The sequence below is a fragment of the Vigna angularis genome, chromosome 2 (genome assembly GCF_016808095.1).
Source record: "Vigna angularis cultivar LongXiaoDou No.4 chromosome 2, ASM1680809v1, whole genome shotgun sequence".
NCBI lineage: Eukaryota > Viridiplantae > Streptophyta > Magnoliopsida > Fabales > Fabaceae > Vigna > Vigna angularis.
In genome coordinates, this window is record NC_068971.1 from 41,629,470 (window position 1) to 41,701,558 (window position 72,089).

The following is a 72,089-nucleotide window of genomic DNA, read 5'->3' on the forward strand; positions in this document are numbered from 1 at the left end:
ATATTATATTAAAAAATAAACTTTAAATTTAACTCTTACGAAGGTAACTTGTAAAGTGATTTCACCCATATATATATATATATATACTAAATTAATTTTATTTTTATTCAAAAACTTTTACTATCAAAAGTAAATGACACAATAAAAAGAAGAAGCAGAAAACTGCATGGAAAGTGTAGTGTGTGGCTAAGCTAGGCATGGAAGACTGAGAGGGGAAGCACGTGGAAAACGTAAGAAAACTGCAAAAGTGTGGTTTGTGACGTGAATTTGAACATCCGGCGGCTGTGCCCAAACTTTCAACTTGTTTTGGTTCTTTGGTTTGGGACTTTGGGCTTTTGTGGGCCACACTACTGACTCTGACGTTGAAAACTCCTCCACGCTCTGGGGTTATAGATTCTAACAATACTGGGCATCATGCGTGGTTATCACCAAATTAATAATAATAATAAGGTTTAATCCTTTTCGACATCCCTATTTATGTACGAATGTCTCAATTGGGTCCTCGTTTTTTAAAGTGTATCAAAATGGTCCCTAATTTTGAAAATTGATATCAATTGAGTCCTTTCCGTTAAGTTGGCTGGACGGCGTTAAAAAAATTGATGAGTGGATACTGAGATGACGAACGAACGCTCGTCCACCAGCAAACGAACGCTCGTCCATCAGCGAACGAACGCTCGTCGACCACCGAACGAACGGTCGTCCAGTGTGGAACGAACGGTCGTCCAACAGTAAGAGGTCGACGAGCGTTCGTTCTCTGGTGGACGAACGTTCGTTCGCTGGTGGACGAGCGCTCGTTCGTCGTCCAGCCAACTTAACGGAAAGGACTCAATTGATATCAATTTTCAAAATTAGGGATCATTTTAATACACTTTAAAGAATGAAGACCCAATTGAGACATTCGTACATAAATAGGGATGTCGAAAAGGATTAAACCTAATAATAATAATAGAGTGATATGTATTTATTTTTATTTGATATATATTATAAAATTAAAATAGTTATTAAAATGAATTTTTTTTTATATTTTTTAAGAAAATTCAAAAGTAAATAAAATAATGTTAGATAAATGTAAAAAATTTATGTGTGTTGAAGTATTTTTTTAAGAAAAACATTACAGCAAACGTAAGATCATATTTAAATTTGACATTCTAATGATTGATACGATAATGAACCTAGGAAACTTACTATAATTCGTATGTATAAAGATGTAATATTTAATCACTAACAAAGGCAGCACTCTATATAAATTACATAGGTATAAGGTTATCTAAACCCATTTATATATATGAACAGAAAAGAAAAACTACGAAGTTCTAGATACATGAGATTGAAAAATCCATCAAGAGAAAAAAAAAACGTAAGACTTTTTAGTTTTGTAGATAAATAAGATTATTATCTGAAGATAATTTTGGCATCCACATATTCGAAGATAGCATTATTCTTGTTGGTTCTAAAATAAACAGTATAATTAAGAATAATAAATTAATTAGTCTTCGTAACATTTTTCTCAAAAATAGGGTGACAGTGTTGTACTTGACTCCCCAACGACTCTAGATAACGAATGAAGAAAACACAAAAAGAAAAGGTGGACAGCATTTTTCACATTGTTGATATGACAAGGACGTTATATGTCAACAACGATGAATAAAACTAATGTTTTTCTTTGTTAAAAGTTAAATTATCTTTTGTTTGCAATTTGTTGTTTATCAGTTTGCAAGCAAGAAAAGTCACGATATACCTTGATTCTCAAAAGAATTTAAAAAGCAATGCTATTTTTTTTTGGCGAATCTTTCCATATGCAGCGCGTTTTAACCAGTAGATGCTAGACTCGTCTTTGTCTCCTTTTCATAACCTAATATTATGTTTTATACGTTTCATTTTACTTCAATATAATATGCACAGTAAAATTTAAAAGTCTGCATAACACAATAAAAAATTAATTATCTATTTTACATTTAAATTATAGATATAAAAGGATAAAGATAACACATTTAAACAGAGATGGATTTTCTTGGGCTAGAAAGGTATTAACCTCCTGAACTTTTAAAATTTTGTGTATGTATAATAAAAATTTATGAAGACTAATTAGATAAATTTTTAATTTATTTTATAAAATATGTCATTTAATGTTAATAAATGGAAAATATAAAATTAAATATAATAAAAAATATAAAATTTATTATGATATTTTTTTTACTTTCTCTCTATTTGTCTCTTAAATTATTTTATTTTTGTGTTTATCTCTTTACTCTCTTCCACATGCTATTTTTTTTAAAGAAAAAAAATTAAACACAAACTTATTGTTTTTACTTTATTTTTCATCTTTCATTATTGAAGAAAAAAATATTTTTTCTTCTTGACAGTGAAATATTAGTTTCATATATTTTCTTTACTTTTCATCTTTCATTATTGAAGAAAAAAATATTTTTTCTTCTTGAAAGTGAAATATTAATTTCATATATATTTTTATCTCATAAATATTTTGTATAGTAAATTTTTTATAAATATAAAAACAATGTTGACTATTTTTTTTTTCATACCCCGTTTTTAATTGTAACTTATTATCAATAAATTTTTCTTTTAGTATTAAGCTCGTCAATATTTAATTAGATAATGATAGTTTATTTTTGGATTAGATATTTTTTTTTTCTAAATTATCAAGAGATTTTGTTTTGTGTTTTTCTCTCAAAATTTAATTCATTTTCATCTATTCCTTTTAGAAAGTGAGCAATTTAGTTCTCCATAATCAACATTCTTAATTTTTTTCTTACGTAACAACGCATACAACTAGCTAATCAATGGATAGTGACATGTGGCTGTCACATGTCTAATTTTTTTTGGATAACAATTAATTTGTTTAAATGTGTAAAGATTGGTCTAATAAACTTCATCTTCTTCCAATAACCAAACCCTAAGGCTCCTCCTTTTACGTGTAACCCATAGCTTGCACCAAGGTCACCTCTAGTCGTCTCAATTGCGTTCTACTAGTGTTTCCATTTTCCATCACAGCGTTGTTGTCGTTTGTCACTAGCGATACCAGAGATACCTGTTCGCGTGAGGCTTTCTTACTCTTCTCTAAAACGAGAGCCACCGAGGATATTCATCTTCTTCCCTATGTGAGATCTAGGCCAATGCTTCTAAGGGGTTTCTCTTTCGCTCATTCCTCCATGATAATGGCTTACATCTCCAGCCATCGTCATCACTACGCCAACAATCGTGATTGTCATTGGCACATCCCTTTTCTCCTTCTCTCTCGCCCAAGATCATTGTCCACTCTAGGAACAAACTCTAGTCACGGCCAACGCCCTCTCTTTCTTCTTCTTTCATTATATGTTTGAATGGATAAATGATTGTCTCTTTATGTGCATTGGTTCGAGTGTGAGGAGTAGTAAATGTTGTGTGTTCTTTATAGGTTATGTCTCACTAGATTTGAATAAAGGAATAATTGAAAGTGGTGAAGAAGATGAAGGTTATGTTGGAAGGTGAATAATTGGAGAAGGGGATGAAGTAGGTTTTTGTGGCTTTTGTGTGTAATTGGTTGAAGGAGTGGAGTTGGTGTGTGTTGAATGAAGAAGTTGAAATGTGGCGGCTTCGATTTAGGTGTAAAGGGGGACAATCAATGATGAAGTCGCATAGTGGTGTCTCACTAGAGTAAGGAAATTGACATTGACTTCGTTTTTTATGTTTGAGAATGGAAGGCTTTGCTCGTACCGGCTATGATGATAATATCTCTGATAAGGACAACTGGTGGTGAAATTGTGATTCACGACGGTGAAGGGAAGAAAGAGGTTTGGTGTTTGTGAGAAGAAGAATGAAGAAATAGGTGAACAAATGTGAAATGGAGAAAATGGTGGAATCTAAAAAAAATTAATTTAATTTTAACTTTCCACGTTGATTAGTTAGTTGGATGTCTTGAAGACGTGACACACTGTTAGCCATGTAAAAAAAACTAATGGCTTTGGTGTTGCAGGATTAAATCCCACACTTTCTAATACGAGAGGGATGAAAATGAATGAACTTTTTTTAAATAGGTATAGAATAAAATATTATATTACTTTTTAAAAGTGATAAAAGGGAAGCTAAATGTGAAGATGAAATACAACACAAATTCAACTTCTTCACCTATCATGAAACATGATACTAATTATCTAGAATAAAATATTAGATTACTTTTTAAAAGTGATCAAAAGGAAAGCAACATGTGAAGATGAAATACAACATAAATTCAACTTATTCACCTATTTTGAAACAAGAAACTATTAATATGATTGTTCAAGTATAGGAGTTCTTTATTAAATTCAATGGATTACCAATGGAGAATTTCATATTAGTTATTTGGAACATAACTTAGGAAAATGTCTTCAAATATGAAATATCTAATGACTTAAAGAGATGAAATTAGAATAAATTGTTTAAAATGAAATCCAAATCATATACCATGCTTATTCTAACAAGGAAGGTCTCTAACAAGAAATATTTAAAAAATTTAGTTTTGACTCAAGTAATAATGAGTTTAAGAATTTGAAAGAACGAAAAAATAACTTTTTAAACATGAATGATTTTTTTATAGATATAGTTTATTTTTTTATATTAATAATAATATTAAATATATAAATTTTAAATATATTACTTTGATTTTTGTCAAAATTCACATTTAAAATGTGTACATAATGACAAATTTTTGAAGCATCAAAATTATTAAATAAAAGTTAACTAACAATAACGGAATAACGGATGATACAAAAATAAACGTTATATTTTAAAATACTTTAGTACTCATACTTTATATTTGACGAGAGAAAAAGATATAATAGTTGTATGTTAAACATTGTTGTCGACTAGAGATAAGGTCAATTTATAATATATAAGTTAGTACAATACTCACCTTAAAAGCCGATTTTATGGGGTTGAATTAAACTTAAAATTCATTTCTTAATATGGTATCAGAGTTATGATTACAGCCTATCCTAGCGATATTTGTTGTTTGTTGGGGATGTTGTTCCACCTGCTATCAGACCCTTATGGAACCACATATTAATGTCTAGTTTATACCTCGGCGTGAGAGGGTGTTGAAAGTCCCACATCTACTAGAGATAAGATTAATTTATAATATATAACTGGGTACAAACCTCATCTTAAATATCCAGTTTTGTAGAGTTGAGTTATACTTAAAATTCATATCTTAATAAATATAACCTCTAGGTCACTTTTTATAATATATGAAAGAAGATCAAGCTTCATCTATAATTTTTAACTAATTTGTATATATATGTATTTTTTATTGTTATCACAGTGATTTCAAAATTGAAACAACTTTTAATCAAAGTATTTTTTTATTTTTAGTTTTTCACCTTAACATTATTTCTATTTTAATTACGAAAAAATCATATAAAAATTTCATTTTAAAATTAATTATTTACTTGACACATTAAAATTTATAATTTAATAATTAAATATTAATTTATTTAACTGATACTAGAACACTCACTTGTGTGAAATTTTACACAGGTTTATGGTATGCAACTTTATACAGGTTCGAAACTAAGCTAACAATATATTAATCAAATTAACATATTAATCGAGGTAAACATTTAACAATATTCCTTCAGTATCTACGAGACAAGGATTTTATTTTCAAAAATTATTAGAGAAATAATACAATATTTTCTTTCATCCTTTAGAGCTCTTCATTAACTCTAAAGCATGGTATAAACATCAAAGTCCAATCATTTAAGTAATTATCTTGAATGACTTGAAAACATTCTTCATCTATTAATGTACCATGATCAAGGTTTTAATTTTATCATAAAGTTCGATCTCATTGTTAGAATTGATGAGTCCCTTCTCAAATCATCATTCATCTAAACAAGCATTTAATTATATCAAATATCCATTCAACTAGTGTTTTAGAGTATTAATGTTTGAAATTAAAATGTGTAACAAATAACTTGTTAATTAACATGATAGTTTCAAATAAAAAACAAATATTTATTTTCTTCTTAAAAGTTTTGTTATTAATATTTTAAGGTAATATTAACGAATAATTTCCCAAATATAGTCCTTGAAAGATTGGTGTGCGGGGTAATTAGCTCCTAAAAAAATTATGCATTTTAATTCTTAATTATTCATTAATTATGTTTGCCTGCTAATCACTCCATTAGTGGGATGTTGGTAACTGTAAAATGAACATTGACGCGCATGATATGGGTAGTTACCTCTCACCCACGTGGTAACACGGCTTTTTAATTGGTTTTGTCATAAAACGAGTTTACTTTTTCGTATGAAATTCAAAGTAATTGATTTTATTGACTGGAAATTCTAAGGCAAAAAAGAGAACTTAACGTGTTGAAGAGAATCGGTGTGAAAAAGAAATTTTGCTTCAATAAAATTTCTAAAGGAGGTGAGAATGTGAATTTGAACCACTTTTTCCTTTGGCTTTGAATGCAACTGCATTTTTCGTTTGTAGCAAGTGTGCTCTATTTTTTCTTTTTTGCAACAATACATTTATGAGTTGATAAAAGTTTCCTTCATTTTCCTATCATCTTTCTTCTTTCATTTTTTTTCCTCTTCTCCTTTTATATTTTGTTGTTGCAGATAAAGCATGATAATAGAGATCTATTTTGCTAACTATTAATAATAAATTTCAGTTTTCTAAATTTATAAGAACTCCTAACAAAGAGAATTATCATAAATTAAAATTAATTTCAACCTAAATTAAAAGAATTTAGAAAGTAATAATTTTCTTTTCACGTCTTTATCGCTAATTGATGTTCCCATTAGCTCACACGAACATGTTTCATATGTAATTTGATATTTTCCAGAAAAAAAAGTCTTAGCGAATGAGCCATAACATAATGATTTTCATATCCACATGAAAAACATGTGTTCTTGATTTTCGAAATATTTCCAAATTCTGTAAAATAAATAAAAAAGAATTGCCAGAAGGGTGTTTGAATTATGCTTTTGATCATTAAGTTGTACCTGAACATTAATTTGCATCTTAGGAAATGTCGGTTCCAATTTCCTGCTAGACAATTAAATTAAAATATCCTGTAAGATTAACACTAAATGCTATTTGTTTATGCATGTAAAGTAATCAAGGTGGATAGAACATGAAATGTCTGCAGTGACAGATTTTAGAAACGTGCTTTTGTTGCCTATTTTGGTTGATTTCCTGATCCTCATCTTAGAGGCAAAGGTGGAAGAATTTCATCTGTTACTCAAGACTCAAGGGTGAAGTTATATTTGACGCTTTCAATTCTTTGGATTGAGTACTTGAGCTCCTGTTGGATGTTCAACCTCGAAGGAGATAATACGATGTCTTTCCATACCGATCCAGCTTCACAAGCTGGGTTGGGGTGCTTGTAAAGTTCATAAATGGAGTTCGCATTTTCGTTCAACTTGGCAAGCCTCTTCAAACAGTCGAATTCATCTGGATCAACAAGCAGTGTCTTGTCCCTATCTTTCCATCCTATCAACTTTACAACGATTATGAGGTCAGTAATACTATAATAGATATTGAAGACACACTAAATTACCATCCATAGAAATATTACTGAAATGATTAAAAAAGACACTTTTATTCGTCTATCTCTCTCCTTATACACACTAGTTGCTAAATTTCTGAGAGGCAAATGGTGGGATCCATTTTGCTATTAACTGTCAGTTGCATCAATAATTTGTGTATACCAAATAAATACAAGTTTTGACTTTATCGGCACAAGAAAAGGGAAATGTGTACCTTGGGTGGACCTTCCAATGCATTTGTGAAGTATAGTCGTGCATTATCTACTAGTTGACAGTAAGTCATAAATGCCTGAGCAAATCTCTTGTGTGATTTCAACTGTGAGTTTACTCTCACTGCTCTTCTGCATATGATAGCTCTCCTGTTTACATTCAAATTAATTTGTTAATCTGATAACTGAAACTAATCAATGTTCATTAGAATTGAACAATATACTGTGATTGGTAAGAATTTTAATGACCTTATGCCTCTAACGACTGCAAGATAAGCATCACATACTACACCAACAAGCTCTATCCTATATGGTTTTCGCTTTTTGCCTTCAACTTGTTCAGGCTCTTGGCCTTGAATTCTCTCCCAATAGTTTTCAATTACAGTTCCATCATCCTTCACCCTGTAGCCAGCTCCCATGCGGTAACGTCGACGGTGAACATTCCTAGCCATTGTGATTGTCTGCACAACAAACGGCACCCAGGACAGTGTGCCATCCATGATAACATCTCGTCCTTCATTCAATGCTGTAACTAAGAGTGATGAGGCTGCATCTGTGGATGATTGGTGTACCTGTTTGGGAAAAAAAAAATCAAACAATCCAATACAAATGTGAAGTTATGCTAGATTCAACCACTTTGGACTTAAAATAGTCACCATTTCAAAAGATTTGGAAATGAAAAATGCTACACTGACATCTACCAATTCCTACTTATTGCAATAGCTAGAGCAGAGAATTAAAGAGTCTCAACCAGTTCTGCTGTTTGAATCATGTCTTGGTGACCTCTTGAGCTGAGGGCCTTGTAGATCATATCTGATTCTTTGAACGCATCTGCCTCAATGACTACGGCATTCCCGGATGCTCCTGCCCAAAATGGTCTGTTCAAAATTCATTTACAAAGAAACATCATTAGGTCATTGTCGTTTATTCATAATTAACAAAAAGATGTTTTCTTAGAGTACTTTGTTCATGATCAAATTTTTTAATAGCAGAAATGTGCTGAGTATACAAACACTAAATAAAAAACTGCTTTTGAAAACACTGAACAAACTAGGTCTTACACTTACTCTTTGAGAATATCCTTGAGCACGGTGCTCTTGCCAGCTCCCATGCCTCCACCCATTAAAAGAAGCACTGGACTCCTATCGCTATGAGCTACTGGAGCCATCACCTCTGTGCATTGAGAATCATCGGTTGTAGCAATTCCCATCGCTTTCATTTCTTCCACTAAGGTATTAAAAACTCTAGCCACCTTCAGATTCTTGGCAAGTCTCTCGAACCTTTGTTCCCTGTAAATTGAAAATTATTTGCCTCAGAAAAAAAAATTAACCTAAAGCAACCCTTTTGAATATAATTGTATCTATGACAATGATAATTGTAAATCATTTAACTACAAATATCCAGCTTTTTTGGAACCATAGAGAATAAAGTCTTGTTTCATTATCCCACTAAATTGACTTGAACAAATGCATCTGAACAGAGGTTTGGATATTTCCTTTCAAGTGATGAGAAGCAAAAACTATTTTCCCCTAAACCTAAAGCTGTTTATCTATTCAGTCATGCACCAGAACACTAAAAGAACACATAATCATTAAAATTTGGATTATATTCTGACTTATGAAAGCTTTTCTTTCTGGGGTAAAATCTTTTTATGAATTTCTTAAGACAAGAATGAGGAATAAAGGTTGCCATAAGGAAGCTATTGATGTTAGTAGGGTTTTGGGTAAAGAACCAACTGAAGTAATTTAAGAAAAATAGAAAAGATTGGTTATTGTTTTGTTATCATGGTGTGAGCTTAAGAGATAAGTTTAATGGAGTGTGTAACAATGTAATAAATATGATTAGGAGAAAATAACTCTGAAAAAGGTGGGTGATGTGGAGAAGTTTTAAATGAAATAGATAGAAAGACACATTTTATTCAATTTGAAAGAACTTAATTTTAATGGATTGAACCATCCTATTATTACTTTTTTTTTTAACTTGGAATTCTTTTAGAACTTGCCTATAGCAATTTCAGAGGTTTAGAGATAACTCTACCTACACTGATCCATTTACTTATCTTTCTATATTGTTTCTAATAACTTTAGAACTTTTTTTTTTGTTTATACGGAGTTGCTAGTTGACTAGTTTTTAAGATTTTATTTTCTTGAACCCTGTAGAAATTTGTATCATAACTTATGAATGCATGAATTCATGAAAAAAGTGAGGTCACAAGAAAATGGAAAGTTAAGGACAAGTAAATTCCATGATTATATCCTGTTCCTGTTCAAAAACACACGATTCCAGTCACATATTCAATGGTTTATTGAGTGTTCCTCGAAAACAATACCAATAATACACACCTAGTTGCTGCCATAACTATGTTCTTGAGCCTCTTTTTAGGCTCATTTTCCGAGCTCAACACCTGCATATTAATCAGAAAGAAACACGGTTTTAGGGAGTATTCATTTTAGATTAATTATTAAATGACTAAGTATCAGAATACCTGACTCATAATTATGTCACCGTAGTTCCAATGAAATGCTAAGTAACTAAGAATGCATCTCTCAAACTCCTCTACCAGCTTCACATAAAGTGAATCGGCATCGGGTTCATTCTCAAAAAAGGCGTATATATCATCTTCAAGTCCCTCGTATTTCCTTATGTATTCAGAAGCTAATCTACATAGATGGGGACAAAATCTTCTGTCTTTGAATCCCATTTGCCTAGCTGCAGCAAATCAGAGAACTTTGAATAAGGAAAATGCTGAATAATAAAGCATATTTCATTCAAGCCAATTATTGCTGTTATTGCTTTGGAAAACAACATAATCTTTGCAACATAATTTCAAAACGATACATGTTTATGGATCCATGCATATAATCGAAAAGAAATGGAAAAACAAACATTATTACCTACGTAATGGGAGAATCTTTCAAGCTTTGGGACGTGGCTTGCGCGTGATAATCTTATACGTGGGATGATCTTTCGATCTCTAGATTGTTTCAGACGAAAATGAAAGACCACGATAAACAACAACCCCACAGAAATGGCTACGGTGATCTGTGTAAAACTGGGTTTGACATCATAATCTGGACAAGTTTGAGGTGAGTGAGAGGAGAAAACCATCGTAATTTAATTCACATTCCATGAGGGATTATTTTGATGAATAAATAGAGATAAAAGTATATAACAAAAATTAACAAATCAACTACAAGATGCGCATGAGACTTGAGTTTTCCTTTGTTTTATTTTTCTGAGCTTACCTTTCTGCATATCTCCCATAAATCAAAGACCCAGAGGACACAGGAGCTGCAATGAAGGAGAATTTTGTGTCTTTTGACACTGTCTTGTTTTTTGAAGATTTGATTCTGTAGTTGTTTGATGAAGTTCTTCATCATATTTTTTCGACACACGTCTTTAAATATAATTTTATTACAATTTAAAATTATAAAAAAAAAACTCATTATCCAAATTAATCTTTTAAAATAATAAGTGTTGTTCTTAATTTTAATAAATATTAATTAATAACAAAAGTATTTTAAAAAATGTATTATTATTCTGTTCATGGTTATATTTGTTTAGAATTAATAGATCATAAAAATGACACGTGAACGCGCATATGTCTATGGGTCATGCGTATGTAAAAGAAAAATGTTTCATCCTTGTTGGAAATATAGAAAGTTATCATTTTTCTTACAAATGCATAATTTGTGGGTTAATTATATATATATATATAATTTAACAAAAGAGAATATAAAAACTATAAAATATATTTAATTTTTTCTATCATCAATTCATCTTTGAGAAGTTCGTCCTACAATATCGTTTTCTCTTATGTAAAACAATTACATAATTGATAAATAATACAATCACAAACAATAGAAGAAACAGAAAAGTTTTAAGCACTTTTACATGTTATAAATCATACACATTTGTTACCATTACATCTCATCCATATATTTTAATACATACAATTTCAATATATTCATTAAACATCTATTAAAAATTAAGTGTCTACTTCTTAGCCAAAAGACAACGTATTAATGTTATGAGCTATAGTAACTTCATACACCCAAACACTTGACTCTCTTGACATGGATTAAATTAAACTTAGAAAATTATACATGTCATACTATATTCACTAAGTTGTCACACAACAAAGTTACGTAATAAGAATTTGGTCCACTCATATAATATGTAAATCTTTATGATACACAAGTTTCTTTTCCACACTACAAATCATAAAAATCTTCTTTAACTCTCGTTACCTAATATTTTTTTCAATGTGAATCTAATGAGTAGAGTCATGATCATCTCCTTCAAAATCTTAACTGCAACCCATAATCTAAACATCTCAATATAGGATTCTTTCCAAAAGAATAATTATATTCACCACACAAACACATCATATCACAACCATAACATCATAAATTTTCATTCATAAATATACACTTAACTCAATTTAAATGCTAACAAGTTACAACAAATTATTTATTACATTATAATAATATTCAAATATAATATATTAATCAAATATAACAATAAAACTGATGTTAAACAAATTTTAGTATTTAGAAATGTTTAAAAACTTGTTTTTTTCAAAGTTTAAAAAACACTTACTTAACCAACACTTGACTCATCCAACTAGTTAACCACATGTTACAATTTGTCCAACACCATTATGCTCACCTAGCCAAAGGCGTTATTATGATTATCAAATTTTAGTCATCCAATAAAAACTTTGTTTGCCTAACAATCAAAGTATTCATCTAATGACTAAACCATTTGAAGATTTTATAGAAACAACTCGTTGAGCAAGAGTTTACACACACACACACACACACTAACATAGACACATAAACACACACAAGCACACATACACAAACACGCTCAAGCACACATACACAAACATAGACACAAGCACACACACACATTCACTCGGCAACATCAAACCATTAAGTTTCACATATAAAGGAGATGGAAAAACACCAATGTAGTGGAGAGAAAACAAATGTTTTAAAGAGATTTTTTCATAAAAGAGAAAGTCTGTCGTAATGACATAAGAATGGGGGATTTGAAAACATAGACTTTATTACACTTGTTCATTGAGCAAGTGATGCAATATAGGCATTTTTTTTAAAACTTACTTTAAACGCACTATATGAATTGGATGGGTGAATCGATATTATATTGATTCTTAGATAACATGTGTAATAAATATGCATTTAATTTCAAAATTGCCACCTTATTTTGAATTACAACGATTTTCTCTAAATCGATTTAGTATCTTGATGTTAAAAGTGTATTTTGTTCTAGTGAATATTTTATATTTTGTAATTCTTTATAACTTTTAAAGTAATATTTGAGACAAATAATTGACAGACACAAACAAAAGTACAAGTACATCGTTAACCAAACTAATGAAAAATGAGAATGAAACACAAATTTTATAATCAATAATGATAGATGTGAACTTTTACTATAGGGATGCTTATAGTCAAAATTACACTCACTTATTCTAGTTGTCCTTCCCATGCAATGAACTATGTTTCTTAAATCGAACAATATCTTTCCCTTCTTATCTTTCAAAATGAATTTTGCTTTATGTATTATTTAGATTGATAAATTATTATATGGAGTTGTTTTCTAATTTTTATCACTCAACTTTTTTTTATTACAATTATAAGTAGTAATATTTTTAAGTTGTAGAATGAATCTTTAAGTAATTTTATTCTTGAGGAAATTTGTGATAATTTTAAATGTAGTATTACCTTAATTAAAAATTTATGACTTTTAGGATTTTTAATTCTTAATGTATTTGAATTTGTAGAAATGAATTTTGTTAACAATGTTAATGAAATTGACAAAAAGCAAAGTTGAATGTTAAGGTTAAGTAGTTCATATCTGTTTTACATGAGAAAGAAAAATGACAATATTATGGATGTGCTGAAGATCTTTTAGTAGGACAAAGATGCAATACTATTGATTTGAAAGAACATCCACAATATTTTAATAAAGTGTATGTTTGTTATGATAAAATTTATGTATGACTCTATGTTTGAAACATCATATTCCAAAAATGGAGAAAATTCAATTTAAAAAAAATGTCACTCAACCTTTTAAAATAGATCAAATGGAGTTACATGATATATATGCTCAAGCAATAGTTGAACACTATTTACCTTTTATTCTTGTCAAGTTTAGAAAAATTGGATACTGAATGACAGATCTCAATCCTAATATAATTCCTATTAGCAAATATACTATTAAATGTTGACAAGCTAATATAAAGTTGATGTGTTAAAAATGTTGTAAAATTAGCTTGTATATTGTAAAAGTCAGTGTCTTTAAATTGCGAATGAAACTTGGTTGATGAATGTTACTCTGCAGCTTCGTCTGCAAGTCTTGTTTTGCTCCGCAGATTCATCCGCAAGTCACACTCCCAACATCTTGTTGGTTAAAACCGTTTTCACCAGCTGATGCAGGATTATTCCTGTTAGCAATGGACTTGGCTTGGCCTCACTTGTTTCCTCCTTCTATAAATAGAGCCTTTGTGTTCATTCTAGAAAAGAATACTTCTGTCATTTTCTCTTCTTAATTTCTTAATTCTCTTCCTTCTTTCTTATATTATCTCAGGTTTATTTTTGTACTGTTTTTAGAGTTCATTGTTAGTTTTTATATCCTGATTTTTTTTTTTAAATTCTTATTGTATTCTGAAGACTTACGCAACACACTATAGATAAATATTTAAGAATAATAATCTATAGTTTCAAAAAATCTTTGTTTGTGACTTTTATTATCTATTGTCAGTTTTTTTACAATAGAAATTCCATTTAAAAAAAAGGAAAAACTTAAAGAAAAAAATGATTAAAACTTTAGGCAAGATTTTTATAACTAGTTATGTTATGTGTGGATTGCATGCATGATACATATGATTGAATATTCATTTTATTGGTAGAAATTGAAATTGAAATGTAAAAGAAATTGAACTTTTTATCACATGCCTCCTCTTCTAACAAAATTTAAGTTGTTCAAAACACCACTTAGGATTTTGATTGATTGTGGATTGAAGAAAACAATTTTTATATTACTTTATATAACTTTTGTGCAAAATAATGTTTTGAAAGAAAACATGAAAAAACAACTTCTTTTGTAAAATTGATCGATATGTGATGTTGGAGGAAGTCTCATATCGACTAGAGATAAGGTCAAATTATAATATATAAGTGGGGTGCAAACCTCATCATACAAGCCGATTTTGTAGGGTTGAGTAAAGCTTCAAACCACTTTCTAATATGGTATCAAAGTTAAGGTTATCCTAACAATAATTCTTGTTTCTTGGGCATTTTTATTCTATCCGCTATCGGATCACCCAATTTTTACTATAACACTCGAGATGTCTATACCTTGGCATGAAGGGAGTGTGTTCGAAGTCCTATATCAACTAGAAATAAAGTCAAATTATAATATATAAATGGGATGCAAACCTCACCTTACAACCCAATTTTGTGGGTTTGAATTAAGTTTAAAATCCACCTTCTAATATGTGATGAAACTTTTTTTCATGCTCGTTATCATGCACATATTAATTTTATTGTTTAAGAGATTTTGAAAATGTGTGCTAGTTTTAACAAAAATATTAATGTAAAATATAAAGAAAATATTCACACAGTAGAATGTAAAATATTTAAGGAATCTTATTAGAAATGAAGATGTCAATACTTCAACCGACTTGTGTTTAAATCTTTCTGAGAAGTGAAACCCTTTGATGTTTGATTGTGTTATTAAACTTTTATTAACATACGTGCAACTTGAAAATAATCTTATATTTGTCTAAGAAATTATATAATTTATTTTACCTTTATAACTATTACCAAGTCTTTCTCAAAATCTTATTTGAATTCTCTAAATTACTCAAATATTATAGTAACATGTCATAACATAAATAATATACTATTTAGTTTAACTATCATTATTTTTTCATTTAAAAATATAAAGTATCATTTTCATTTATAATAATTAAATTATTCAAATGAGATAAAAATGAAGTAAATCATGATGAATAAAATCTCCACTCATTTTCTTTATACTGTCTCACATGTAGAGTGAATATCTTGTTTCTCAATTAACAACATAATTACTGATAAATCCAAAAAATAATGAATTTTTTTTAAAGTAAAGTTGAATTATGTTTAGATTGAATTAAAATCAATTAATTATTCTAAAACTATTAATATTGAAAAATATTTGAAAGTTAAATTTGGGAACTGGGCTAAAACATTTTTTTTATATGTTAAAAATTTAAATACAATTTAAATCAATTTAATTAAATTTTTGCAAAAAAAATAATTAATCTAAACGTGTAAGTAGATTAGCTGTTTTGATACTCAAAATCAAATATTAAACTAAATACATGATAAACCCAATGTGAACTAAATTAATTGACATAAAAATTATAAGGTGTTAAGTGAATTGATATGCTAAATATATTTAATTTGAGTACAGAAATTTATTTATATACGACTTAATTTAAATTAAAAAGAAACATCACCACCTTTAACAGAAAATATCATGGAGTCCACACCCTACCTAGTGAGAGTATATATATAAAAGAGCCAAAGCTATAAGCATGTGACTCGGAACGAAAATATCTAGTATATAAATGCAACTTATTTCCTTAGGCTTTAGCAGCTGTTTATCTTATTCTTCTCATCACATTCTTGCAAAACCTAAATTCTCCGCGGCTCAATATCCTTGTGCTCCTCTGCCTTCTCTTCTCTCACCAATCGTGTAAGTCTATTTGAACCGCTAATCTCAACAACTTACAGCCCTAATTTTTTCATGTTACTCTCTGTTTCATCTCTCTCTCACTATAGTTTCTAGGGCTTTTATATAATTATGCTCGATATCGTCCGTTAGGACGCCGATTTGAAGTTTGTTTTTAATTTTTGAGACTTTGGAATTTGTTCAATTGTTAAACATTGTCTTTTTATGTTCATTCCGTAGGGCAATTTTCTGTTTAGTTTTCGTGAATTTCAATTTCTGCCGAAAATGGCGATGACGGTTAATTAGTCAAACTGAGTGATGTTTTTTTTTGCAGAAAACATATCTCATGGCCGAGCATGGTTTTGATGGTCACGATGAAGGATATGTGCCCGAGGACCCTAATTTTCCTCATAATCACTCCGATGAACATGATGTAGGGACTGTTATTGATGGCTCTGGATTTCCTCATCTTCTGCCTGATGAACATGATGCAGTCGATTTGGTGGAGGATGCCGATTTTCCTCAAAATCATTTTGATGAACATGAACATGAACATGATGCTGGAGGTTTGCCTGGGGACACGGACTCTCCTCAGCAGGAGCATGTTGAGGAAGACCATGGTGCTGGAGAAATGTCTGAGAATTTTGATTCTTCGCCGATAGAGGGATCCGAGGCTGATTTGAAAGGGATTGAAATAAAAAAGTGGCCGGGGTGGCCTGGAGAGAATGTCTTCAGGATGTTGGTTCCAGTGCAAAAGGTCGGCAGTATTATTGGCCGAAAGGGTGAGTTTATAAAGAAGATCACAGAAGAGACTAAAGCGCGAATTAAAATTCTTGATGGTCCGCCTGGAATCTCAGAAAGAGCAGTAAGTTTCAATTTCTGGTTATTTTATGCATTGAAGGATAACCTTGCACATGTATGAATGTCTGTTTGAAGAATATCATACTTGCTTACTTTGCTGATCACCTTGGTACATTGAAAACAATTAACTCTATTTTGACTGTCATCATGGTAACTTAGAACTATTGTGGCTATATTTACATTAGGAATTATGTAATACCTATTGATCTGTAGGGAAGACTTTTACATAGTCAAACAAACTTATTATGTAATTGATTTGAAAATTAATAACGTGTCATGATAAAACATGTAAGATATTTAACAATGGAGTAATTTTATTTTTAAAAAATAGAGTTGCAAACGGAGTGAAACAAAAAGTATCCAAGTGAAGCAAAATACAATAAATAATAATCAAACTGGTTAAATATACGCAAGAAAAGGAGATGTCTTTTGTCTCGGTAACCAAATGGATATGTGCAGGTTGTCAAGCAAATATGAGTGATCAAAGTGGCTTCAAATCGAAGTGCCAAAGTTCAAGTTGCAGGGAACAACAATGAGCATGTACAAGTGTCTGTGTTAACAATCAGAAATAGTTTGTGCAGACTTTGATGGCAAGAGGCTTTCACTGTACCTGGTAACTTCAGAACTCAGGTCGATTGGTGTCTTGCCACACTCCGTGAAACTATTTCCTTGAAGAACTCCTAAACTCAATAAAAAGATAATACAGGAGAAACTATTAGATGAAGTCAGGACTCAGGAGATAATGTCATTGACATTTGTAAATATGAATTTTGTCTTGATTCATCCATCAATTAGTTGGGTGACAGCTGCCTAGAACTGGAATTGGTTGCTAATCCATTGAAACACAGATTCACAGTGTGAAAGTAGTTGAAAATGAAACTAAAACACAATGGTTTTTTGTTGCTATTACTACAACTTTGATGGACAAATATGTTTTTTGAATATTGAGATGGATCAATCTAATTGTTTGCTTTAAAATATGAAACTGAATGTCTTTCATATTTTTGAGATCTCACAGTCTTGTATTTTGTGTTGCTGAATTTTCTTTGTTTGATGTTTTTGATAGGTAATGGTTTCTGCAAAAGAAGAGCCAGATCGGCCCATACCACCTGCTGTTGATGGTTTGTTAAGGGTTCATAAGCAAGTTATCAATGTTGATCGTGACCTTGCAGATAGCGCTTTGGCTGCTGGACGATCAGTTGTTACCAGGCTTCTAGTGGCAGATACTCAAGCAGGAAGCTTGATTGGGAAGCAGGGATCAACCATAAAATCCATTCAAGATGGTTCTGGTTGCACCATACGAGTTCTTGGTTCAGGTTTGCTCATAGTTGTATCTTATTTTAGGGTATTCTTGCTTGTGTTGGCAACCAATTATTAATAAATACTGCTTTTTTAATTACTTTTCGCCCTATGTCTGTCTTTCATTTGGGTCTCTTTAGACACATTATACCAAGTTTACATTCAATATTTGTTATTGCATATGCTGTCCCTAGATCTACCCATTACACTTGCACTAGTTTTTGTATCAGCTGTTCTTATTTGTTTGAAGATTCCGTTCCAGTCAAATGCTGCAATTTTTATTAGTTTTTTCTTGATGAGCAATTACACAAGAAAAATGATTTAGCCTGTTTTGAATTAAAAGTACTGGACTGTTCTTTTAAATCTCTTATTATTGTGTGCCTGAATATTGGGAATTTCTATTAAGGACTAATATATTTTTTATGCTTAAACAGAACACCTGCCAGTATTTGCTCTGCGAGATGATAGTATTGTTGAAATACAAGGGGATTCTACTGGTGTTCACAAGGCAATTGAACTTATTGCAGTACATTTACGCAAGTTCTTGGTTGACCGCAGCATAGTTGGAGTTTTCGAGACACAGGCAAGTCTCCCTGTTTTTAAATTATTTCTTCAAAGTTAAAGATATGAATTCAGAAGTGGCTTTAAGGTTTCTTTCCTGCCTCTTGTCTTTATTTCATCAATGTCGAGTGTTTCAGCAATGGTATATTGTTCTTTATTGTATAAGTTTCTTTGGATACCATTCTCTGGGTAAATTTTTCCCTTCTTCCAAACTTCAGATGCAAATATCAGATGTCAGAGCTAACCAGAATGGACCACCACATCAAAATTGGGGTCCTCCTCCGCAAGGGTTTCCTGCTCCTGCTGGTGGTGGTGGTGGAGGGCCTGCTTTTGCACCCAATCAACAGTATATGCCACCGACACATCACTATGATAGTTATTACCCACCCACTGAGTTGCCTCCCATGGATAAGCACCTTCATCAAGGTCCACCACCTGTCTATGCAAGGGATGCTTCTGTTGGAATTCATTCATCAAGTGCGCAACCACAACAATCTCTTGTAACTAAGGTGTTGTCTTTTGCCAAACTTGAGGATGCTTGTTGAGAATATCACTCCCTTTTGAAGCTCTTTTGTTTTTATCACAAATGATGTAATTTTCTGTATACTGTGCAGGTCACGCAGCACATGCAAATTCCTCTTTCATATGCAGATGCTGTTATTGGAGCGTCCGGCACTAATATCAGCTATATTCGTCGTGCTAGTGGAGCAAGTATTACAATTCAGGAAACAAGGGGTGTTCCAGGGGAGATGACTGTCGAGATGAGTGGGACTTCTTCTCAAATACAGGCAGCCCAACAGCTGGTTCAGGTATGCTTCACATCTTATATTCTGCTTGTTACCTATATTGGCGAAATGTTCAAACTCTATGTGGCACTCCTCGAAATGTGGGCGCTGGTGCACCAGATGGCATGGGCTGTTGTTGATTCGAATTTGAGTTATTAAATGATTTTAATATTGTCAAACATTACACCCTTGAACTGGTAGCCCCACTTCGCTGTTGCCATTTTGTCCACGATTGGCAATTTATCGGCCGTACTATCCGCTTCAATCCGAAGTCCTACAGGTGAAACTCCTTTTTAGTTGTGATGCTTTTTGAATCTAAAACAATAGATTGACAAATTTTGGGCAAGAAAGAGATGATTACTGGGGGCATCTGTATACTGAATCCACGTTCATAAAGAGTCACGACTCCTGTCTTTATCGGACAATTCTTGCTGTAAAACTTATTATTTAATTCAAATGGTGAAATCATTAGTTTGACCAATCCCTTGTATAATATATAATATCTGTGATTATCGTTCATTTTTATGGCTTTAATACATTTTCCCCGCATTTTAATAATAGTATACATTGAACATACAACTAATTAGAACATATTCTAGGAAGTTACAGAATATTACTATTAAAAGTAACAGTTACTGGAATGGTGTTTATTTTTGTTGGTTTAGTTTATCTGCAATGGTCACATTCTATCTTCTGATGCAGAATTTCATGGCTGAAGCTGCAAATGCGTCACAGGATCCTCTGGGTGGATCAGTTAGCCAAGGTTACAGTGCCTATCCAACTAATGCTCCGGTTTACGCATCTCCCCCGTCTAGCACTGGTGCTCATACAGGCCACGTGCCTTCTGCAGATTATGGACCCGTATATGGCACCAATTATGGGTATTGATATGGTTTCTTTTATTTTGCTTGAGGAGCTAATTGTAAACTGTAAACTTTAAGTCCAGTTACATTTACTATGGGGTACAATTTGTAGGTTATGCTGTACTAGATTTTTTTCTCATTTTTTCTGGGTAGAGATGGTTATTATACTGTTAGTCCTCTTGTTTTTCTTGGGCATTTCACATTGATTATTATTATTATAAATGATTTGATATTTCTAGCATATGCTCACCAAGTTTATGGAGTATATGCAGGCCATCTTACTAGATTTTTTCTTTAATAGGTTTTTCTTTCTTCAATATTTGTAGTCTATTCAATGAGACTTTTTAATTGTCTTTAATTCAGTTTTTATTATATTTATGCAGATTCAATGTTTTTCTAGTGTATTTTTTCTGGATATTTTTTGTTTCTTCTGCCTTCACCTTTCATCTTTTAGTTTTTTTTGGTCTCCATTTTGTAATCACTCCGATCAGATGGTCACCAATCACAAGTCGATCCATAATTAAATTCGATTTTCTTTAAATTGGAATACAGTCCTGTTTTTCTCATCACATTCTTCACGTGCAATTCAAAATAAGACAACAAATAAGAGATTGCTTGCCTCCATGAGCGGGATGACCAGTGTCATTGAAAACTATCTAAATAGCGGTGGATGTGACATGAGCGGGTAGAACTCTACCTGAAGAAGCAAATGCATGACCATACCGCATGCTGTGGCCAGCTCGTTATATCTTCAATGGAGGTTAAGTCATGTGCAAGCTACGAGGAAAATGGCAGAAGGGTTAAGGAATCATAATGAAGATGGAGAAAGAAGAGAAAGCAAACAAAGTTAAAAGATAACAAATTTAGTTAAGAAATCATATTAAATCTTTTTAAATAAAATAAAATTTGGATTGAGGAAAAAGGAAATTGAAGAATAACTAGATTTTACCTACGAATTTTTATAATAAGTAATAATGAATTCTCTTGTAATAATTGTTTTCTATGCTACCTTTGACCTTTTGTGGTGTATATTACCTTTTCCCCTAAGCAGGTATTAAGAATATGATCTCTAATGTAAAACTAAGTTAGTTGGTTATTGAAGGTAACTTGTACATTTAATTGGTTTTAGACACCAAAATGAAAAAAGAAAAAAATTCCTTTTCTTGTGCTTATGGGTGATCCAATTCCATGCATTTACTTGAGCAAGGGTAAAACCCTCCTATGCATCCCTTAAAAAAATATTATCCTTATGGGTGATCTATTCTTTTTTCTATTTTTTTTGTGATAGTCATTTTATCATTTATATAGGGCAAAATTTCACTTTTTATGAATTTCAAAACATATTTAAATAAACATTAAATTGACGTTGTCTTTCAACAAATGTCAATTAATATACGTTACATTAATAACAAACATTAATTAATGTATTCTACATGAATATCAGAAGTCAAATTGTAGGTCTTTTTTATCAATATTTTTCTTCACAAAAACCATGAAAAATCAATATGTAATAGAAAAATATATCACAAATTTTTTAAAATTATAGAAATAGTATCAGTATCTAAAATAAAAGTGTAAAAGTATAAAAAAATAGGTGAAAAATACTAATAAAATAAAAACATATCTTAAACTTTGAAATTTTGAAAATTCCAAAACAGTCCATAAAAGAAATTCCTTCCATGCGTCTTCATTCAAAGTTTATATAAAAAGTTATAACAGTTTCAAGTTTACAAAAGTCAAAATTAAATTAAAATCGTTAAAACGCAACGTGTAGGGCACATGACTAGTGAATGAAAAGATCATATGTGAAATATAATTAAAAAAAAATAAAAGTTTCAACCTAAATGAGACTATAATATTTTGAAGTAAAATAGATTAAAGAACTTGTTCATACTATTTTAACATTATTGTTACATTTTAATTGGAAGTTTCATACAAATATAAAGAGAAAGATGAAACACTTATTTTAAAAGAAAAATTATGGTAACTACTCACAATAAATCAATTAACCATTTAACACTGGCCTTAAAATCATCAAAGGGGCTTGAGGTGATAATGTTTTTATGCTTTCATGTATTCTAACTTAATTAAGCTGGAGCAGTAGTTTTCATGATTTGCAAGATGTATTCAAAGCCCTGTCTACACATACAACTAAATAACAACTTTAATTAAGTGGCATATTATTTATGATTTATTTATAATATAGTCATAATTGTTATCTAAAGTACTACTTCTCTTTGTGTTTTTGTCATATATCAGTAATAATTACTTATTAGCAGTCAACAAAGATTAAACGAAACCAGATGCGTCATAAGCAGTTATCCATCACGCTTTCAAGCTTAAAAGCTACACGTGGAGATATGAGCGATTCCTGGCCACAAGTTGTGAAAAGAAAATTGGGATAATTTGGCTATATTTTATCTTAGAAGTATTGTAATTGAAAACTAGCATGATGTTTGAAGTGTTTAGGAAGAAGCAACGGAAGAAGGATTTTTAAAATGTTTTATAGATTTATCCATCTTTCATTTAATTTTTATTGTCTTCCTAGGATTGACGAGGTTATGAAAACTAGTTCTTCATCTTTTTCTAAGAAGCAGATGAAGAGCGGTCCCCACGCGGTCCTGAGTCAAATAAGAATGGCAATTTCTTCTCATGAATCAACGTCCACATCCTCTGCATTTCTCACTCCAATTCAACTATAAAATACTCTATTTTTATCGAGCTCTTTTCCACCTACCCTAAATCCATCAAAATCAAATTTTCCACTGCTCTTTCCTTCTTCACTCGTCTTTCTCCAAACCATTATTCATATTCATATTATGAAGAAAAACAAATAAGTAAAACTCAAAGCTAAAACTCAAAGCTCAAACTCAAATCCCAAACATAGAACTAATAAAACGAGTAACGTGGTCTAAATGGAAAAAGTTCGGTATTAATTTGAGGTTTCCCTCTCAATGATCTTCACAGGAAAACCACCTTCCATCTGGGAGGACAGGAAGGAAATGAAGTTGGGCTCCACCCCTTCAGCCACCGTGGGAACAACCGCGAACCGCCGAAGAATCCCAGCCACCACACTCTGCATCTGCATAAAAGCCATATCCTTCCCCAAACACATTCTGGGACCAGCTTGAAACACAGGATAAGTGAAAGAATCTTTTGGCACAAACTTCCACTTTCCGGATTCAAGCTTCTCTAACCACCTCTCTGGCTTAAACTCTGCCCAATCCTCACCCCAAATACTCTCCAACCTCCCCATGGCGTACACGTGATAAGTCACCAGCGTCCCCTTCTTCACCACCGTCCCATCCGGCAAGATGTCGTCCTCCACTGCTTCCTTGGTGTCCATGGGCACAGGCGGGTACAGCCTCATGCTCTCGCATAACGCTGCATGCGTGTAAACCATATGCTTCACTTCATCGTAGACCGGAGCCTCCGATTTCTCCATTATCTCCTTCACAATCTCCTTCTCCACTCGAGGGTACTTCGATAGCAGCCAGAAAAACCAAGTCAGCGCTGCTGACGTGGTATCCTTCCCCGCCAATATGAAGCTTATGACTATGTCCGTCACAAAGTCTTCATCAGAGTGCCCCGAACTCAAGAACCGCGAAAGCATGTCTACAGATTCAAGGGATTCCTTCTCCTTCAACTCCCTCTTCTTCTCTCTCACTATATTCTTCGCGAACTCGTGCACTTCCTTCACAGCCATTCGCAACCGCTTTTCGGAACCTATGTTCAGTGCCCTCTTCACTTTCCACACTAACGGAGACAGTTCGCGGAACCGTTTGCTGCTTATCTCCGTCGCTTCTTCGTACGCCACCGCGAACTTGCTCCGTTCAGCTGACGACGTCAGGTACTCCGCGTCGAAGCCAAAGGCGATTTTGCAGATGTTATCGAAGGCGAAGCGTTGGAGGATGTCTTGGAAATCGAGGGTCTGGTCTTGCTGTGCCGCTGAAGCCATGATGGGGATGAGGCGGTCGGAGAGTTCGGCCTCCACCACGTGTTCAACGAACTTGCGGAGAGACTTTGTGTTGAATTCGTGGCTGGCGACTTGCCTTTGGAACTTCCACGTGTTTCCGTCGGCGTTGAAGATTCCGGTGCCGAGGAAATCGGAGAGGGTGCTGATGAAGGAATAGCCCTTTTGGTAGTTGGAGAAGCGGGTCTTGAGAATGTGCTCCACGGTGGCGGGGTTTCCAGTGAAAACTTGGAGGCGGCCCAGTGGGCGACGGAAGGTGAATGTGTTGGCGGGGGAGATTTGGACTACATCGGATAGCCACTGAATACGGCGGTTGCCGATGCGTTTGAGGGCAAGGTAGGAGCCAATGAGTGGGTATGATTTTGGGATAGTAACGGTTTGTTTGGTTGGAGCAGGCTCTTTGTTGTTGAAAAGTGAGGAGTAGAAGAAGAAGATGAGGGGAAGGATGAGGGAGAGGACGAGGAAGAGAGGAGCTATCAGCTGCATATTCTGAAGAATCTCCATCATTTTCGTATGTGTTGTGACTGCGAAATTTGAATTTGGTATGAACTTTTTAGAGTGTGAATGAGATAGATCTTGAGTTGTAATTTGTTGGATATGTTGGTGTTGAAGTAAGACCTGTGTATATATAGTGAATGATGTGTTGGACAACGAAAGAGGAAGGTGTGGAGAAAATGTAATGAACATGTCCTCATGGGTGATGTCTGCATTTTGCCTGCTTTCGGACAGAAAAATGTCTCTTTAACGTAGTGATGAAAAAATTATTACAAAAAATTGTTAAAATATAATGGTCTTTCGGATATTTTCATTGCACCAACTGCTTCGCTTGAAAACTTCTGGTTTCAGTATCCAATCATGTTTTCTACTAAATTATCTTGAATCCTTGAAAAAATATCTGTGTACATTATTATGTTTATTCTTTAATCGATATTTAGAATATTTTAGCATGGGTTTCTTTTTTTGTTTTTTCAACTTATTATTTTGCTATATAATTTTGACCTATATTGTTTGTGGAATTAATATTTGTAGAATTAATAAAAGGAATAAAATATGTTGTTTCTTTAATTACCTTCTGCACAGTGTGAAACGTATTTTAATTTAATAAATATTAGTATGGTATAATTAAGAAAAATAATATCATAAACTTAAACAAAAGAATTAATTTATGAAGTAACTAATTTAAAAGAAATTATTATACGCTCAAAATAATAATCGATAATATATTAGAATATATATAGTTATTTAAGCTTACCTATTCTAAACTACTTTTCACATTTGAATTTGAAGAATGAGATGTCATTTTATTAGACTTTTCTTATCTTTCTGTTTTAGCGTTTTCGGGTTTGACCAGAGACATTAGGCGTAAGCAAAATCGTCACGTTTTACGTTTCTTCTTAATGTGATATTTGTCAGTCTTTAAAGTTTGAGAAGAATGGCTCCACCAAAAACCACACATTTCTTTGCGTAAGCAAAATCGTCACCTTTTATGTTTCCTTTTAACGTACGATATCTCTCAGATACTCGATTCCTTCTGGAATTTTGATGTTGCAGTGCAGATTATATACGTGTGTATATAATGTTTGACTGCTTCTCCATCCATCTCTCCACTTTTTTTATCTCCAAAATTACAAATTTGCTTTTCTAATTAAAAAATAAAATTGAACCAGTGGAGTAACAATGTTAATCGGATTTGATAAATATTCATCAACTAAAATAACCGAAGCCTATATATTACTGTACCTCTTTTCTGTTTTTCATTCACTTCACTCACTCAGTGCTTCTTTGTTTTCTCATTGGTGCATTTTTGTGATTCTGCTCGTGCTGGTCCCTAGCTGTGGGTTGGTGGTTCATGGTGGTCTACATTGTGGAAGTGAAAGCAACTTGTTGCAAGGTCGAAGTTGTGGCGTCTGAGGTAAGTGAATTCCTTTCATTCAGCATGGGACTAATTCCCATATCTAGTTATGCGATTAATTGATTGCAAAATCCATTTTATCAATAATTTTTTTTAAAATTTATTTATTTTATTCTCCTTTTTATTTATTATTTAATTTTTAATATGTATTGTTACTATTAATATTATTATTAGTATTTCGTGAGGAATATTGAGTGATAAATATATTTATTGTATAAGTTATGATTAATATTATAAGATGAATCGTATCCGTTTCACTTAATGGATTCTCAAATAAATCAGAGTTTTGTGTTTGAATTTTTTTCTTTCACAAATGAAGTGGCTCAGGATGATTATACACATAATTTTATGTTTAATCATTTCAGATGTCTCTGTTTGTATAAATCGTCTCAAATACTTCCTTATATTTTAATTGATTTTGATCTCAATTAGGTTCAGAAATCAGTTTGACCGAGCAATTTTTAGTGACATGGCAGATTGGTCGTCTTAAATGGATTTTTTTATTTACAATTTTAAAATTTAATCAAAGCACAACATCTTATTTAGGGAAAAGTTATTAAAATTTAAGGATTTGTTGGGTGCGTGCGAAATTAGGCAAATTTGGGGAAAATCAAGAAAGAAACACCCATGATCGATCATATGCAGCTCCACAAACAAGAACGCAAGAACAGGAATCAAAACTCAAATTCTCGCCATCAATCTGCAAGGTAGCAGAACCTCAACCCAATCGAAGTCAGAACTAACCAAGAATTTCCAAATCAAAGCGAAACAAAACCCCATCTCCCAAATCACAAGAATTAGTCGAAACAGCAACCCCTAAGAACCCAATCGCAACCAGAAGAGGAGGAGGAGAAGGGAAGCTGGCGCCGTGAATCAGAACGGAGAGAAGGAACCTCCGCCGCGCCTGCAATGCCATCATGATACTGTTTGCACCCAACCCGCGTCCACCTTCGCGGGTTGCTTGGAGGACTGCTACGAGAACCTCCACGAGACCGCAGAGAGTCACCGCTGCGGCACACACCGCCACGAAGGGAACACCACGCCTGAGTCGCCAAACTCGAGCCCCTCCTCTCTGCGACAACCGCGCCAGAACCCCAAGAAAGAGAAGGGACCAAAATCACCTCCATCTTGCGAAACGAAGCAAGACCAAAGCGATTTGGGGAAGAAGAGGTTCCGTGAACGAAAATAAAGAAAAGAGAAATCCCTCCCACGACCTCTCTGGAACGAGGAAGAAGAGAAAGCGTGACACAAGACCCAACACAAGGTCTGTCCGTGGAGAAGAAAAACTCTCCCCAAATCAATTTGGGAAAAAGATTTGAATTAGGGTTATCTGAAACCATTTAGGAAATTAACTAATACCTAAGATAAAAATTTGAATTTGAAATTAATTAGTATCAGCAATAATAAATTTGACTTATTAAAACTTTTCCCTAAATAAAACGTTATGCTTTATTAAATATAACTTATTTAAAATTGTAAATAAAAAGAATTTCACCTTAGGCGACCAAACTCTGTCACATAATTAAAAGGTTTAAACCCTCTCTTGGTCCTTAAGTTTGTATGGAAATCTCAGTTCGATTCTCGTTTTTTTATCTGTCTTAATTGGATCATATTTTTTGTAAAAATGAGCACATTGTACCATAACCGTTAAGTGGTGTGAGACGACGTTAAATTGATATGAGCTGGATCACAGAGAATGTGGTGATGTGTGTTGATGACTTACATGGACTGTTTTGATTAAATAAATAGTGCTGATATGGCATAAGTACCCTTTATTCAGTTTAGGTATATTAGAATTAGGGATTTGAAATTGGAATTGGGGATTTAATTTCGTTGTTGCGAGACGAAGCGGAGGACGAACAACAACTCCAATCTTCAAGAAGACGAAGAGAATCCAGTCGATAGTTGACGCGACTAAGGTAAGATATTTCTTTCGTCTTTGGTTTTGTGTTTGAACGCATAACTGTGATTTTGGTTTTACGAACATGTGCGTCTTCGACAATTGGGTTTTTGTCTTGGTCTGTAACAATTTTTATAATGATTTGTGGTCCCCATTTTGCATGTTGAATTGTTACATTGTAGTTTAGACATTGTGGTCCCGAATTTTGTTTGTTGAATTATTTATCAGCTGTAGTGGTCCCCTGTCTGTGAGTGTTTCGTTAGTGGGGATGTTACTTTGTTCCCTGTCCCCCTGTCTGTGTGAGTGTTTAGTTAGTGAGTGAGTGTTTCCGTAGTGGTAGCACTGTAATATTCGAAACATTTGTTAACCCCCATAATGTACAGGTTATAAAAGCATCTTCTTCATATGGATGAGGAACGTATTAAGGTGGTGGTCCACCATTGTGGAAATTTTGTCAGTGATGATAATGGGAAGTTAAAATTTGAAGGAGAGAGAGCAAAATGGTCTTGTGATCCAGACTTGTGGAGCTATTTTGGCATAGTATCCTCAGTCAAAGAATTAGGTCATATGGACATCAAAGAATTATGGTACTGTTTAGGAGGTCAGTCTGTGGACCCAGATAGGTTAGAATTATTAACTGATGATAGGGGTGCCATGCACATGTTGAACATTGCTAGGTTAAATGATGAAGTTCATCTGTATGTGGTTCATAATATGATGGAACCAGAAATAATAGAAATGATTGATTGGGTTGGTGGTCAAGTTGATGATGAAGGTGATGTTGCAACACAAGTGGAGGAGGTTGAGGTTGTTGGTGATGGTCAACTTGGAACAGAAATGGTGGAGAGTGAGGGGGATGCCCATGAGGGTGATGGTGAGGTCCATACTGAAGTTGGAACAGAAATGGTGGAGGGTGAGGGGGATGCCCATGATGGTGATGGTCAGGATCATACTGCAATAGGAACAAAAATGGTTGAGGGTCAGGTTGATGCCCATGAGGGTGAAGGTGATGGGTATGAGGGTGATGGTGAGGATCATAGTGATGTTGATAAAAAAAATGGTTGAGGGTGAGGGTGATGACCATGAGGGTGATGGTCAGGATGTTGACGTCCATGAGGTTGAGGATGGTCAGGTCCATCATGTAGAGGAAGCTGAGGTACATGATGTAGATGATTTTGAGCTAGAGGATTTAGGAGAGGATGATGATGTAGAGGACAGTAAGGGTGATGATGTACATGAGGCAGAGACTGAGGACGAAGATGTAGATGTGAGTGAAGGAAGTCTAATTGATGTCAGCGTGCATTGTGACATTAGGACTTCTAAAGGAAATGTGGGAGAAGAAGCTTCCAGTGGATTACTTGAGTCTGAACGGTCAACAGATAATGAATTTATTCATGATGTCTGTGGGTTGTCTGACAATGAGTGGCTATCAGAGGAGTTGATTAGTGGATCAGATAGTGAGGACAATGATGGGTCCACTAAGATAAGGTTTCCCACTTTTAGTATGCCTAAAACTTTGGTGGGTTATAAATGAGAAAAATGAATTCACAGATGCCATAAGGACTTATGCACTAAGTAATGGGAGAAGTTTAAAATTTATTAAGAATGACAAGAAAATGATTTCTGTGAAGTGCTTGGGTGGAAGAGGAAATTGTAAATGGTATGCGTATTGTTCCTTTAGGACTGATGTCAGTGCATGGCAATTGAGAAAAGGGTTTGATGTTCACAAGTGTAGTAGAGATTTCAATGTAAAGTTGATGACTTCAAAGTGGTTGAGTCAAAGGATGGAGAAAATTGTGAGAGAAAATCCTACAATGAAGGTCATGGACATTAGGGACAAAGTTACTAGGAAATGGAATGTAGGAATTTCAAGAAATATGGCTTTTAGGACAAGAGCAATGACAAAAGATAAGGTTGAAGGATCATTCAAAGATCAATACAGAAGACTTCACGATTATGGTCATGAGCTGCTGAAAACAAATCCAGGTACAACAGTAAAAATTAAAGTTAATAACAGTAATGGTGAGGTCATATTCCAAAGATTTTATGCATGCTTGAAGGCATGCAAGGATAACTTCATTTGTTGTAGACCTATTATTGGCTTGGATGGATGCTTTCTAAAAAGCAAGTATGGAGGGGAGTTACTAACAGCAGTGGGAAGAGATGGAAACGACCAAATGTTGCCCATAGCATATGCTATTGTTGAGGTAGAAAACAAAGACTCCTGGACTTGGTTCTTGGAGCACCTTATTGAGGACCTTGGTGGGGCAGCTGTATGTGCAGGATGCACATTTATTTCAGACCAACAAAAGGTCAGTCAATGTTCAATATCTTGTACATATAACTGAATATCTTCATTAAACAAATGTTAATTAAAATATCTTGAATATGTCAGGGTCTTTTGCCAGCTATCCAAGATCTTCTACCTGGTGTAGAACAAAGATTTTGTGTTAGGCATTTATATTCAAACTTCAGAAAAAAATTTCCTGGAAAAAACCTTAAACGTCTCATGTGGCGGGCAGCAACAGCCACACACCCACAACAATGAGAGGCTGAAATGAGGAATATTAAAGACATCAATTTAGACGCATTTAAATATCTGCTTGCCATCCCTCCTAGGTATCTATTAAGTCTTATAATTATTAAGTCTTATAATTATTTACATATTTGCTTGCCATGACACATACTTGACTAGTTATATTCACTTATCCCAGGTTTTGGTCAAGATCTAGATTCACCTCTAGATCACAATGTGACACTCTTGTGAACAACATGTGTGAGGGCTTTAATAGTGTGCTAGTTGATAGTAGGTCTAAGCCTATTAGTAGCATGTTAGAAGACATAAGGGTTTACATAATGAAGAGATGGGCTGCCAACAGGACAAAGATCACATCATATCAAGGTTCAATCTGCCCCAAGGTTTTTAACAGATTTCAGAAGGAGACCTGGTTAACTAGATATTGGTTACCAAGGTAACTTTTATGATGTGTGTTTCCATTCATGTTAACTTTGTTTCCATTTATAGTGATCCATCTAATTGTGTTTTGAATTGTGTATTACATACAGGTGGTCAAGAGAAAAATTATTTGAAGTGAAACATCTTTCACAATTTGGTGAGCAATTTGTTGTGAATGTTGACAACATGGACTGCATGTAACATCCCAAAAAAATCACCCTAAAAATTAAAATTTATATTCAAAACTTAAATGTTGTAATAATACATAACATCCCGAACATAAACTAAAATCTATACATCAGTTTTAAGCTCAGACGCAACTGCAAAGATAACCTTGAATCCTTCTAAATCGATCTTCCATCTCTTCCTCCATTTGCACAGGATCACGTGACAATCCTTCAACTGCTCCCGTATAACATCACACATTATACGATCATCGCATTCACATGCACAAACAAGCAAAGTAAGGGTGAGCTAACCTGAAACACATCATTTATAAAACGTGCATAGTTATTTCAATACAAATATCATATAATAATTAAATCAGACATCCTCAAGCCAACGTACCACAATTCCTGTTGGACACTCATTCCATAGTACCTAATAATCAACCCAGTACACAATAAACTCTCATCCGGACGATACGTTGATGAACAAATCAACGGAAAGTGCCCCACTTGTAATTTCATTCTTAGTCCCCTCAATATGTCCACAATCAACCACAAATCAAGACATCCTACTACAGTACCCTCAACCTCAATACATACCCAGATATCATATCATTACTGAATCAAACGATAAAACAACGAACTTATATTACATCGGATACTGTTTACACGAACATTAAGATTGATCACTTAAGCTCGAAACTAAACATCAACCGCTATTATACCGATTACCATTAGGTCGAATACCAAAAGATCAAACGCTGATTAAGATTAAGTACTTAGACTTCACGTTAAAACAGTGTACTCTGCTAGAACAATTACTATTATTTCAAACACTATTCGAACGATTGCTCAAAGATCAAATCTCGCACACCACAGATTAAGTACCATTCAGACGAACACTTTATTGATCACTTTACTGGATTTAATTCTATCTGAGGGTAACCTCATCGAGATTGGATGTTCCCTACGTACAACCACTGACTATTAATGATCCCTACCTGAGACAATCATCATCCGACCCGAGCATTACCTATGAATGATCACTTCCTGAATCATGCATCATCACAACTAATCACTATTTATTAATCAATCGTTACCTCAATAATTGCTTCAAAATACTCCCACGGATTCATGCATTATTACCGAACGCTATTTCCAACTCTGATGCTGTCTGAACGAACGTCCTGAAATCAATCCTCATCAAAACCGAACGCTGCCGAGCTCCAAGGACGAACGCTCATAAAACCAAGGACGAACGCTCTCAAAATCAAGGACGAACGCTCCCAGAAAACAAGGACGAACGCTCCCAGAAAACAAGGACGAACGCTCACTGAAACCAAGGACGAACGCTCCCAGAAAACAAGGACGAACGCTCACTGAAACCAAGGACGAACGTCCAAGATCCACACCGAACACTTAAAACCGAACGCTCCCTTATATCCAAAAACCGAACGTTCACTTATACTCAAAAACCGAACGCTCGTTATACCCCAAAAGCCGAACGCTCATAATTATCACAAGGCCGAACGCTCAATTACTGAGCCGAACGCTAGGATCCATCATTTAGGCCGAACGCTAAATCATTGGACGCTTTGGACGAGCGCATAAGATCAAACATCCTCAAAGACCGAACGCTCTACATAACCTACGGACGTTCGTCTTGAGACCAAGGCCGAACGTTCAAGATTACTCCACGAAGATACTAAGTTACGGACGAACGCTCATAATTCACTGTTTAAATACCACTTGGACGAGCGTCCCATATATTATGACGAACGAACGCGGACGTTCGTTCAGAACCGAACATCAAGACAATTTGGACGAACGTCCAATTTTACCAGAATTGGACGAACGTTCAGAAGTTGACCGACCACTATTTGGTCGAGCACTGTTAGGACGAACGTCCAATTTTGACTTCCCAAAATTGGACGAACGCGCATTCTGCAGAAATTCTGCAGAATCGCACCAGAGTCCAGAAAGCCCAGAAAACCTCCATTTTCATTCCTTCTTCCCAGATTTTACCCAGTTTTTCATCAAACACTAATAACTCAAAAATCAAGGAAATAATTCAAGCTCCCCTTACCTCTTGAAGACTTCCATGTAAGTTTTGGGATCAATCTCCTCCCAGACGTGCAGATCAAGATCTTCCAGGAACTTCAGCAGCTCTTCACTTCCTTTTCCAGCTCTTGATGCAAGAACGCCATCATCACCAGATGCCCAACTCAGGTCCTCCTCTAAGCCCCTTCCAAGGTTGGAACAGCTTCCCATGGGTGCTCTTTGGACGGGTGAAAATGGGAGAAAGGGTTCCCTCCCTTTGGTTGCTCTCCCTCTCTCTCTCCCTCTCCTGCCAAAAATGAATCCCACACCTTGCAAAGCTTCCCGTAAAATGCACCCCCAATAATTGCATCTTGATAGTCAAAGAGGTGGGTGACCACCATGTCCCCACCCTGTCCAAAAAAATACGGGTCTTACACTGCACATGTAGAAAATGGGCAATTACTGGCATTCCATGTACTCATGCCATCACTGCAATAAATTTTTTGAATATAAATGCAGAAGAATACATTGGGCACTGGTTTAGGAAGTCTACTTATGAAGAGACTTACAACACAATAATTAACCCTATCAATGGACAACATGTGTGGGATGTTACACCCTATTCAGATATATTACCACCAAAGAAGAAGACAATGCTAGGAAGACCCAAGAAGAAACGAAGACTAGAGGATTGGGAGTTGAAGAAGAATAACAGTGAATTAAGAAAGGGTGGCAGAGGAAAAGATGTGCCATCTGCAAAGAACTTGGACACAACAGAAAAGGTTGTCCACAAAGACCTCCAACAGTAGAGGTTCCTACTGCCCAATCTGTACAAGTCACCCAACCTCCACCAACAGATGTTCCTATTACTCACCAAACAACTATGCCTTTATCTGATGAATGATGTGATCAATGATCTAATGTACTGAACTTATTTATATTTTGTAGCAAATGTTTGCTCTATCATTTTGAACACAGTCTGTTATGATGTATTTTTATGATGTATTTTGGATATGTAACACAATGTTGTTATCATTTTGAACAGCTTCTGTTATGATGTAAGACAATGTTTGTGGTTATGAGAAAGTGATTATTGCCCAATTTCGTTATCAGTCATCAACTTTATTGGTCATTGCTTTATGATGTTTCTCATTATTCCACTTAGTCATCATTTTGCTTTATGATTATTCCACTTAAAATAACAATATAATTAAATGAAATTAAATGACACACATTATCACTATAATAACTCACCTTCATTAATAAAACACACATTACATATAAGCCAAGTTTCAAGTCTGATCACAGATGACACAACATCAACCAACTTTCACCAACATTGCTAATACAATTACATTCAAAACAAATATGACAAAGATCATCCCCACTAACAATTTCAACCACTTATCCAACTTAACTAAACTATTCTCTATAAAACCCAGTCTGATCTTTTCACCATATGTTTCTTCCATTTGCAACACACTGTCTTCCATGCTCCACACACCCACTTCTTCATTTCTTACACTACCAGTCCTTTCTTCTACATTCAGCCCATTTCCTTCATTTCCTTCGTCAATGCACCACTTGAAGAAGTTGCAACCAACCAATTCTCCACTCCCACCCTGTTAACAACAACACACACTCCTTCGTCAAAACCCAAATAAATAGACATAGATTTATGGTTATATCAAACTGACCTTGAAGTTAGGGCAACCCCAGAATTTTCCCCCCTTGTTTTTAGGGGTTCTCGCAATACGAAACACTGCATTCTGACCACAAAGGCATGTTGGTTTTGCATCCAACCTCCTAACACTGCCACTACTGTGTTGCATGGCCGAACCCAAACATTTGCAAGAGGAAGATGAACGAGACATCCTTACCACCACCTCAACACCACAGTGCTTGCCCAAGACGTAAGACAGCAGGTGTGCTTCGCCAAGACCAAACACGAAAGACGTTCCTCGTCTCCTTCCCCAACACGAAAATATACTTTGGATGAGAGGGGATGCCCTTAAATGTTAGGGCTTGGTAGGCTACCTGGATAAAACACAAGACACATTCAATTTTAGTGCACAATGCCACGTCGCTAAATGAAAAAATCCAGCTCATATCAATTTAACGCCGTCTCACACCACTTAACGGTTATGGTACAATGTGCTCATTTTTACAAAAAATATGATCCAATTGAGACAGATGAAAAAACGAGGACCGAACTGAGATTTCCATACAAACTTGAGGACCAAGGGAGGGTTTAAACCTAATTAAAAAGTACTCAATCAACAAGCCATAACACAAAACTTTTAACGTCATCCAGCTCACTTAATGGCAAGGTTCAAATTGAGTAAATTTTTTACAAAAAAGGACTTAATTGAGATCAACTAAAATACAAGGACTTATTTGAGACGATTATGCACAAATAGGGACGTCCGAAATGATTAAACCATAATTTTACCATCGATGAAATATTTTTATCATGGAATGATTTAATTAAATGGCTTTGAAGGATTGCATTCGATATTGAATTTGTTGTAGTTACTATAAGATCTGACATAACAACGGGTGAATCCAAAAGAAAGACATTTGTTTTGTTAGGTTGTGAAAGAAGTGGGAAGTACATAAAATATAAACATGATGTTCAATCGAGTGTATCCGGGACAAGAAAATGTGAACATACTTTTAAGTTGAGAGGAAAACCGTATTCTAATGGAGAGAGTTGAGTGTTAAAGGTTATCTATGAATATCACAACCATGAATTAACTGAAACTTTAGTTGGTCATCCTTTTGTTGGCATGTTAAATGCTGCTTAGCAGTCATTACTTGTTGACATAATTAAGAGTCAAGTAAAGTCCTCAAATATTTTATTGATCTCAAAACATAATGATTCTAATGTGAAAACAATAAAACAAATATATAACACAAGGTACACATACAAACAATCTTTGAGTGTCTCAATGACTGAAATGTAGCAATTAATGATGATTCTAGATCGAGATAAATACATCCAATGGAGTAGATGTGTGGATGATTCTAACGTGGTAAATGACATCTTCTAGACACATCCTAATGCAGTGTACTTATTGAATGCATTTAATATTATTTTCTTTATGGATACCATGTACAAAACAAACAAATATCGTCTCACCTTGCTTGAGATAGTTGGAGTCATAGGATTGACCTTCTCAGCCGCCTTTGCATTGTTATTAAGTGAACACTAAAATAATTTAACTTGGGCAGTGAAAAGGTTTAGAGGTTTATTTATGACATCTGAAGTAGTCCATAAAATAAAAGCATAATTAAACAAACAAAACACTTTATGCATCAATTAGGATTTGAATACCAGAGCACTAGCCCAACAAAAAGCTTTTTCTAACTAAAGTACACAAAACTTGTGAGAAACATGCAACCTTTCTTATAAATAAACATAAGCTACATTACAAACTATTTTTTAAACATTAAATTTTCTTGGATCTTACATCAACTATTGTTTTTAGTCAATCAAGGATGATAATAGTTTTTTTAATCAGAAGTTCTGAAACAAACTCATAAAGTAGCATTATGTTCTTTGCTTTGATATCTTCAAGTAGTTTGTGATACTCATTGATTACAATCTTGATATCCTTCTCTTCCATTTTCTCCCAGCGCTAGAAATTTCCTATGACAAATCTTTGTCGGATGACATCTTAAATAGTATATTTTAAAGCCAACAATAACCCAAATTCAAAGAATCAAAATATTATTTTCGAAAAAAACTCAGACATTTTGCGAAACTGTTCTTGAACACGTCGAAATTCTAGGTCTTCTTTTACAAATTACTAATTAGTCTATGATACATAGCTAAAATCTTTATGGTATTCTCTTATAAATTACTTTAGTCGTATGATGTATCGATACTTCAATTTGAGTGATGTATTCATGTCTAATACTTTACTATACTTAACTCATATTTATCAATAAATATCTAATCTATAAAACAGTAGTACTTTTATGATGACAATATTTATAATTTTTTATGTTAACACCTTTAGTACATATAATTTTAATTTGGACTTGTACAATAATAATCATATATGTGTTTTTAAGAATTATTTACATTTACGCCTATATCACATCATACTATCTTACTATTTTTAAATTTATGAATAATGTCAATATATTTTATTGGAAATTATGTTTTTTTTGAGAATACTTAAAAAGTACAAAATTCTATGCATGAGTTTTAAACAATTATTATAATTTACTAAGAGAAAATAGCATGATATAAATCCATACAAAATAAGACTATTCATATCGTGACAACTATTATTTTGGTGAATAAGTAGAATAAATAATATTTACACATATCAAGAAAGGTAAATCACAATTTTTCTTATGTTTAAAATGACATAAGATTTTATACGTTATCAAAAGATTTTTTTTGATATTTTGACACATCACATGTGTCAGGAAACGAAAACACAATAACAAATAAATAATGAACCAGAGAGAAAATAACAAGTATAAGATTATCAAAAGAAATTTGTTAAATTTTTTTTTCCTTATACATGACATACAACTAACACATTGAATCTTCTAATTAAGAATTTTGAAAAACATTTGATAGAATATTTTTACGTTTTACGTCCATAGTAGAACTAGTGAATTTATTTCTATAACATGCAAATTTCTTGATTATCTAAATATGATCGAGATATATAATATTTGATTATAATATTTAGGTTTCTTATTTTTAGAATATTTTTCTCATTTCTAATTAGTACTCTCAACACGTCCTACGATTCATAAGAATTCTCCATGTGCTATACTATAACCCAAATGCAGACTGAGACTCGTTCCATTCCAATTATTATCAGGTTCATCGATGCAAGCAACAATCAGATTAGTTTGGGCGCTTGATACATTTTTATCTTTGTATAAGAGACTGAAGGGTCAATTGATATTATTGAAAGCTCCAATACAAATTTCCCTTGTGCGGATCGATTGCAGAATTATCAACACCAACTCTTGTCACTCTACTTCTCTGTCCAGTTTCAATGGAGGCTCTGCCATGATACCTAGACGAAGTATTCAATCAAGCATACTTCTACCCACTTCTGATATACGTGAGGCATACGCACACAGTTCAAATGAGGAACATGCATTTATTCAAAATGTGACACTGCTCTTCACATCAATTTTCAAGGTTCATATTAGAATTCTTGAATCCACTAATGACAACATATCTGCTTTTCTATTAGGTCTTAAATATCTTTTCAATTTCTCGTATGTGGTTGGATTGCTGGAATATGCTAGTTGTAGAATTCTTTAAGCCACATTTTAATTTGGAGAACCTTGCAGCAACAACAGCATGATGGGACTTCGGGTGCCTCGTATGGTTGACAACATTGGTTCAAAACTTCTTTAGCGCCAACAAGGTTGTTATGCTGGTCCTGTGTTAAAGTTGAGAATGTTTATGATCTGTCGCATGACGAAACCAAAAAATGTTCTCATAGTGGAAGATGAAAATGGGAATATAGTGTGGGAAACAATGAAAGATAACAATGTTCTTGTCCAGTACTCTTTTCAACTACTTCCCATTTTCAAAAACATCTCACACCAAGGAGAGTCATAATCTACTTACTTCAATTATCATAATTGATTTTCCTTTTTAGTTGAGACAGATTATTTGCAAGCTTCACCATTTCATTCAAACTCTCTGACTCTCTGACTTTTTTTCAAGCAACACTCAGACTAAATGGCTCTTGATATCAATTTTTTTAGCAAAACCACCCTTTTGTTTGTGTATAAACTGATTTACTTTGTCTATATATTTCATTTCCTCTGCACATTACAGAAGACAAACATTTGACTTTTCATTTTCAAGTCATAATTTTTTTAATTATTACAAAAAGCCACAGTACTATAATAATCATTAATATTCAAAATATAATGTACTATCCTCCTCAGATTTGCTTTTTTAAAAGTTACTAATCAGGATGTGTAAGAACAAAGTTATCAGGATGTGCCTACTAGAGATATATATCATGGTTTTAATACAAAACATACATAAGGTAAGTCTAAAGCAAATTGTAAGTCTAACACAAAGTGAAGGAATGACATGGTCTAAATGCTTCAAAATCAAATTCCACCTATTCTTATCGCATTCTTTTCCACCTATACTAAATGCATCAAAATCAAATTTCACTGCTCTTTTTCTTCTTCACTCGTCTTTCTCCAAAACGATTATTCATATTCATAATATAAAGAAACACAAACAACTAAAACTCAAAGCTCAAACTCAAATCCCAAACATAGTACTAGTAACACGAATGACATGGTCTAAATGCAAGAACTTCGGTATTAATTTGAGGTTTCCTTCTCAATGATCTTCACAGGAAAACCACCTTCCATCTGGGCGGAGAGGAAGGAAATGAAGTTGAGCTCCACCCCTTCAGCCACCGTGGGAACAACCGCGAACCGCCGCAGAATAGCAGCCACCACACTCTGCATCTGCATAAAAGCCATATCCTTCCCCAAACACATTCTGGGACCAGCTTGAAACACAGGATATGTGAAAGAATCTTTTGGCACAAACTTCCACTTTCCGGATTCAACCTTCTGCAACCACCTCTCTGGCTTAAACTCCGCCCAATCCTCACCCCAAATACTCTCCAACCTCCCCATGGCGTACACGTGATAAGTCACCAGCGACCCCTTCTTCACCACCGTCCCATCCGGCAAGACGTCGTCCTCCACTGCTTCCTTGGTGTCCATGGGCACAGGCGGGTACAGCCTCATGCTCTCGCATAACGCTGCATGCGTGTAAACCATATGCTTCACTTCATCGTAGACCGGAGCCTCCGATTTCTCCATTATCTCATTCACAATCTCCTTCTCCACTCGAGGGTACTTCGATAGCAGCCAGAAAAACCAAGTCAGCGCTGCTGACGTGGTATCCTTCCCCGCCAATATGAAGCTTATGACTATGTCCGTAACAAAGTCTTCATCAGAGTGCCCCGAACTCAAGAACCGCGAAAGCATGTCTACAGATTCAAGGGATTCCTTCTCCTTCAACTCCCTCTTCTTCTCTCTCACTATGTTCTTCGCGAACTCGTGCACTTCCCTCACAGCCATTCGACACCGCTTTTCGGAACCGATGTTCAGTGCCCTCTTCACTTTCCACACTAACGGAGACAGTTCGCGGAACCGTTTGCTGCTTATCTCAATCGCTTCTTCGTACGCCACCGCGAACTTGCTCCGTTCAGCTGACGACGTCAGGTACTCCGCGTCGAAGCCAAAGGCGATTTTACAGATGTTATCGAAGGCGAAGCGTTGGAGGATGTCTTGGAAATCGAGGATCTGGTCTTGCTGTGCCGCTGAAGCCATGATGGGGATGAGGCGGTCGGAGAGTTCGGCATCCACCACGTGTTCAACGAACTTACGGAGAGACTTTGTGTTGAATTCGTGGCTGGCGACTTGCCTTTGGAACTTCCACGTGTTGCCGTCGGTGTTGAATATCCCCGTGCCGAGGAAGTCGGAGAGGGTGCTAGTGACGGAATAGCCCTTTTGATAGTTGGAGAAGCGGGTCTTGAGAATGTGCTCGACGTTGGCAGGGTTTCCAGTGAAGACTTGGAGGCGGCCCAGTGGGCGGTGGAAGGTGAATGTGTTGGCGGGCGAGATTTGGACTATATCAGATAGCCACTGGATACGGCGGTTTCCGGTGCGTTTGAGAGCAAAGTAGGAGCCAATGAGTGGGTATGATTTTGGGATAGTAACGTTTTGTTTGGTTGGAGCAGCCCCTTTGTTGTTGAAAAGTGAAGAGTAGAAGAAGAAGATGAGGGGAAGGATGAGGGAGAGGAAGAGGAAGAGAGGAGCTATCAGCTCCAGATTCAGGGGAATCGCAATCATTTTCGTATCCGAATTTGGGATGAACTTTTTTGATTGTGTACTAGATAGACGTTGAGTTGTAATTTTTTTGGATATGTTAGTATTGAAGTAAGATTTGTGTATATATAGTGAATAATATGTTGAACAGACAAAGAAGAAAACGGGGAGAAAATGTATCGAACAAGTCCTCATGGGTGATGTCCATTTTGTCTGTTTTTGAGATATTTTAATTGCTCTAACTATTATGCTTAAAAACTTATGGTTCAGAATCCGCTAATTATTTCTACTTTATTATAAAGTCTTAACCTGATCATCCTCGAAATAAATATCTAGTTACATTATTATGTTTACTGTTTTAGTTGATATTTAAAATAATTTAGCATGCATTTTTCTTTTAGTTTTTTAACTTATTTTTTACTATCATAATTTACATAATTTTGGCGAATATTGTTTGTAGAATTAATAGAAGGAATGAAATAGGTCGTCTCTGTACTTTCAGCACGGTAAACGTATTTTAATTTAATAAATTTGTGAATAGTGGAATTAAGAAAGATAATATTATAAACTTAAATAAGAGAATTAATCTATGAAGTAACTAATTTAAAAGAAAATATTATACGATAAAAAATATCATAAGCTAAACTATTCTAACTACTATCCACACTTTTCACATTTGGCTTTGAAGAATTGAGGGGGGATGAATGTCATTAACTTTTATTAGAACTTTTCTTACCTTTCTGTTTAGCTTTTTTCGGTTTGACGAGCGGGGTACGTAAGCAAAATCGTCACCCTTTTTGTTTCTTCTTAATATACGATATTGTCTATTTTTAAAGTTTGAGAAGGATGACTGTACCTAAAACATTTGTTTGCGTAAGCAAAATTGTCATCTTTTATTTTTCTTTTTAACTTATAGGATTTGTTTCTAGAACTTTAAAATTTAACGTGCATATCCATATATATATATATATATATATATATATATATATATATATATATATATATATATATATATATATATCCAACATTCTTTTTTTAAATAAAGGGTTATTGTTCTTTTACCTCTCTACAGGGAAAGTATTTTTGTTTGTTTTTTTTTCCGGTCATTAGACCTGAACCTGACTCTGATACCAGATGGTGTGTAGGTTCAATATACACACATATCTATAGATTTTCTCTTTAATAAAATATTGTTCGCTTTGATCTAAACTCTCACGGATTTGTTTTTGATATTAATCCAAAAGATCTCTTATTAAGAAAGATATTTTATGTGTTTGGACATTAACACATATTTCTTTGACCTTGCATAACTAAAATAGTTATTGTATTCTCTTACAAATTACTATTGAGTTATACTTGGGATTCTGAATTATGTCAACATGAGTATTTAAAATTATGCTTCGAGTGTATTTAGAAATTACTAAATCATATATACAAGTTTTAGAAAATCATTATGGTTTAGAAAATGTGAGATAGCTAGCATGTGGAGTGAGATTAATTTTAAGAAAAGTAAAATTAGAAGAACATGAATGCAAAAAGGAAAAATAGAAAGAATCACAATAATTTTCAATCGTAGTACCATGTTTATACCTTTCACTTACCTTGGAAGAGGGAAGGGGAGATATCTATGGAGAGTGTGTCTTTTATAATCAATTGACATGTCGATACAATTATTATATATAACTCTATTTAAATTACCCACCATTGTCTCAACAATAGAAAAATAAAACATAATATAGTTATCAGTTTAACAGTTTCAATTTTCCGTCAATAATAGCTTATTTTTCTTTTTCGTTTCTTTCCTCTTTGAGTGCCTTTATTCTTTCCCTTTTTATCTGGCTCTTTATTTTCACCACGAATCTAAGCAGTAATATTTATCTTGAATTTTGTTTTTCTATTACTTTTTTTTTTTATCTCTCTACTATGTTTTCAAAATATATTGATTGACATTATTTTTTATGTTTTAAAATATGTTAAAAAGAATTATAATATGCTAACATAATTCTATTTTTAATGTTCAACACAGAACAACACAAAAACACAACTCAATAGAGAATCTGGACTCACATCCAAGAGTACTACCTTTTTTCTCCAATATGAGTTTAATCATTTTCATTATCATTCAAAACAGAATCGTGAATTTAACAATGATTAGAATCATCAACATATCAATCATTTTCATTATCATTCAAAACAAAATCATGAATTTATTAGAATCATCAACATTTATATCTATATAGAGGTTGAGGAGAAAGCATTAACCAATACACCTGTATAGATGACCTCGGACAACCACTGACAACATTACCCTAATAAACCCAGGTTTAGATAAATGATAATTGATTAAGATGCCTAATCACATGTAAAGAAACCCTAGAGTGGATATTCCTATTAAATCTAGGTCCATGAAAGACAAAACCTATACAAGTACTATAAATATACATGAGTATGAAATCTGACTCAATTATTACAATATTCATATATAGCTTGTGATGTATAATTCACTTGAGTGTAAAAGTGACTTTACAGACTTACTAACCAAAGACTCTCATGATCAAGTTTGGAAAGAAAAATCATACATACATACACAAAGACATCAATTTTGAAGGAGTGGATGTAAAAGACAGTAGGAATGTCAGAACAGCGAGTACATCTCGATCTTGTAAGAACAATAATTTTATCATAAACATTATTATTAAAAACTTTGTACAATGATAAAAAAAATTAATTGTTATCTCTATCGTTACTTTGTTAATTATCGCAAGGAAACTTAAACTTGCATTTTTAGACAACCACCATCCCTGTCTTTATCATTATGATATTGAATTATTCGTAAGATATTATTAATGGTTTTCTTTTTTGAGAGAATAAGTATTGATCTCTTTTTTAACATATTATTATTATTATTATTATTATTATTATTATTATTATTATGATTAATATACTATAAAATTGTCAATAGACAATGTTTTTTTAATAATGAACATTTTTTAGGCGCTACCTATTAGACAGCCAAAAAAGCGATATATAATTATTACTAGGTTTAATGTCTCGGTAGGTCCCTATTTTCGACGTGAATCTCAAATAGATCCCTTTTCTTTTCGGCGTCTCAATTGAGTTCTTTTTTGTGTAAAATTGGAGCAATTAGGGGTCTGCTGTTAGATTGAACAAACGACCGTTTAAGTTTGGCCTACGTGGTATGGTCAGTGTATTTATTAATCTGACGTGGCATTAAAAACGAATTTTATATTAAAAATTTGGATTGCACAAATGTGGATTCAGATTTAGGGAAGGGTAAAGTGGACAAAATTTAAAAGTTTAATTGTAGTCCCTAACCCGAATTCAATCTTCCATGGTTTCATATCTTCCACCAAGCAAGAGACCAACTCACCCTCTTCATCACTCTCAAGCTTATTTTTCACCTGCATAAAAAATATCTTCACTTTCAATGTGTCTCCCGTACGCTTGCATGTTCATTCCATTCAACTCAAAATTATATGCTTGCAAAAAAAATTATTTTAAAAAAAAATTCTAGCCTCTTCCATTTCATAATTAGATTGCCCTGCCCACAAACTTGAACTTCAATGTAAAACCATTTTATGGTGTGTAGGTGTGAGTTTATGGATCTGTTGTATATGGGTAAAAATGAATCGAAGGAAAAAGATGGAATTTGATTGGATTGTGATGGTAATTTTTCCATTGAAGTTGTAACATGTATCACAGGACAGATCACCCAACAATTACCCACTGTCTGCAGAAGCCGCCTCATAAACTGAGTTTTCCTCAAACTCTCACACCAATAGAGAGAAAGAGAGAGAGAAAGAATTAAGGAGCAAGAGTAGTAACTTTTCTTGGCATAGAGAGAAAGAGAAAGAGATGGAGAAAGGGGACAAAAGGGTTCAGCTTTTTGAGGGTGAAAGTGAGATCTTTCAAGCGCACATCCATTTAGCAAAGAGGCATAGTCTTAACGGTGGGAGAGGAGACCAGTCCTCACGACTCCGATCGGTTATTGAAGACGGCGTCAGCGGTGGCGATCCTGGTTCCTGCCGGCAACGTCGCAGGGAGAGACGAGATTTCTCTCTCGCGCACGAAAAGGAGGTCGAAGTTTGGGCTGCTCCGTCCGGCGTGGGTGGCGTCGTCGACGACACTCTTGGCCGGCGAAAGGAAGGCGCGACGGAGGGTAGGGACGGCCGCGTTGGAGGTTGAAGGAAGAGGTGTTTCTCTCTTTTCCTTTTCGTTCATATCCCTTAGGATTTTAGGGTTCTAAAGAAGAAAAGGGGTTTCCCCTCCGCGCTTCCAATCGAAGAATTGCCCAGTTTACCTTTTTTGCCCTTGAAGATATCTTCTAATTTGACGTTTGCTCAATCCATTTTTTAATACAAAAATCAATTCAAACTCATTTTTAATAACACGTAAGTCAAACTTAAACGGCTGTTTGTTCAATTTGACGGCAGACTCCTAATTGCTCCAATTTTACACAAAAAAGAACCCAATTGAGACGCCGAAAAGAAAAGGGACCTATTTGAGATTCACGTCGAAAATAGGGACCTACCGAGACATTAAACCTTATTACTAATAGACAATGTTTGTTTGAAAAAAAAGTTGTCTACGAAACAATAAATAGACAACACTTTTTCAAGTAAACAATGTTTAATAATCTGATTTTTTAGATAATATATTTAATTTTTTAATAAATAACACTTTTTAAAACAAAAGTTATCTATTGGTCCAATTTTTTAAATTAATTTATTTAATTTTTTAATAGACACCAGTTTTTCAAACAAATGTTATGTATTGGTTCAAATATTTATAAATAACATAAAATATTAGAAAAAATATGAAAAAGACAGAGGTAACAAAGAAGACTCGTTACATTATCTAAAAAAATTATTATCAGTACAATATTCTGAAATACATCAAAATAAACAAACATAGGAAAATAAAAAACAATAAATGACAAAGCTAATAGATATAGCTTTCTAAGATGTTGCCAATAAGTTCCTATTTTTAACATGTTGGTAATCAGACATAATTTTGTAAGTTCCGTATTTCCATCAAAAGTGCAGCTTAAACCATTCAGAGTCAGATATATATCATGATTTCATCGGTGAACTCACTCCTATTACAACAAAAAAAATATATAAAATTAGTCAATTAAAATTTTACTATAAATTAATTATATATACAATCAAGATCCATGGTTTTATACACATATAATAAAAGTAAACGCAGATGATATATAATAAATAATAAAAATAAACAGGGAAAGAAAAAAAGGAACAAGAAGCATGATAAAAAAAAACTATGGAAACATAAGCTCAATAGATAAAATTCCAACAACTAATTATCCCACACCTCTGTATAGGAAGGACTCTTTCTTAAGAACAACTATATGAATAATTACAGCAGGCTAGGGCTTGGGCTTACTAGCTCTCACATCTCACATTTCACTACAGAGTGCAACTACCTCCACAACTCACTACACAGTGAAAGGAAATTAATCTATGAGGGATACACCATGTACAACCCATAGAACGAGACTTTGCTCAACTCTAACGTTTTTTCTTGTCTATGTTTTCCCAGTTATGAGAATTTGTTTGGGAGCAATTAATGGAAACTTGGGTATTATAGGCACTCAATTTCCACATCAAACACTAAGTGGAGCAATAAGACAAGCTATGAATCCAACCACGGGAAATATTATTACTTGGAGAAAATAAACAGTTAAGAAATACATGACCGTCGCACATACATGTTAATTGCATTTTGTTTCGCAGCATCCATGTAAGCATTGCTGTAATATTGTTGAAGAGTCCTAAAGAAATCCTGGGATTATGTTGCAGTTTTCCATTCTACAAATAAAGTGGAAAAGAAGTTAAGGAAAAAGACCATGCAATGAACAAATCAATTAGCATTTTTCAAAATGTACTTTACCCATTTAACTATGAAAAAAATAAAAATAAATAAGCATCCAAGGAAGAAAGAAAATCGTTATTGGGCTGCTGTGAATTGCAGGGGTACATTAGAGAGTTAGTGAAGATAATACTTGATTGAAAACCAACAGTTAAGGTTATTATAAAATACACGTCCAACAAATTATAAAGTTGTTAAAATCTCAATCATTGATTTCCAGCCAACAGCTACAACTATGGACTATGCCTAAGTTATAAGGTACATCTTGCACTATACAGGAGCCAAACCCAAAATTCTGAAGATTGACCATGTTTATGATAGAATTAACATTCTGAAAAATGAAAATTTAACTCCAATAGGGATAAATGGGGTTTCCAACTTTTCAGATGTTATATGATAGTGGTCATTACTGGCAGAAACTTCAAGTTTGTTTATGTATTCAGAAACTGATGCAAGTACGTAATCCAATAGAGAAGTCTATTCTCAAGTCTCAATATAAAAATGACTACGGAATAAGACTTGGCAATTGATTTTCATCAATTTTGAGTTATCCAAATTCCAAAGATTCCGTATATTGATTTATATTGCTTAATTAAATAAATAATTGAGTGCTGTTTATTCGTAAGTTTAATGATAAATAATATATAAAAGATTTTATTTATTAATATCAAATGTTAAATGCTGTGCTATTTTATCACTATTGTACATATTATAATTTATAGTTCTAATCATTAACACGATAAATTTAAGATTATATAGATAATAATTATTTTTATCAAAAACCTAAACTTAAAAAATTAGTTCTGATAAGAAAAATTCTAGGTTTAATTGCTTCCTTAGTCCTCAGTTTGGTTGAATTGTGTCAAATTCATCCTCATTTTTAAAAAAGTTTCATTTTCGTCCTCACGTGATGTAAAAGTGTCAATTGAATCTAAACATAGGAAAAATTTGTGTCAATGTAGTCATCTCCGTTAAATACAGACTAACTGTGTTAAGTGGTTGATTATTTGGCACTAGAGAATTAAAACGTGGCAAATGAGTGACAGTAGTGGTAATGACGTGTCAATGAAATTAAAATTAGGCTACATGGAAATAGGTTATTGAATTGGGGAAATTAAAATCAGAATTCATTTAGGGTATTTGTGAACGAAAACTAATTAGGGCATTTGAGATATTTGAGATACAGTGTTTCTGAGTTGAGGAAGGGTGAAAAATCGCAATTGGAGCTTTTGAAAGCAGAACGCGTTTGGTGATTTGGAAGCGTTTTTCGCATTGTTCGTGGGGTATTTGGAAGTGCGAAGTGGGTTCCATTCAAAGGTCCATTCGAAGGTACGTGTACATTGCTTTCGTTGGGTTTATGGTTGCTTTGGTGTGTGTGTTTGCTTCGTGTGTGTGTTTGCTTTTGTTGTGGTCCCCCATAAACTATTATCTCTGTTTGTTGGTGTCCCCCATTATGGGTGTTGTGTGTGGTCCCCCATTGTGCAGGTTAAAGCCAATCTTTATGCTGTGTTTAGGGTTCAGTACAAATTTGTTTTAATTGTTTATGGTCTGTTTAAAGTGCTTTGTGGAAGTGTTGTACCCTGATGGGTTGACAGTTGTACCCTGATGGGTTGACAGTCGTACCCTGATATGTAAATGTAGTGTTATTTTGGTCAATTAAATGTAGTGTTATTTGGGTAAAGTTAGACTGACATGATTTTTTATATTAGTTTAGGATGTCTAACTGTGATGTCGAAGTGGTCTTTCACCATGGGGGCAAATTTGTGAATGATGGGTCATTTAAATATGAGTTTGGTCAAACATCTACTTTAAAAATTGACCCAGATAGATGGAGCTACTTTGAAATTATGTCCATTTTGAAGGAGATGGGCTATATTAATGTTAAAGAGTTGTGGTATTCAGTGGGTGGTGATACTGTGTTAGAAGGAAGGTTAGAACTATTATCTGATGACAAGGGTGCATGTGATCTGGTCAACCTTGCCATTTTGAATGGTCAATCTCACCTGTATGTTGTACACATGGTGTCAGATCCTGAGTACGTTCATATGTTGGGGGAGGGTGACACTGATAATCGTGTAGAGGTAGAGTGTGAGGAAGAGTGTGAGAAGGCTGACAATAATAATTGTGTGGAGGCAGAGGCTGAGGGAGACACTAATGGGGCTGTTTTGGGGGAGGGTGTAGAGGCTGTTAATGATAACTTTGTGGAGGCAGAGGCTGAGGGAGAGGATGTTGGGGCTGTTTTGGGGTAGGGTGTAGAGGCTGACAGTGATAACTTTGTGGATGCAGAGGCTGAGGGAGAGGATGTTGGGGCTGTTTTAGGAGAGGGTGTAGAGGCTGACAGTGATAATTTTGTGGAGGCAGAGGCTGAGAGAGAGGATGGGGGACATGATGACTACGATGTTAGAAGTTGGAATGGAGATGAAGAGGATGCGTTGAGTGAAGATCATCTTGTGGAGGTTAGTGTCCATGGAGATGAAGTGGAAGATGATTTATGTAACCGTAGTGAGGAAGTTGAAGTGGGTGGACCAAGTGGGAAGTGTCCTCCATTACAGCATGTACATGACAGAGGTTTATCTGACAATTCTTGGGAATCTGAAAGTTTAGACAGCCTTGTATAAAGTGATTCATCAAATGATGATAGAGACCGTTATGGAAATTTTGGCATTTTTTCATTGCCCAAAAGTATGGAACACTATAACTGGGAAGTGGGGACATTCTTCAGTGAAAAAAAAGATTTCACAGAAGCAATAAGAAGCTACGGTGTAGAGAATGGTAGGAAATTGAAGGTTTTTAAAAATGATAAAAGAAGAGTTTGTGTTAAATGTTGTGGGGCAAAAGGGAAGTGCCCATGGTATGCATATTGTGCATATAAGGCTGCCCAAAATACATGGCAGTTAAGGAAGATTATAAACAAGCATACCTGCAGTAGAGAATTTAATGTGCGTTTAGTGACATCAAAATGGTTAAGTGGGAGGTTAGAGAAGACCATAAAAGAAAATCCAAATATTAATTTGACTAACCTCCAAAACAAAGTTTGTAAGAAATGGAATATTAATTTGACTAACCATAAAAGCAAAGTATTGTCTGTTCAATGAATATGATGTCCAGTTTGAAGCACAGTTTCTGATGTTATATTCAATGTGCAGTTTGAAGCACAAATTCTGCTGTTATATTCAATGTGCATTTGAAGCACAAATTCTGTTGTTATATTCAATGTGCAGTTTGAAGCACAAATTCTGTTGTTATATTCAATGTGCATTTGAAGCACAAATTCTGCTGTTATATTCAATGTGCATTCGAAGCTCTGATTTTATACTCAACTTTGATTGAATCTTATATTATTTATTAGTTATTTTCATTTGAAGATAAATGACAAGTGCAATATTGTTTCTACTGCAACTGATAACTGTGTACAGTAGCCATTAAATTGTTGCTGTCATCAAATTTGAATTTAGCTGTTAGGTTGTATTTGGATAAACTTGTTCTAAATTTTCTAAGACGAAAAAAATGAGAGTTAAATAAAATGAATTTATTTTATTGGCTACATGTTATATTTGGAGAGTTTACTTAGCTGTCATCAAATTGTTGCTGTCATCAACTTATTCTGTTTAGTATAAATGACAACCACATATTTCTATCAATGAGTTTTGTGCTTAATAAATCTCAACCATATCACTACAACTTAACTATTGAAAGAACATCCACCTTCTTCAACAATATCACTGCCAATTAGCTATTGAAAGCAGAAATTGAGATTTTTCATTCATTTTCAACAACTGTCTAATACAACACATTGTCTAATACAAAATAGTCATGGAATTTTAAACAAGATACAAACAAGGATGACATTAATAAACCCCATAAAACATAGCATCCATGTTAATTGCTTCTCCCATTTCTGAGAAACCATAGCAGATTTCTCCAGACTAATAATTTTCCTCCTTTGCCTAGCAATAATAGTATCCCTTTCATCCAAATTAGCTTCATTGCACCATTTAAAATAATTGCATCCTTGAAGTTCTTCGTTTCGAGTCCGCTGTTCAAAACATCCAACCACAAACATTTCATTACTCAAAAAATAAACTAATCACTAAAATGAAACTACAGCCATTGAACAAACCTTGTAATTAGGGCATCCCCAAAATTGTTTGCCTTCGTTCTTCACAGTTTTCGCCACTCTCAACACAGCAACTTCCCCACAATGACATATGTTAGTTTGAACCAATCCTCTGGATGAAACGGCACGACAGCTCCCCCATGAGCAAGACGAACAACACTGATGATTCAATGACATTGCCACTTCCTAAGCCAACGAAAAAATGACACAACCTCACAACCAAGCTTTCTCACCCAACCCCAATCCACACAGTACCAACACTTCTTCAACCAACTCCAAACCGAAGAACAACCATTTCTCAACAAACACCCAAAGAGGGAGGAAGAAGTAGAGGGAGGAAGAACAATAAACTCACCAAGCTACTGCCAACACAAAACAGCAAACCCTAACGAAGAAGAAGACAGCCAACACCATCAACTCCCACCACGCATCTATCACTTATAACCTCATTGAGGTACTTCCCACTTAGGGCATCCACGTAAACCTCTCTTTTGCCACGTTTTAATTTTCTAGTGCCAAATAATCAACCACTTAACACCGTTAGTCTGTATTTAACGGAGATGACTACATTGACACAAATTTTTCCTATGTTTGGATTCAATTGACACTTTTACACCACGTGAGGACGAAAATGAAACTTTTTTAAAAATGAGGATGAATTTGACACAATTCAAACAAACTGAGGACTAAGGAAGCAATTAAACCAAAATTCTATATATACAATATTTTAAACCCAATATAAAGTCCGCAAACAAACTAACACAACAATAATTAAAGAATCAAAAGTGTCAATGACTTACGAACCAAACGGTGAACAAATGATCCTATAATAATTTAACAACAACCTCCACTAAATTATTAAAATCGTATCTCAAAATCACACAAACATTCAGCCAATCATAACCATATAAATTTCCATGTTTTTGTACACTTATGAGTAAATTGAACTACGTAAGTTATTTTTCATTCTAGAAAAGGATGTCCAAAATGAAACAAGATCTAACTAAAACGAAAATACAACATGAATAATGTCACGTCTTAATTTACGCTAACCAATATAATGTTCAGAAAAGTCACACATTCATTCAATTTTAAGTTAAATATGACTAAATTAAAAACATTAAAAATGTTAAATATTTACTATTTTATCCGTTTTATATTTCTCGATACTTACAAATACAAAAAAATTACCTTTTTAATGATTATTTTATTCTTGAAAGTAAGTTGTCAAATACCTCTATAAGGATCAAAGAATTATTTTTCTTCTCAAATAATAATGATTATGAATATTAATACAATAAAAAAAAAAGACAAACAATTGAAACATAAACCTCAAACTCAAATCCCAAACATGATATATACTAGTAAAATGGTGAAGGAATGACGTGGTCGAAGTGCAAGAAGTTAGGTATTAATTTGGGTTTCCCGCTCAACGATCTTGACAGGAAAACCACCTTCCATCTGGGAGGAAAGGAAGGAAATGAAGTTGGGTTCCACCCCTTCAGCCACCGTGGGAACAACCGCGAACCGCCGAAGAATCCCAGCCACCACACTTTGCATCTGCATAAAAGCCATATCTTTCCCCAAACATATTCTGGGACCAGCTTGAAACACAGGATAAGTGAAAGAATCTTTTGGCACAAACTTCCACTTTCCGGATTCAAGCTTCTCTAACCACCTCTCTGGCTTAAACTCTGCCCAATCCTTACCCCAAATACTCTCCAACCTGCCCATGGCGTACACGTGATAAGTCACCAGCGTCCCCTTCTTCACCACCGTCCCATCCGGTAAAACGTCGTCCTCCACCGCTTCCTTCGAGTCCATGGGCACCGGCGGGTACAGCCGCATGCTCTCGCACAACGCTGCATGCGTGTAAACCATATGCTTCACTTCATCGTATACCGGAGCCTCCGATTTGTCCAATATCTCATTCACAATCTCCTTCTCCACTCGAGGGTTCTTCGACAGCAGCCAGAAAAACCAAGTCAGCGCTGCTGACGTGGTATCCTTCCCCGCCAATATGAAGCTTATGACTATGTCCGTCACAAAGTCTTCATCAGAGTGCCCCGAACTCAAGAAACGCGAAAGCATGTCTGCCGATTCAAGGGATTCCTTCTCCTTCAGCTCTCTCGTCTTCTCTCTCACTATGTTCTTGGCGAACTCATGCACTTCCCTCGCTGCCATTCGCAACCGCTTTTCCGAACCTATGTTAAGTGCCCTCTTCACTTTCCACACTAAGGGAAGCAGTTCGCGTAACCGTTTGCTGATTATCTCTGTCGCTTCTTCGTACGACACCGCGAACTTGCTCCGTTCAACCGACGGCGTCAGGTAGTTGGCGTCGAATCCAAAGGCGATTTTGCAGATGTTATCGAAGGCGAAGCGTTGGAGGATGTCTTGGAAATCGAGGGTCTGGTCTTGTTGTGCCGCTGAAGCCATGATGGGGATGAGGTGGTCGGAGAGTTCGGCATCCACCACTTGCTCCACGAACTTGCGGAGAGACTTTGTATTGAATTCGTGGCTTGCGACTTGTCTTTGAAACTTCCATGTGTTGCCATCGGCGTTGAATATCCCTGTGCCTAGGAAGTCGGAAAGGGTGCTAATGAAGGAATAGCCCTTTCGATAGTTGGAGAAGCGGGTCTTGAGAATGTGCTCGACGTTGGCAGGGTTGCCAGTGAAGACCTGGATGTGGCCCAGTGGGCGTTGGAAGGTGAAGGTGTTGGCGGGTGAGATTTGGACTATATCAGATAGCCACTGGATACGGCGGTTTCCGGTGTGTTTAAGGGCTAAGTAGGAGCCAATGAGTGGGTATGATTTTGGGATAGTAACGGATTGTTTGGTTGGAGCAGTCTCTTTTTTGTTGAAAAGTGAGGAGTAGAAGAAGAAGATGAGGGGAAGGATGAGAGATAGGAAGAGGAAGACAGGAGCTATCAGCTGCATATTGTGAAGAATCTCCATCATTTTCGTATGATTTCGACTGCGAATTGGCAGTTGGTATTATCTTTGAAATGTGTAGAATCTCAGGTTGTACTTTGTTGGATATGTTTGTCAAGAAGGAAAATTTGTGTATATATAGAGAATGGTACGTTGGACAGTCAAAGAGGAAGGGTTGGAGAAAATGCGTTGAACATGTCCTCGTGGACAATTCTTTCGTTTATAATGTTTTTGTCAGTGTCAAATAACTCTTTTTCTACCAAATTATAAAATTTTGACTCAAATCCTCGAAAACATAATTATTTATTACGTTTATCCTTTTAATCGATGTTTAAAATATTTTAACATTTCATTTTTGCTTTTAAATTTATTTTTTGTTATGATAATTAATGGAAGGAATTAAACATGTCATTTCTTTACCTTGTACATAGTGTTAAACGTATTTTAATTTAATAAAGATGTGAATGGTAGAATTAGGAAAGATAATATCATAAACTTAGATTAAAGGATTAATTTATGAAGTAGCTAATCTAAAAGAAAGTACTATACACTGAATAAAAATCGATTATATAGAGAAATTGAAAGTTGTTTAGACCAAACTAATTTAAATAATTGTCCACCATTTGCATTTGGCTTTGAATAATTGATTGGAGATGAATGTCACGAAGTTTTCATTACAATTTTTCTTCCGTTTCTGTTTCACTTTTTCGGGTTTGACAAGGGGCGTAAATTAGCCGTAAGAAAAATATTCATCTCTTTTACGGATTTTCTTAATGTGCGGTATTTCTCTAATTTTAAAGTTTTGACACTAATACATGAAAGTAAAACAAACATTTCCTTGCGAAAGAAAAGTCGTCACCTGTTATCTTTCTTTTAACGTGACATTTTTTTCAACTTCTAAAATTTAACAGAGGGGCTTAGTTCTAGAACACGCATTTTATCCGTAACCAAAAAATCTTACTGTGTTCTCATATAGTTTGCTCTTAAATTATAGTTGAAACTCTATAAGTTATATGCGTATTAAACATTTTGATTTTCTTGAGTGTACTTAAAAGGTATAACATTATATATATATACTTTATCACGAGCAAATAATCACGACGTGAAATTGTGCTAAACTGGACTAGTTAGATTGTGACATCCACTTACTTGGTCAACATGGTCAAGATAGTACAATAAAATACACACATTAATGAAGGTATTGAATTATAATAATTCCTGTCTCTGAAAAGGTAAGATTACATATAACAGGATAACTAACACATTGAATGTTCTAATGAAATATTCTTAAAATGCTTTTAATATTCTTACATTCAATGTGGAATTATAAAATTGTTTTCACATCGTACACATTCTTTAATACGAGAGAGTTAGAACTATAAGAAGTTCTAGAAACACTATATCACAATATAATGATGACAAAAAGACTTTTACTTTGAAATAAAGGATAACTAACAAAAAAAAAATGTATATATTCTCATCAGTATGTATTTTGATGAAATAAAGTTAGAATTTGGCATTTCCTTCTCCAAAATCACTTTGATGAACTTTTAATCCTGTTGTTCACTCTACTGCTCTGTCCAAACCTCCATTATCATTCAGTCCCGATTTGGTCTTCCCCAACCTCCATTTCTCTTCAATCACACTTTGCCCTTTTCCAACCTCCATTACCCTTCAATCACGCTTTTCTCTTCCTCTACCTCCATTGTGCATCACTCCCCAACCTCCATTTCTTTTAGTCCTACTACGTGACATCAAGGTGTTTGGTGCTATTGTCGAGGTCTACGAAGGTTGCCATTGTCGGTGGAAGTTATCGAGAGGTCCTGCCACAGATGTAAGTTCTATGTTTCAGAATGAATTTTAAAAATTGATGCCTTTGTTCTTCGACAGTGTTAAATGTGTGAAATGATAGGCATGCCTTTGTTTGTGAATTCTGATTTCATAGTGTGTTAAAATTGGGGCCAATGTTGTTCTGTTTTTATGTATGTTGATGTTTGATTCAGAAACAAGATTTGTTTATCGTTGAAATGAGGGGTAATTTAAAATTCGGTTTAGTGACCTTACAAAGAGAAACCACAATGATTTTCTCAGAGGTTACTATAGTAGTGAGAAGGTGTGATGAGAAGTAGAGTCCTAGTGTGAGGTTTCTTTTGTTTTCATTTTTGTGTAAAATAGAATGACCACAAACAAACAAGCTGAAGTCTTTCAGTATTACCTTTTCAAATTAAAGGCAACCATTATATAATAAGGTAATAAAGAACAAAGAAGAATGAAAATTGTTTTACAAGTGAAAATTAACTTGACACCTGAATTTTTACCCCCTTATTAAAAACATTAGGAAAAGATCTTTAAGGTTGTGAGATTTTCTTGGTTGCAAGGTAGGGAACCACAAACAAGTTTAGAAGTATGACACTTTAGTGGTACCCATGAGAGTAAACTCTTTGCATTAGCTAAGTTGGTAGGTGAGTGGGTCATCAAAGATGACTTACGAATGTTTTCCTTTATCACGTTAACTTTTATATTCTCAGTCCACCTTTTAGTCGTTGTCATAGCATACTAAACTAGCTAATGAACCAGAATTATGACATGTGAAAGGAAAACCAGCAAACTATGCTCAATTTAGGATATTTTCCTTTTTACCAAGCTCAGAATCAAAATCAGCTTCGCACAGCATTTCTCCTTCGAACAATAGTTTATGTATTGTTCGAGGACAATGACTTCTTAGTCAAATGCTCCCAAATTCAAAACAACAAACATTCAAATGCAAAGAGAACCCTCTTTTGTTTCCTTCATATAAGAACCAAGGGTGAACTCAGAATTCTAGGTAGGGTCATAGAACCAAGGACTATCTGAGGTTTGGTAAGCAAATTCATGGTTGTTTGAAAAGGGTGTTAGAGGTAACAGTTTATGGATTAAAGCTGCAACCTTTTTTTCTTCATTCTTTTTTGAAACAGTATTGGAACTCGAACTTCTTCTCATTTGGGTCTTTAGCAGAGGTCTTGTCTTGCAAGGTTTTGTTTCCTCCTGATGAGACTGAGTTATAGGAGTTTACACTCTCATCTCCTTCACCAGAATTTTTATCAAAACTTTCTTTAGAATGGTTTAACGTAAAGCGAAATAACTTGAGCCTTTTCTCAGTAGAGTTTCCATTATCACCATCCCATGTTTGAGAAAAATCCCAGATATGATTTTCCATCTCTCTTTGGTAAAAGAAATATTTTGAGGTTGGAAATGCAGTGGTTAGTTATTAGGTTCATGTTCCTTTCATAGTAAACTCTTCAAGTCACAACATGCATTGTATCAATTAAAAAAACTAGTTTTATTGTACAAGGACAACATAAAGGTACATGGACAAAAAAAGAGGGGCATTAACTTTGTAACATATCTACTACTGTACTAAAATGCATATGTAATTATTTTACTGAGTAACCAATGACTTCATTGCTTCATGTATTGTCCTCTGCCTAGACTAATCATATTGTTAAATAAATGAATATTATTGCAATATATGTTGGATGCTAATTAAGCCATAACCAAGTCCTTAAATCCAAACAGTTGGAATTTGTTGATGTGGAGTTATCACAACTTCCAAAGGGTTCACACTTCCCATAAAAGTCACATTTATTTTGATCCACCTCAAGTTCCAGAAACTTGGTTCTTTTTAAAAAAAACTCTACCAATTTTAATGTGCCATATGGGGTTACGGTAAGGATTCCAAACATTGCAGGTTTTTCAAAGTTGTATGTTAGATATGCATTCCCATTATCATTACGCTCAAAACGCCACCCATATATGTCAATTTCCCTACACACACATTAGACCACCCTTAAGTTTGAAAACTCTAAAAGCTGGAACAAAATGAATGAAATTAACTGACAAATTTCTTCTTTTGCTAGAATTTATCATTGTTCCATCTTTAATCAGCCTAAGAGCACCACTTTGAGAGCATTGATCAGTTCCAAAGTCAGGAAACTGAAGTTAGCATTTGTTTTGACTCATTAAACATGGTCATTGATTTTTAGCCAACTATCTTGTTTCTTTGGTATGGTTGTTGATTTCACAGGCATGGTTGTTCTTTTATGACAGCAAGAGGGAGACAGTTAAGGTGTTTGAAGACAAAAGTAGATTTTGGGATGGAATTGGTTGGTGTGCAACAATTATTGTTTTTGTGACAGTGTTAAGAAAACAGTGTGATCAAAGAGCTTTAGCAAATAAACTAGGAGTGTAGAAAAAGGTATTTTTTGAATTAGGAGGCAAAATCTGCTTCATGATCCTCCCAATTTTGGCTATTGTCAACAAATGGTCTTGTTCCTTAATGCCACTATTTTTAGGATTGGAGGAACTGCCTCCAACATTGTCCACCATCTTTGGAAGGGGGTAAGGAAGGAGTAGAAGAACTACCTCCAACATTGTCCTCTGTTTTCAGATTAGAGGAACTACCTAGCCAGCTGCATGTTGCAACTATTATTGAACTTATTGCAAATATATATGTACTCTTTGTTATGCCCTTCCCCTGCCATATTATGCCCCATATATAGTTATATATACATTTCAAATGGAATTATTTTGGTTAACTCGGCACTAGTCAATAAAGTTTCTTTTCCAGCAAGGTTGATTTGTGCAATTGCATGTGTCCCCATTGCCTTACATATGTTCCCACCCCTATTTATGTGGTCTCCTTTTATCCCTTGGATGTGTAGGGGGTTTAAAATGAGATGTGAGTATGCAAAACTATAAAGAAACATACCATGAATGTTTTCTAAGTCCTAGGTTGTCCTAATCTTATACCTAAATGCGAAATTAGAAATAGTGTTTGATCAAATGCCTCAATGAAACCCTAGGTTTCACCAAGTGTTTCTTGAATGAACTAACCTAAGTATTGTGCAATGCAAATTACCTAAACATGTTTATATATTTCTAACTATGTTAAATGAATGCTCAAACTGAATTAGAAACTCAAGAATCACAAAATCACTATCACACCAATTTTGACAGCAATGGTAGTTTAAAATAGAGTGTGACACAAATTATGATTGAATTAAGTTTCTATATTCCTTATGATATGAATGCAATGCAGAAACTTAATCAAATATGCAAAAATTGCAAAAACACTAATTGAATCAGAATTGGCAACAAAGTTAGTCAATACAAATTTTGACAGCAAAATCAAACTATGCAGAATTTTTGGTTTCTTGATTTGTCATACATGGAATATTTATACTATTTGATAATGTATAATATGACACTAAAAACACTAAAATCCCTTAAACATGAATGAAATCAGAATATGACTAATTGAACCTAGATGAATGCAAATAAGCTTCTAAGAATTGGTGAAATTATGCATATGAATGTGAGAACTGGATTTCTTGAACTGTGAATGTTGTGAGTAAGTTTTAATACACTAAAATATGCAAAGTGAATGCTCAAAACTATCTAGTAAACAATAATGCAGAATTTCAATGCGCACACCAGAATTTTAAAGTAAGAACACATTAAGCAAGTTATGCATATGTTTGCAATTTTGAGTCTGAATGTTTAGCATTGCATAAATGCATGATCTTAATAGCTAAACATGTTTAATATGATCCTAATCAAAGTCTACAACAAAGAATATATAAAAAAAAACTAATGCAGAATAAAATTCCTAATTCTAGCTAGTTTACGTAGCCTAGTAAAATGTACGGAATAGGATAATTTAGGGTTCATACATAATTCAAATAATTTAACGAAGATGATAAAATGCTTAACACAACTGGAACGACAGAAACTCAAAATCAGTGGTTAGACCAAATTTGAAGCAAACTAGTCAAAACTAGTCTTAACATCAAATAAGTTTTCTCTTAATTTTAAATTCTGATGTGATAAAGGATATATTTGGATGATTTTATGATTTGTAAATGCTTAATTTGATGTTAATTGATGCTAAAATGCAGAATTAGATAGAATGTTCGGTAAATAAAAAATGCCTAATTCTATATATGCATGTCAATCTAAAATATAACCTAATGGGTTAAATTATGTAAAATGACTTAAAACTATAAAAACATGATACCAACATGAATCTAAGCATTAAACAAACATGTTTGAATGATTAAATTACTACTGGAATCAAGAAAACAGAAAAACTTAGATTTGAAAATGGATGAAGAATTTTAGGCGAGAAAATTAACTAGATTAACTACTTTTTGGGTTTTTGATGATTTATGCTTCTAATCCTAAAACTATGAACAAATGATAGGAAATTGGTAAACACAACAAGATATAATAGAAAACAAAATTAAAAATTCAAAAACAATAATGAGTTGTGAAATGGGTTTAGAGGTAGGCTCAAAACCATGAATCTAGGTCAATGATTTTCATCTCTTCACACCAATAACTCTGGCTATAGACAAGATATGTTAGTTACATTGCATTACTTTGATTCAATCCAGAATCTAGAAATCAAACCAAGAAAAGAATAAGAGATGAAAATCATGTCAAAGAAATGGGTTTGGCCGAAAATGGATTATAGACCCATGAACTCAATTCTAATTTTCAAGAATGAAGTAAAGAAAGTTATAAAGATGCATATATCATACGGAATAAGTAAAGAAAATTTGAAACTCGCCAAAGAAAAGTAAAAACAGAATTAAAGGTGCAAAATTTTCATTCCATCTAGAGTTGTTTCTGAGGCTATCACAAGGTCTATTAAGTAACAATTTGTGAAGCCTTGGCCAACTTAGAGAGCAATATCTCCACAAGACAGACTCATACTAGCAGCAATTTAAGGTGAAAATCCATCAAAATAATTGTCATTTACTATTGATGTATGTTAATTCAAATGAAAAACAGTATATAACCACCATTTGTGTATGATTTCTAGTCACAGATGAAGGTTCAACGGAGACCAGAACATGAAAGTGAAATTCATAGAAAAGAGATGTTTAGAGATGAAAAAAATGTAGAAAAACACCCTTACTGGATTCGGGAGCACATTTGGAGCTCCTTGTTAGCACATTGGAATACACTAGATTATCATAATAAATGTGCTATTACCCAAAGGAAAAAAGCTCAAAAAAATGATGGGACCTTCATATAGGTGGATTAATTACTGTTCATGAGCATGTTATTTGTGTAGTACAAATCTTCATTCTTTTTGTACCAATTACATAACTTATGTATTTTAAATTTGATATTTGATGGTGAATTATATAACTTCATATTCTCTTACAGACATAAGAATTGGGACGAGATGTGCACATTGATGAGGTTTTTTAACAAACTAATCCTCAATCAGGATCTCACCAGTTTGTTAGTAAAAGGTCTCGGAAGAGTTATGTAAACAAACACTCTTAATATTATTTATTTTAAATTTTAAGCTTGCGCTATTATATCCTTTAGTGACACTATGCATAATTTTTTTCCTGTAAGCTTTTTAATAAGACATAAATAAAGAGATGAAATTACTAAAAATCGTATCTCAAAATCTCAAAAGCATTCAACCAATCATAAACCTAAAAATTTCCATGTTTTTTCACACTTGTGAGTAAATTGAACTACGTAAGTTATTTTTCACTCCAGAAAAGGATGTCCAAAATTAAAACAAGATCTAACTAAGACGAAAATACAACATGAATAATGGCAGGTCTTACTTTACGCTAATCAATATAATGTTCAGCAAAGTTACCACATTCATTCAATTTTAAGATAAATATAACTAAATTAAAAGCATTAAAATTGTTAAACAGTCATTTGATATTAAAGATAATGATTGTTTTATTATCGAAAGTAAGTTGTCAAATAACACTATAAGGGTCAAACAATTATTTTTCTTCTCAAATAATAATGATTATGAATATTAATACAAAAAATAATACAAACAATTGAAACATAAACCTCAAACTTAAATCCCAAACATGATACTAGTAAAATAGTGAAGGAATGACGTGGTCGAAATGCAAGAAGTTGGGTATTAATTTGAGGATTCCCGCTCAATGATCTTGACAGGAAAACCACCTTCCATCTGGGTGGAAAGGAGGCAAATGAAGTTGGGCTCCACCCCTTCGGCCACCGTGGGAACAACCGCGAACCGCCGAAGAATCCCAGCCACCACACTTTGCATCTGCATAAAAGCCATATCCTTCCCCAAACACATTCTGGGACCAGCTTGAAACACAGGATATGTGAAAGAATCTTTTGGCACAAACTTCCACTTTCCGGATTCAAGCTTCTCTAACCACCTCTCTGGCTTAAACTCTGCCCAATCCTCACCCCAAATACTCTCCAACCTCCCCATGGCGTACACGTGATAAGTCACCAGCGACCCCTTCTTCACCGCCGTCCCATCCGGTAAAACGTCGTCCTCCACTGCTTCCTTCGAGTCCATGGGCACCGGCGGGTACAGGCGCATGCTCTCGCACAACGCTGCATGCGTGTAAACCATATGCTTCACCTCATCGTACACCGGAGCCTCAGATTTGTCCAATATCTCATTCACAATCTCCTTCTCCACTCGAGGGTTCTTCGATAGCAGCCAGAAAAACCAGGTCAGCGCTGCTGACGTGGTATCCTTCCCCGCCAATATGAAGCTTATGACTATGTCCGTCACAAAGTCTTCATCAGAGTGCCCCGAACTCAAGAAACGGGAAAGCATGTCTGCCGATTCAAGGGATTCCTTCTCCTTCAGCTCTCTCGTCTTCTCTCTCACTATGTTCTTGGCGAACTCATGCACTTCCCTCGCTGCCATTCGCAACCGCTTTTCCGAACCTATGTTAAGCGCCCTCTTCACTTTCCACACTAACGGAAACAGTTGGCGTAACCGTTTGATGATTATCTCTGACGCTTCTTCGTACGCCACCGCGAACTTGCTCCGTTCAACAGACGGTGTCAGGTAGTTGGCTTCGAACCCAAAGGCGATTTTGCAGATGTTATCGAAGGTGAAGCGTTGAAGGATGTCTTGGAAATCGAGGGTCTTGTCTTGTTGTGCCGCTGAAGCCATGATGGGGATGAGGTGGTGGGAGAGTTCGGCATCCACCACTTGCTCCACGAACTTGCGGAGAGACTTTGTGCTGAATTCGTGGCTGGCGACTTGTCTTTGAAACTTCCATGTGTTGCCATCGGCGTTGAATATCCCCGAGCCAAGGAAGTCGGAGAGGGTGCTAATGACGGAATAGCCCTTTTGATAGTTGGAGAAGCGGGTCTTGAGAATGTGCTCCACGTTGGCGGGGTTTCCAGTGAAGACTTGGAGGCGGCCCAGTGAGCCGTGGAAGGTGAATGTGTTGGCGGGTGAGATTTGGACTATATCAGATAGCCACTGGATACGGTGGTTTCCGATCCGTTTGAGAGCAAAGTAGGAGCCAATGAGTGGGTATGATTTTGGGATAGTAACGGTTTGTTTGGTTGGAGCGGGCTCTTTGTTGTTGAAAAGTGAGGAGTAGAAGAAGATAAGGGGAAGGATGAGGGAGAGGATGAGGAAGAGAGGAGCTATCAGCTGCATATTCTGAAGAATCTCAATCATTTTCGTATGATTGCTACTGCGGAATCGGAAGTTGGTATGAACTTTGAAATGTGTAGAATCTTAGGTTGTGCTTTGTTGGATATGTTTGTCATGAACGAAATATTCTGCATATATAGAGAACAAAGAGAAAGTATTAGGGAAAGGAAAATGACATGTTTACATATAAATATTTGTTATTTTTTTATCAACATTTTAACATTTTGTTATTAAGTGATTTGTCCATGTTAGTTTATTATTATTATTATTATTATTATTATTATTATTATTATTATTATTATTATTATTATTATTATTATTATTATTATTATTATTATTATTATTATTATTATTATTATTATTATTATTATTATTATTATTATTATTATTATTATTATTATTATTATTATTATTATTATTATTATTATTATTATTATTATTATTATTATTATTATTATTATTATTATTATTATTATTATTATTATTATTATTATTATTATTATTATTATTATTATTATTATTATTATTATTATTATTATTATTATTATTATTATTATTATTATTATTATTATTATTATTATTATTATTATTATTATTATTATTATTATTATTATTATTATTATTATTATTATTATTATTATTATTATTATTATTATTATTATTATTATTATTATTATTATTATTATTATTATTATTATTATTATTATTATTATTATTATTATTATTATTATTATTATTATTATTATTATTATTATTATTATTATTATTATTATTATTATTATTATTATTATTATTATTATTATTATTATTATTATTATTATTATTATTATTATTATTATTATTATTATTATTATTATTATTATTATTATTATTATTATTATTATTATTATTATTATTATTATTATTATTATTATTATTATTATTATTATTATTATTATTATTATTATTATTATTATTATTATTATTATTATTATTATTATTATTATTATTATTATTATTATTATTATTATTATTATTATTATTATTATTATTATTATTATTATTATTATTATTATTATTATTATTATTATTATTATTATTATTATTATTATTATTATTATTATTATTATTATTATTATTATTATTATTATTATTATTATTATTATTATTATTATTATTATTATTATTATTATTATTATTATTATTATTATTATTATTATTATTATTATTATTATTATTATTATTATTATTATTATTATTATTATTATTATTATTATTATTATTATTATTATTATTATTATTATTATTATTATTATTATTATTATTCTTATTATTATTATTATTATTATTATTATTATTATTATTATTATTATTATTATTATTATTATTATTATTTTTATTATTATTATTATTATTATTATTATTATTATTATTATTATTATTATTATTATTATTATTATTATTATTATTATTATTATTATTATTATTATTATTATTTTTATTATTATTATTATTATTATTATTATTATTATTATTATTATTATTATTATTATTATTATTATTATTATTATTATTATTATTATTATTAATTATAAAGTAATTTTAGATCAATCAACATATAAATAATGTTGTAAAAAATATGTTGTTAAATACCATTATCTTAATTTTTTATTAGGTTTATATATGTAAAAAATAATATGTAAGATGTGTTAAAATATTACAAAAAAAAATTGTGTTAAAATAATATTTTTTGTTAGGATAAAATGCATTATCCTAATTTTTTATTAGGTTTATATATGTAAAAAATAATATGTAAGATGTGTTAAAATATTAAAAAAAAATTGTGTTAAAATAGTATTTTTTTTGTTTGGATAAAATGCATTGAACATGCCCTCGGGGACACTTCTTTCGTTGATAATGCTTTTCATATTTAGGTGAGGGGTGGCTTTTTTCTGCTTTCAGATATTTTCGTTGCACTAACTATTTTTCTCTAAAACTTCAGGTTTCAGTATCCAATAACTCTTTTGCTTCTAAATTATAAAAGTTTGACTTGAATCCTCGAAAACATAATTATTTATTATGTTTATCCTTTTAATCGATATTTAAAATATTTTAACATTTCCATTTTTCTTTTAAATTTATTTTTTATTATGATAATTTTTATATGTTTTACGTATATTGTTAGAAGAATTAATGGAAGGAATTAAACATGTCATTTCTTTACCTTGTACATAGTGTGTGTGAAACATATTTTAATTTAATAAAGTTGTGAATGGTAGAATTAAGAAAGATAATATCATAAACTTATATTAAAGGATTAATTTATGAAATAGCTAATTTAAAAGAAAATATAATAGACTGAATAAAAATCGATTATATGTTCACAAATTGAAAGCTATTTTGGCCAAACTAATTTAAACTATTGTCCACAATTTGCCTTTGGCTTTGAATAATTGATTGCAGATAAATGTCACGCAGTTTTCATTACAATTCTTCTTTCTAATTCACTTTTTCGGGTTTGACCAGTGGCGTAAATATTCCTCTTTTACGAATATTTTTAATGTGCGATATTTCTCTAATTTTAATGTTTCGACACGAATGCATAGACGTAAAACACACATTTTTAATGTCGTCACCTTTTATCTTTCTTTTAACGTTTGATTTTTCTCTTCTTCTAAAATTTAATAGAGGCTAGTTCTAGAATACATTTTATCTAGTAACCAAAATGGCCAAAATGAAAATGAAATGTACTTAAGCTTATGGACTATGTAGGTTAATAACTTTTTCATAACAACTTTTTCATAACAATTTTTTTATAATTATTTTTTTATAATTGTTATGTGTCACTATTCTATTGGTTCATTTGAATTTATTTTAGAAAAAAAATATTTGAAACAGACCAATCACAAGCTATAACATGGACGTTGTCAAAATGTTGACAAAAATAAGTCGTTCTTGCTAAAAATCAACCGAATTTAGTAGAAACATCTACGCTGAAACTAGGTCGAGTCAGTTCCAACCGAAATTCGACTAAGTCAATTTTGCCAAAAATCAATCGAATTCGATCGAATCGGTTCTTACCAAAGTTTGGTCAAGTCAACCAAACTGAACTGCACCTTTAAAGACTATCAATGAATTTTACCAATAGAAATATATGTTGATAATTTAAATTCTAAAATCAATTAATAAAATTTCTTGATAAAATTTAATTTATTGATAAATTTATGGTCAAGTCAACCAAACTGAACTATAATTTTAGAGACTATTAATAAATTTTATCAATAGAAATATATGTTGATAATTTAAATTCTAAAATTCATTGATAAAATTTCTTGATAGATTTTAATTTATCGATAAATTTATTTTCGTTCCCTCAATAATTTTATAAAATTCTTGTAGTGAATTGTTTAGTTGGTCTGTGAATAACAATAAATATGAACTTTCTTAACAAATGTTTTCTTAGACAAAAGAGGCAACACCAAAGCCTAGGAATGGAGAATATGGGCATCATTCAAAAATATCTTAAATCGACGGGAAACAAAAAAAATATATACTTGAAGCACTTCATACTTGTTTGTCAATAATTATTGAAACAAGATTACTCAAATTGTTAATATTGTTTTGAACTCAGTAAAAGTAAATCCTTCGATCCTTACCAAAAGTTTAATTGCAAATATTAAAAGTTGTCATGGTTGTCTTTGACATAAAGTAAAGGATAGATTGTTACACAAAAAGCTTTTGAAAAGAGTTTGACAACTACAGGATTCTTAAAATGATCTTTTGAGACTATCGTAAATCGTAAAAGAAAGTGTTTTCGGTATCTTATCCATAGCATGTTACATCATGGTAAAAGATTTATTTATAATAATTAAAGCATAGAATATCATGCATAAAAAATGAGTTAACTAACCCTACCTTTTTTTCAAGAATTTTTCTAGGAATGGAAATGTAACACCTCGTGTGTGATTCAAAAAGTCATAACCTTAAATTTTGAGACCATCTTAAAAGCCTCATTTAAACATAAATATACTTCTTTTATTTCAAAAGAAATTGTTTCAAAACCAATAAAAGGAATTTCTTAACTAAAACATCAATCCAAATTACATTTGAAAATATAAATAAAGACATTCTCAAAGTCATTCGCCTACTTCTTATTGTTGTGCATCATGACCTATATTTGCAATATAATATTCTCATACATAACATAAGTTATACGGTCATCACAGGTGGAAACCACAACCACAGACAAACAAGGGTGAACTAACATAAAACAACTTAATAAATACAGTTCATAGGTAATCACTATTCATATACCACATAACGAAATACATCATCGATAACATCAACACCCCATATTCATAATTAAGATATAATCTTATTACATCAACTAATATATACAAAATGTATGTCCTTTCCGAGTACCTTACAGTTTAATTTGCTTGCTTAACAAAGACTTACGATCAAGGTCATCCTTCCTGTTCAACAAAGCCTTATGACTAGGACAAGTTTCCCCTGTTTTCCAAAAGCCTTACGAGTAAAAACTCTACCTACTCACCAAAGCCTTATAAACAAAGCATTATACTCAGTTCTAGCCAAAGCATTATGGCGATACGCAACTCCCCTTTTTTCGTGGCTGACCAAAGCCCTATGGACGAAAAGGAACCAATTTAGATTTACAACTATGAGACAAGGACATAACATCCAATCATGTTAACAACAAACCATTGAAACAACAACAAACATACAACTTGGCCAAGAGGGTAGCAACTTGGTCAACAAGCTTAGAACTCAGAATTACCAACCACAACTCGACATCACAAAACACAACTCAACTAAACTCCATATAAGCTCAGCCAACTACTCAAATAGCTCGACAACCATCCCCAACAACTCTACCATATAAGAAAAACCCCTAGATCGTTCTGTAAAACAACCAAAATCGAGCTCTAGTATCTTGAAACCGATTAATTATCTTTGATGTCAGGAAGCTATGATTAATACACTAGCTCTCTTAGCTCGAGTTGTGTTTTATTGGGACAACTATTCTATCACACAAATCGTCTCTATTCAAGTTAACCATAAACAAATGAAGCACATTAAAATGGACTGTCATATTTTAGAGAGAAATAGAAAATTAGTAATGGCTTGATGAAACTTCTTCATGTCTTTTTACATGCAATTGGTTAATGTACTCACCAAAACTCTTCCACCTTCTATGTTCAATAACATGTGTTCCAAGTTGGACATGTTTAATCTTTACTCTGAGCTTAAGGGCTCTCATCCACAAAAAAACAAAAATTGATACAATTATTAATTTAATAGTTTTGAGTTTATATGTTTCTTATTTTTATGTGTATTTTTTTCTCATTCTCCTTGTACATTCATGATTAATTGATCAATAATAACTTTTTTCAATTTTGTATTCTTCTTGTGTGTACTTCTGTTTTTCTTCTTTATCTTCTCTTTGATTTTGTTATGAATCTTAACTATAATATCCACCTTTAAAAGAACCATCATACATTGTATAGAAGTAAATTAGGAAAATTCAAAATAAACTCCTACGGGATGAAAGAAGGAAATAGTTAAATAGCCTAAGTTAAATGAAAAAAATGTATGCAAACAGAAGTAAGAGAGTGGTTTAAATAGTAAAGAATTAAAATTGTTTAATATGATAGTATTAGATAAATGGAGGTGGAGATCATATAAGAACTATAACATCTCGTTTTTTTCACACAAAAATATTACATAATCAATGTTTAAAAACATAAATATCATTCGCGAATATAACACCTGCTATAGTTATTCAAATATAATTATATATAATTGTATTAGGTATAATGGTCTCACACTCGTAATGCATGACTAAATTTGCATTCATTAGATTGTTGCATCTCCTTCGTCTTGTATCGGATCCGTTATCACATCCTCCTCTGCTCTAGTATAACACACATGTTATATGATCATTGCATAAACACAAATAAGCAAGGGTGTGTTAATATACAAAAGATCACTTATAAAGCAGGCATAAGAATATTATTACATATAATCCATTTATAACAACAATCATATTCTCATGCAATATTTATACTAGACTCAACCATCTGGATGAAACATTGATGCAAAATCCCACGGGTCATGCACTTGTGGTGGCATCCACTTCTCATATAGAGCCATCGTTAATGGAATACACCATGTCTTCCACAAGGTTAGCCCATCAACACCTACAACCAAATTCAGCCCGTAGACTAGGACCTCCTACAACTTTAGCACTTAACTCATCATTCTCTACATGAGATTGAATGGTTATTAGAGTATAAAGATAACCTCCAATGTCAAGACTCTCACATCAACATGTACACTAATTAGTTAAAAACACATAATCACTTCACAAGATCCCTATACAAACTCATACCATATTCATATCAACCAATTTATCATGCAATATAAAGTCATATAATACACATTTGGCCAAATTCATGTTCATAATTTAACTCATAACAGTAATCAAGTCAATCATACAACTATACATACAAAGTAGTAATATAATCACCCATGTTTTCAGAATAAATCGTCAATAAACAGTCAAACTGGACACAATCTAGTCATGGTTGGTCATAGCTCGGTCAGCTCGGCCACAGCTCAAACAGCACAGCTACAACTCGGCCATAGCTCGACCAAGGAATTAAAGAGCTTGTCCAAGGTCTTCAACAGTGTTGAATATAGTGAAAACTATGTATGAGAGTAATCTTTCTTACGTTGAATATACACACATAAGATCCTTTATCTATAATTGAAGTAATATGGGCTAAGCCCAAAATACAAATAAGAAATAATAAAAAATTAACTAAAGATAAAAGATAAATATAAAATAAAGATAATATATCAAACATTTCCTCTCAAGCTGATGCATACAAATTGTGTGTATCAAGCTTGTTACTAATATGATCAAAGACTTAACGAAAATATATTGCTTCTGCACTTAAGTGACACCAAATTGCTAATGATTTGTGAAAACAACATAGAAGACGAAATACATATTAGAAGAATCAAACTCTCGATACTATGTTGAATATAGTGAAAATTATTTATGTGATTAATCTCCTTTGTATTAAATTTACACATATGGTCTTCTATTTATAATAGACGAAATATGAACTAAGCCCAAAATACAAATAAGAAATAATGACAAACTAACTAAAGATAAAAGATAAATACAAAAGAAGATAATATATCTAACAAACCATCCAGCCAAGGTCTAGGACAACTCAGTTAGGTCTAAAAACAGATCATTCAAGGCTTAGAAGAGCTCGACCAGGCTCAAAAATAGGTTGGCTAAGTTCTAGGACAACCCGACTAGGTTTAAATACTAGTACAAAAACAACGTACAACGTCGAATATTTTAGGTCTTTCACGTCGAATTCGAGAACGACGTCATATCGGGAAACGTTAAATTGACGTCGAATTTAAAAAATTCGACGTTAAATTTAACGTCAATTTTTTTGTCATTAAACGACTTAATCAACTTTAGAAACTAGTTTTACTTTCCTCTCATTTGATAGTCCTCTGTAAGGCTACTATGAGTGAGCTAAAACTAAATAATAGACCATGAATGAAATTCACAATTTTATTCTCCTCATTAAAAATAATAAAAACAAATGTAAAATTACAGAGAATGTCATATACACATGAGCTAAATTTTATATTGCTTTTCGTAAACTTTTTGTTAAAATAAAATTATCTATTTTCGTTGCAGCTCTGCAAAAGCGAATTTTTTAACCCACTTTTTAGCTGTAAGCCATTATTTACCTATGTTTCCAAATCTTACACTTTATCTATTATTTAGAAATTATATTCATATACACATTTTTTACAATTACTTTTTTATTATTTATTATTTTTCTTTTCTTAGAATAATAATAGAATAATATATATTTTGTCAGAATCATTAAAAGCGCACCCAAAACCCCTCTGAACGGACGCCAGGTGTCAAGCAACGAGGATCTGGAAATCAGA

At 33.3% G+C, this 72,089-nt stretch overlaps 7 protein-coding genes and 1 long non-coding RNA gene across 8 annotated transcripts; 3 read left to right on the top strand and 5 right to left on the bottom strand.

Moving 5' to 3' along the window:
* Window positions 1–7,015: 7,015 nt before the first annotated feature.
* On the bottom strand, window positions 7,016–11,048 carry LOC108347962 (calmodulin calcium-dependent NAD kinase). Its single transcript, XM_017587430.1, has 9 exons — window positions 10,982–11,048; window positions 10,631–10,807; window positions 10,222–10,445; window positions 10,079–10,140; window positions 8,804–9,025; window positions 8,488–8,614; window positions 7,986–8,308; window positions 7,742–7,886; window positions 7,016–7,478 (listed from the first exon to the last, which is right to left on the bottom strand). The coding sequence occupies exons 1-9, from the start codon at window positions 10,998–11,000 to the stop codon at window positions 7,221–7,223; spliced, it is 1,557 nt and encodes a 518-aa protein (XP_017442919.1). The 5' UTR covers window positions 11,001–11,048; the 3' UTR covers window positions 7,016–7,220.
* A 5,302-nt stretch (window positions 11,049–16,350) lies between these two features.
* LOC108347984 (flowering locus K homology domain) lies at window positions 16,351–21,094 on the top strand. Its single transcript, XM_017587470.2, has 7 exons — window positions 16,351–16,508; window positions 16,819–17,349; window positions 18,412–18,661; window positions 19,079–19,227; window positions 19,424–19,714; window positions 19,820–20,014; window positions 20,693–21,094. Exons 2-7 carry the CDS (start codon window positions 16,831–16,833, stop codon window positions 20,876–20,878), a joined length of 1,590 nt encoding a protein of 529 aa, XP_017442959.1. The 5' UTR covers window positions 16,351–16,508; window positions 16,819–16,830; the 3' UTR covers window positions 20,879–21,094.
* Window positions 21,095–23,642: 2,548 nt separating this feature from the next.
* Window positions 23,643–25,428, bottom strand: LOC108347947 (cytochrome P450 94A1). The gene has a single exon (XM_017587411.2). It carries the CDS (start codon window positions 25,331–25,333, stop codon window positions 23,786–23,788), a length of 1,548 nt encoding a protein of 515 aa, XP_017442900.2. The 5' UTR covers window positions 25,334–25,428; the 3' UTR covers window positions 23,643–23,785.
* Window positions 25,429–30,176: 4,748 nt separating this feature from the next.
* Window positions 30,177–31,801, top strand: LOC128195406 (uncharacterized). Its single transcript, XM_052872781.1, has 4 exons — window positions 30,177–30,950; window positions 31,034–31,257; window positions 31,353–31,610; window positions 31,705–31,801. The coding sequence occupies exons 1-2, from the start codon at window positions 30,255–30,257 to the stop codon at window positions 31,184–31,186; spliced, it is 849 nt and encodes a 282-aa protein (XP_052728741.1). The 5' UTR covers window positions 30,177–30,254; the 3' UTR covers window positions 31,187–31,257; window positions 31,353–31,610; window positions 31,705–31,801.
* Window positions 31,802–39,905: 8,104 nt separating this feature from the next.
* LOC108347945 (cytochrome P450 94A1) lies at window positions 39,906–41,771 on the bottom strand. Its single transcript, XM_017587408.2, has one exon. The coding sequence runs from the start codon at window positions 41,683–41,685 to the stop codon at window positions 40,138–40,140; it is 1,548 nt and encodes a 515-aa protein (XP_017442897.1). The 5' UTR covers window positions 41,686–41,771; the 3' UTR covers window positions 39,906–40,137.
* Window positions 41,772–53,010: 11,239 nt separating this feature from the next.
* On the bottom strand, window positions 53,011–54,677 carry LOC108347930 (cytochrome P450 94A1). The gene has a single exon (XM_017587390.2). The coding sequence runs from the start codon at window positions 54,647–54,649 to the stop codon at window positions 53,096–53,098; it is 1,554 nt and encodes a 517-aa protein (XP_017442879.2). The 5' UTR covers window positions 54,650–54,677; the 3' UTR covers window positions 53,011–53,095.
* A 1,462-nt stretch (window positions 54,678–56,139) lies between these two features.
* On the top strand, window positions 56,140–59,231 carry LOC128195507 (uncharacterized). Its single transcript, XR_008247126.1, has 2 exons — window positions 56,140–56,456; window positions 58,709–59,231. It is a non-coding gene; the product is annotated as an uncharacterized LOC128195507 (long non-coding RNA).
* Window positions 59,232–62,422: 3,191 nt separating this feature from the next.
* LOC108347931 (cytochrome P450 94A1) lies at window positions 62,423–64,167 on the bottom strand. Its single transcript, XM_017587391.2, has one exon. It carries the CDS (start codon window positions 64,119–64,121, stop codon window positions 62,577–62,579), a length of 1,545 nt encoding a protein of 514 aa, XP_017442880.1. The 5' UTR covers window positions 64,122–64,167; the 3' UTR covers window positions 62,423–62,576.
* Between the last annotated feature and the right edge of the window lie 7,922 nt (window positions 64,168–72,089).

Bases quoted from the DNA above. Each gene is read 5' to 3' on its own strand.
- LOC108347984 (XM_017587470.2), top strand. From the start codon at position 16,831: ATGGCCGAGCATGGTTTTGATGGTCACGATGAAGGATATGTGCCCGAG. The intron at 17,350-18,411 runs GTAAGTTTCAAT...TGTTTTTGATAG, and splicing joins CTGGAATCTCAGAAAGAGCA to GTAATGGTTTCTGCAAAAGA. The intron at 19,228-19,423 runs GCAAGTCTCCCT...TCCAAACTTCAG, and splicing joins TTGGAGTTTTCGAGACACAG to ATGCAAATATCAGATGTCAG.
- LOC108347962 (XM_017587430.1), bottom strand. The intron at 10,141-10,221 runs GTATTCTGATAC...ATTAATATGCAG, and splicing joins GTGACATAATTATGAGTCAG to GTGTTGAGCTCGGAAAATGA. The intron at 7,479-7,741 runs GTACACATTTCC...ATCGTTGTAAAG, and splicing joins CATTGGAAGGTCCACCCAAG to TTGATAGGATGGAAAGATAG.
- LOC128195406 (XM_052872781.1), top strand. From the start codon at position 30,255: ATGATTTCTGTGAAGTGCTTGGGTGGAAGAGGAAATTGTAAATGGTAT. The intron at 30,951-31,033 runs GTCAGTCAATGT...TGAATATGTCAG, and splicing joins TTATTTCAGACCAACAAAAG to GGTCTTTTGCCAGCTATCCA.
- LOC108347930 (XM_017587390.2), bottom strand. From the start codon at position 54,649: ATGATGGAGATTCTTCACAATATGCAGCTGATAGCTCCTGTCTTCCTC.
- LOC108347947 (XM_017587411.2), bottom strand. From the start codon at position 25,333: ATGATGGAGATTCTTCAGAATATGCAGCTGATAGCTCCTCTCTTCCTC.
- LOC108347931 (XM_017587391.2), bottom strand. From the start codon at position 64,121: ATGATTGAGATTCTTCAGAATATGCAGCTGATAGCTCCTCTCTTCCTC.
- LOC108347945 (XM_017587408.2), bottom strand. From the start codon at position 41,685: ATGATTGCGATTCCCCTGAATCTGGAGCTGATAGCTCCTCTCTTCCTC.